Here is a 70,137-nt window from a genome sequence, read left to right as displayed (position 1 = left end):
TTATTCGATTGAGAGAGCAATTCCAGCAGGATAAAAAAATTTAGTTAAAAATGAAAAAGTTCAGAGATATGAGAGAGAGAGAGAGAGAGAACCTGGGCAACGAAATGAAATGGGTGAAAGAGAGAGACGCCATTAACAAAGCTTAGTAAGAGGTCTCCGCTTGGTTTTGCCCTTCTGGGGTTTAGGCAGGAACTTCACTGGAACCCCCGGGTTTAAGTTTAACGACAGAAACCAATTCTCTCGACTGTTGTTAGCGGGAGAGGATATTATACACTCCATTTAGTATTTATTTATTTAGCCCGCAATTTAATTTTAAAGTTTCAATTAAGCCTAAATTGAAATTTTTTAAATATTTTATTTTTATTTTATTTTTATTTAAAATTTTATTTAAAAGAGTGTATAGTTATGCTAGTAAATTTGAGAGATTTCAGTTATATTCTCTTAATTTTTATTTTAAAAAACATGTATGATTGCTGTGATTTAATATATTTATAATTTTTAAATATTAAAAGTGAATCTATATATATATATATATAAATAATTATATTTATTTTTAATTATAATTCTTAATTATCATAGTTAAATTAGTAAAACAATTTTAAAATATTAAATTAAATTGAAATTAAAAAGAAATCTAAAAGAATTCCATCTAAACAAATAATCTAAATTCACTTTTGTCCCCCTCCGTTCTTCCATCTAAAGTTTCTAAATCACAATCATGGCTTCTCTTCTGCCTAATGATATTTCTAGCTTTTCTCCCCATTTTATCACTGATTTGGTTAAATCATCCAAACGCTGTTTTTTTTCCTTTAAAACCCACCATCCCAAAGCTCCCAAACTGGTAAATCTAGTCAAAATTTAAACTGATGTCAGGTTTTGAATCCAAAACTATCGACACAAATTCATGTAATAGAGTTTGGAATTCAACTTCTAATTCTGATGATAAAATTTAGGAAATTCTTCAAAATTGGGATTAAGACAAAAATTTTGACTTTAATATGAATATTTACATCTTTTTATCCCTAAAAGCCTTTTCAAGAAAACAATTAATTTTTTCGCTTAAAGAAGAATCCCATTGAATGCTTGAGTTTAGATTAATGCTTTCTAGAAATTCTTGAAAATGTTCAAGAAATTCTTGAAAATGAAAGTGCCTAAATGGTATGATATTATGTATCCAACAATGGATTTTCAAGATATTTATTATTATTCAGCTTCTAATAAGAAATCTACTTGATGAGGTTGATCCTTAGATGAATTAGGGATTCTTTTAGAGTTTCTTTTCAATTTTAACTTAATTTAATTTTTAAACCATAATTATTTTACTAATCTAACTATAGTAATTAAGAGCTATGGTTAGGGGTGAGCATTCGGTCGGTTCGGTTCAAAATCGAACCGAACCGAATAAACTGAAAATTGAAATTTTAGTATTTATGAAAATCGAACCAAACCGATTTTGGTCAGAAATCGAATCGAACCGAACCGGTCTGATTCGGTTCGATTCGGTTCGGTTTGATCGGTTTCAATTTTTAATAATTTTTTTATTTTTACACTTTTTTTAATATTTTAAAATTTAATTAAAATATTTTAATGTTAATATGATTTAATTTCTCTATATTATTGAAAAAACATATTATTATCACTAATCGGTTCGGTTTGATTTTTTCGGTTTTTTTCTGATTAAAACCAAACCGAACCGAAATTTCTAAAATTAAAAACTGAACCGAACCGAAATGTATAAAAAACCGAATTAAAATTTTAAATCGATTCGGTTTAATTAATTTTTTCAATTTGAACCGAATACTGCGCATCCCTAGCTATGGTTAAAAAGTAATCGTAGTAGCTTATTTATATAAAGTAATCGTAGTAGCTTATTTATATAAAGAGATACACTTTTAATATTTAAAAATACCATGTAATAAGCAATATCAGTAACGACGTACTTTATAAATAGAATTTAAAATTAAGATAAAATGTTTGCAAAAGTTTCAATTTTGACTTAATTTGTCAAAATTAAAATGTTAATATTAAATCATAAAAACACGCAAATATTGAGTTTTTTAAGAATAATTAGTCTAATATGTTTTATTAAATAATTATTATTTTAAGAAGTTACTCTTCCATGCCATAAATATATGTCCATTTTTCTTTTTTGTAAACTTTTATATTATATTTTTTAATATATCTCACCTATATTATTTCATTATTAAATTATTGTTAAAATTAATAATCTATATTTTTAATGTATTAAATAAAATTATATCAATAAATAAATTAACATATTTAAAAATAGTTTATAATTAGAAATATCAAAAAACAATTTTATTTTTATGAGGCAGAATGAATAATAAGGGGATAAGAGAGGAAAAAATAGAGGGCACAAAATGAGCAGTATAGTTTAGTTTTAGCCGATAAGGAGGCTTTAGCCTCTAGGTACCTCTCCATCTCTTGTTGTATATCTATGATAGTTTTTATTTGTTTTGGAGTGTGAATTTGTTTATTTCAATTTTTTTAATTTTCATTATTTTTGGTATTCAAAATTTTAAGTTTTATTATTCAGAAAAAGTTTTCGTTAGTTGATGTTGATAATTTGGGACTGCACTATTACATTCAACAATCAATACTTCTTGAGCAATCAATACTTCTTGAAAAGCTTTATCGCGTCTCCTTCCTTGGTGGGTGTTCATCCTCTTAGAGATTTAGGCTTTTGTTTGTTGTGTTTTTAGGTTGTTTAGTTGACGGTTAAAGGTCTTTGCTTGTTTAGGTTGGCTGTGGGTGAGCTCCGTTTTGGTTTTCCTTTTTCTTTTGGATATTGGCTTGCATATTTGTGTTTTTGTGTGGGGTTTGTTTCTTCTAGCATGCATGCTTTATTTATTTGCGCCGACGTTTTTATTTTATTCTTTCTTAACTATGACTAAGGCAGAGGAAGCGATACTTCGAGATTTACATGGTGTGTTGGAGTGGATGTGGGCTTTCTGAGGGGTGATGGCTTTAATCTTTTTGCTGAGGTATTGGTCTAGGTTTTAATTATTAGAGTTGCCTCTCCTTTTGTTTCTCCTTTTGTTTCTTTTGGCCTACTTAACCTTTAGTGTCACAACCCCAATTTTTGGGTCCCTGCAGATTTGAGGGAGACTATCTTTGGAATTGCCATAATTGGGTGAGAAACGGCAAGTCCAGACCAATCAACAGCTTTGGAGGCCAATTGAATGTTGGACTTGAAAATTTTGGCCAGGGAAGCAAATTTGCCACAATTAGGGTTGGTGATGTCATTTTGGAAAAATTGGCTATTGGGTGTTGTATTAATAGGAGATAAGAGGAGCCAGTAGGCCTACGGACAAATCTGGATGCTGGGCAGATTTCATAGGTCTATGGAGGTAGGCTGGCGCATAGGCAGCATGCAGGACAAGATAGACCTATGAAGAAGGCCAAGTGACCTTTGTTTTTGCAACTGGGCTACAGGGCAAGCAGGAAGCACGTGAGCGTGCTGGGAGTGCTGGGCGTGCAAAGCTGCGAGGAGTGTGCGCGATCATAGGCCTATAGAGAAGGCCAACTGATCCTTGTTTGAGCTGGCAAGCAGGTAGGATGCGCGGACAGTGAAGAAGGTGGATGTGCTATGTGCTTAGGCCAATGAAACATAGGGTGAGGCGCGCGACTGGTGTCGGTGATGGATAGTGCCCACTGATTGGCTGGCAGGCTAGATTGGCAAGTAACTGCCACGTAGTAGCCGTACGGATTTGGTATCTGGCAGGCAGAGTTGGCCAATTTCTGGAAGTTTCCCACCAACAGGCCAAAATTCTCTCTAAAGTCGGTAGAGTTGGATTTTTCTTAGAGATTTCTGGAAGCTTTTAACGTGTGTCATTTTTATTGGTTCATCTGGAGAGACAAACGGCTGGCTGAGAATTTTTCCTAGAAAATCTATAAATTATGAAAATTGACAGCCACATCTCTTGGAGGTGGGGTTGCCTATAAATACCTCACTCTTCCACTCATTTGTAAAGAATGGCAGAGACTCCAGAACGACAGACTCCACTTCAAGAGAGAGTTGTAGCCGTGAGTCTCTCTTCCAAATTGTGTCCATGTAGCCCTTGTACAATTTCATTTTGATCCTTGTATTTTTATTTAGTGAATTACAGCTCCTCCTTTTTAACTCTTGTGCATTAAGTTCTTCCTTCCACCTTTGTGAATATTTAGCTTCCGCTGTGCCACACTCTGTTTGGTGAGTTCAACTTTTTTGTTGAGCTACTTTGGGAGGTGTAAGGCTGACTTAGTCTTGGGGGAAGGCAGAGTGTCGCACGGGTCCTTAAAGTTGGGCAATTTATCAAGCTTAGTTGCAAGGGACGTGATAGTTGGTATCAGAGCCTAACTAGAGCTAAAGGAGCAGCCTAGCTGTGCCAATGTCGTCTGTGGAGAGATGGTTCTTTAAGGCGAGGCAGCATCAAGGACAACTGTGGTAAGGGTGAGTTGGTGCAAAACCACTAAGGGGTTGAAGAGTTGGCAGATTTAGGTTGAGAAAATTGTCCAAGGTGGACATGGTAGTGGCGAAGAGCATCCTCCTATGGCATCACAACCTTCTACTAATAGGAAAGGAGGAAAAGGAAGTCCTGTGATGCTTCTCATGTTGCTAGAGAGGAGTCCCTAAGCTTGTTGATGGCAAGAGGAGTTTGAAGAGCTGGATTTGCACTTGGTGGAATTGCTTGCGGGAATGGATGAGTTCCCAGGAGGGGTGCAAGGCACTTTGAATACTGCCATTAATGAGTTGGCTAATGGCAATGAGACAACCCGCCATAGTTGGAAAAGGAGCTTCCCACGGTGAAGGAAGAAGTTTGAGCTTGCGAAAGGATCTGGACCAAGTGATGCAAGGGTGAGTGAGGACATGGATCGAGTGACCTTGTTAGAGGAGGACAAGGGGCACAAAGGGAGTAATGGACGATGCTTCAAAGATTGACCTTGCTTCCATGTTTTTGGCTAGTGTTGCCATGGTTTGGTGGAGAAGATGTGCCGATGTTGAGAAAGGACTCTGCATGATTATGATTGAGGCGACTCACTTGACTGAGAGCATCTGTGAGATGGTGAAGGAGTTTTTCAGGTAATTCTTGAAGTCCCTAGCTATTCTGGAGAAGCCTTATTTGCTTTATGGATGATTTTCAGTCTTGAGTGCGTATGGAGATTGAGAGGCGTGGAGCTGGAGATCTCGCCACTGCAACCTCTGTAGCCAACAGAGAGGCCGAAGGTCCATAAAGGCAAGGGTGACTTCATGGATGAGAAGAAGGGAAAGAGAAGGGAGATATTCCTTCCATCAAATGCTTCTTGTGTGAAGGCCCACATAAAGCAAGTGATTGCCGAAAGAGAAAAGCTCTCTGCCCTTGTGGAGGATGAAGATGTGAGTTGCATTGTTAGAGTCCAAGAGTTAGTGGATGATCTTCAAATAGTGGCCATTAAGAGGAGGAAGGTCGACCCACCAAAGGAAGCGAGGAAGGGTCAATTGAAGGTGGACTTGAAGCATCTAGGCCAATCGAGTGATGAAGGAGACTTTTTGTAAGCGGGGCAAGACTTTGGAGTTTGGCAGACAAACTGGCTAAAGTGAGTAGGTGAGACTTGTGAAGCCGGATTGGCAGGACGACCTACCAAGCTAAGTAGGACGAGTTGTGGAGCAGGCAAGAGCTGTTGGCGGAATGAGCTAATGGAGGGATAAGCTGCTGAGAGGATGAGCATTGTGATGATGCGAGACTGAAGTAAGAGCGCCTAGGAGCTTGGAGAGGCCAAGGAGTGACCAAGAGCTCGGAGGGGCCAGAGAGCGCTTAGAAGCTCGAAAGGGCTAGAGTGCCCAAGATGTTCGCAGGGCTGGTGGAGCACGATGATGAAGTGGTTAGTCCCGTGTGAGAGATGTGGTTACGCTAAGGCCTTAAAGGAGAAGGCAATGTCACTTGTGGAGGAGTAAGAAAAGGTGTGGAGTTGAGGGAAGTTGACACACCTGGCCACATCATGAAGGAGAATATGGTGGACATGCTCGAGGGACCATGGAGCCATGTGGAGGCAAGTCACTGCGCTTGTGGGAGTAGTGGGTGATGAGTGTTTTAGTGGATGAGGAGCAAGTACTGATTGTGTTTGGTGAAGGATGACCTGGAGAAATGAGTGGAATGTGGTTTGAAGCTACTGAGGTAGTAGATAGTGTCGTGGATGTGGGTTCCATTGAAGCAGCTGGAAGTCCTAGTGATGTGGTTCACCGAGTCGAGGATGGCGGAGATGACGATGCTCGAGATAGAGCAAAGGAGGGCGAAGGCACCTGGACACGAGAACAAGGAGTATGCTGCGAGGCACTATGCAGGGATGAAGGCAACAAGCTCATGTGTGGTGGACATACGAGTAGGTCCAACACGAGGTCGTGAGTAAGCAAGCATGGGACAAGGTTCTATGATGATGATAGTGTTTGTTGCTCGTGAGGTGTGCAAATAGGACGCGATGAGAGCGTCATGTGGATTGAATGGAGAAGAGTGTCACACCCTCGATTTTTGAGCCCCCACAGATCTGAAGGGAGGCCATCTTTGGAGTTGTTCTGATTGGGTGAGAAATAGAAAGTTTAGGCCAATCAATAGTTTTGGAGACTAATTGGATGCTGGACTTGGAAAATTTGGCCAGGGAAGCAAATTTATCTCAATTGAGGTTGGTGATGTCATTTTGAACAAATTGGCTACCGAGTACTGTATTGATAGGTCTACGGGGAGTTAGGAGGAGCCAGCAGGTCTACGGACAAATCTGGACGCTGGACATATTTCATAGGCCTATGGAGGCAGGCTAGCGCGCAGACAGCAGGTAGGTTGCGGTAAGCCTACGGAGAAGATCAAGTGACCATTGTTTTGCTGCTGGGCTGCAGGCCATGCAGGAGTGTCACGACTCTTCTCATGCCTCCCTAAAATCCAAAGAATTTTGTGAAGGAAGAATGGTGGGACAGCCCTATGGAGTGCCAAGGGGCGATTGGTGGCAGCAGCTGCGGGGCAGGCAGTTGGCTGGCCAATGGGCAATTGGCAGATTCGTGGTTGGCCAGCGGGCGTGGTTGGCCAGCGGGGCGTGGTTGGCCTACGGATACGGTTGGCCTACGGAGCTGGTTGGCCTACGGATACGGTTGGCCTAAGGAGCTGGTTGGCCTACGGATACGGTTGGCCTACGGAAGACTGGTTGGCCTACGGATCTGTGCCAGACGAGGGTCAATTGGCGGAACGGGCTGGAAGGCGCCCGAAGCTTCCAGAAGCAGCTGGGGCGCGCGGGAAGCTGCCAGGAGGTTCTGGTTGGCCAACGAAAATTCCAGGGGAGTCTGGTTGGCCTACGAAAATTCCAGAAGGCGCCCAGAACGGGCCAGTGGCGCCCAGAACAGGCTGGAACAGCCCAGAAGCTTCCAGAAATCTGCAGGGGCAACAGATTTCCCACCAGCAACTGGGGCCCACATATTGGTTGGTCAGCAGAATCCAGAATTCTCCCAGGGGTATAAAATTACCGTTTAGTCCCTGAAAGTTCTGGAAGGAGAATTCTGGCCACATATTTGAGAAGGCATTTTCACCACACATTGAGGAGGTGGATAGCCTATAAATAGGGGTGCTGGGGTATTTGTCCAGCAACTGAAGAAACTTAAGAAGAACTTAGAGAGTAGAAGCCTCCTACATCTAAAGAGCCTTTGGGACACCTTGTACACACTTTGTGGTGTATTTGTGAGCTTTCTTGTATACTTGCCTTGTAAATTTTCCCAAGTGTAATATAAAAGCCATTTTCCCCAATTCTCTTCCCTTCTAGCTAGTTTAGCTAGTTTAGCTTCCTTCATCCCACAAGAAGCTGGCCGAGCTCTTCACAACCCTTCAAATTACTTTCCGCTGCGTGATAGTGAGGTTAGGCTGACTTAGCTCGACGGACTGAGCTGAGTGCCGCACGGCTTAAGCGATTTTTGGGGTTGGAATCATTAAGCCCGTGACAAGTGGTATCAGAGCGTTGGTTTGCTTGATTGGAGGAAAGATGTCTGATCCAAGCGAGGTGATTGCTGGGGGAGTTGCTCCAATGGTGGAGGAGCATGCTGGCGGCAAAAGGAAAGGAAGGGGCAAATCGAGGGAGCCTACACGAGCTAGGGAGGAGCTCGGTGATTTGGAGACCCGTCTTGCGAAGGTGGAGCTAGTCTTGATCGAGGAGGAAGAGAAGTTCGAGGAGGTAGACACCCGCATCGAGGAACTTGGCAATGGGATGGAAGAGTTCCGTGAGGAGATGCAAGGTGCCCTCGACTCTGCCGTCGACAAACTAGCGAGTGAGATGGGGACACTTAGGCATGCCCATTCCGAGGAGAATGCTGCCATCAAGGAGGAGAACCATTTCCTAAGGGCGGAGATGGATAGGATGATGGGGAGGATGACTGTCGACGCGATGGGTCCAAAGTCTTCCTTGTTGAGGCGCATCAAGGAGGCAACGATGCGTGATGGGCAAGCCAAGCAACTGGTAAGGTTGGCTTGCGATGGGGTAACAAGGAAGTTCGTGGTTGATGGTGGGCTCATTAAGACGAGGCGTGGCAGCATCTTTGTGCCTAGATGGGGCAAGTTACGAGAGGAGGTCATGAGGTGGTGTCATGACTTCATGATTCGTGGCCGTCCAAGTGTGAGAAAGATGATGGCAATGCTTGGACGTGAGTTCTTTTGGCATCACATGGTGATGGATGTCAAATGGTTTGTGAAGACTTGTGTGGAGAATCATAGAGTGGATGTTGATTCTCCAAGGGAGGTAAAGTCTAAGGGACGTTCTCCATCTGCACCATGGGAGAGTAGACCATGGAGGTCGAAGGTGCGACTTCGTGGAGACGCGACGAGGGCGTCGCGGGAATAGCTGGGGGAGAATGTCACGACTCTTCTCATGCCTCCCTAAAATCCAAAGAATTTTGTGAAGGAAGAATGGTGGGACAGCCCTATGGAGTGCCAAGGGGCGATTGGTGGCAGCAGCTGCGGGGCAGGCAGTTGGCTGGCCAACGGGCAATTGGCAGATTCGTGGTTGGCCAGCGGGCGTGGTTGGCCAGCGGGGCGTGGTTGGCCTACGGATACGGTTGGCCTACGGAGCTGGTTGGCCTACGGATACGGTTGGCCTACGGAGCTGGTTGGCCTGCGGATACGGTTGGCCTACGGAAGACTGGTTGGCCTACGGATCTGTGCCAGACGAGGGTCAATTGGCGGAACGGGCTGGAAGGCGCCCGAAGCTTCCAGAAGCAGCTGGGGCGCGCGGGAAGCTGCCAGGAGGTTCTGGTTGGCCAACGAAAATTCCAGGGGAGTCTGGTTGGCCTACGAAAATTCCAGAAGGCGCCCAGAATGGGCCAGTGGCTCCCAGAACAGGCTGGAACAGCCCAAAAGCTTCCAGAAATCTGCAAGGGCAGCAGATTTCCCACCAGCAGCTGGGGCCCACATATTGGTTGGCCAGCAGAATCCAGAATTCTCCCAGGGGTGTAAAATTACCGTTTAGTCCCTGAAAGTTCTGGAAGGAGAATTCTGGCCACATATTTGAGAAGGCATTTCCACCACACATTGAGGAGGTGGATAGCCTATAAATAGGGGTGCTGGGGTATTTGTCCAGCAACTGAAGAAACTTAAGAAGAACTTAGAGAGTAGAAGCCTCCAACACCTAAAGAGCCTTTGGGACACCTTGTACACACTTTGTGGTGTATTTGTGAGCTTTCTTGTATACTTGCCTTGTAAATTTTTCCAAGTGTAATATAAAAGCCATTTTCCCCAATTCTCTTCCCTTCTAGCTAGTTTAGCTAGTTTAGCTTCCTTCATCCCACAAGAAGCTGGCCGAGCTCTTCACAACCCTTCAAATTACTTTCCGCTGCGTGATAGTGAGGTTAGGCTGACTTAGCTCGACGGACTGAGCTGAGTGCCGCACGGCTTAAGCGATTTTTGGGGTTGGAATCATTAAGCCTGTGACAAGGAGGCATGCGAGCGTGCTGGGAGTGCTGAGTGCGCAGAGCTAGGAGCGCGCGCAGTCATAAGCCTACGGAGAAAGCCAACTAATCCTCGTTTCAGCTGGCAGGCAGGCAGGACGCACGAATAGTAAAGAACACGGGGCCACTATGTGCTTGGGCCAGCGAAACACAGAGTGAGGTACGCAGCTGGTGTCAGTGATGGACGATGCGCTCTGATTGGCTGACGGGCTAGATTGGCAAGCAGTTGCCACATGGTAGGCCTACGAATTTGGCATCTAGCAGGTAGAGTTGGCCAATTTCTGGAAGCTTTCCATTGACAAGCCAGAATTCTTTCCAAAGTCGACAGAGTCGGATTTTTCTTAGAGATATTCAATAGCTTTCAATGTGAACTATTTTTATTGGTCCATCTGAAAAGGCAAATTGCTGGCTAAGAAGTTTTCTTAAAACATCCAGAAATTATGAAAATTGATAGTCGCACCCCTTGGAGGTGGGTTGCCTACTCTCTCACTCATTTGTGAAGAATGGCAGAAACTCCGGGAGAGAGTTGTAGCCGTAAGTCTCTCTCCCAAATTATATCCATGTAGCTCTTATACAATTACAGTTTGATCCTTATACTTTTATTTAGTGAATTACAGCTCTTTCTTTTTAACTCTTGTTCATTAAGTTTTTCCTTTCACCTTCGTGAATCCTCTTTTTTAACTCTTGTGCATTAAGTTCGCTCTTTTTTGGTGAGTTCAACTGTTTTATTGAGCTACTTTGGAAGGTATAAAACTGACTTAGTCTTGGAGAAAAATTAAGTGCCGCACGACTCTTTGAAATTGTACAATTTGGACAATTTATCAAGCTCACTCCCAGGACACTTTGCATGGAAAAAAAATAATAATGATAAAGTTAAAATTTTTCGAAGTAATTTTTAATTTGTAAAAGAGTTGGTTAAATAACTTTAAAATTTGTATAACTAAAATACATCAAATTTAATTTTAGATCAACTTTCAATACCTTCTGATTAATATATTCAAGTATGTAATCTTTTCAATAATAACTCCCCATCATAAAATCTCTTGTCAGCCAGTTGCTGGATGACTGATTGGCTTGACATTTTTGCATAATGTGAAAATTGTCAAATTGGACGCAAAAAGCCCCATTAGAATTTGGAAAAGGAAGATATGGAAATGATTACACCAATTGAACAGCACTTGTGAAATTGATCCACCAGATAGCATAGGAAATCTATTTAGTAAACAGCTATCAACAAAAAAGACAGACAACCAAACCAAATTCATTAGTGTTATAGTTACAGATAATTAGCAAAATTTTGCATCTGCTGAGAAAGTCAACATTTCTTTCATCATATGCTCCCTGCAGTATCTAAGAGCTTGTCTGTTGCAAAACTTCTGCTTCAGCCCTTGCCATAGGATCATCTTTGATTTCCATTTCATCTTCCTTTTCTCCTTCTCGTTCCTCTGCCATTTTCTTTCTATGCAACTCATCTGCAGCTTGCATTGCAGCTTTGTTTTCCGCCTGAATTCGATCCATTTCCTCTTGTTGTTGTTGTCGTTCAAACCATGTGTCAGCATCCGCCCAAACTGAACAATTGAAGAGCAGTGTTAATCTAGAAATCATAATTTTCATCTCTAGACTTGCAGGCTTCAGAGAAAATATTAAGATCACAATATTTCATTAAAAAGAACAACTCCCAAGTCCCCAATGACACTTAATTTGACAGGCAGCCCCACATTAGACATGTGTTCTATATCACAAAAACACAGATTTGGCATCCTCAACAATTTAGCTGCTCCGAACAGAAGTTCGTGAACATCAACCATTACTAACAAAGGCAACATGTCTGAACATGTGATGCATGAAAAGAACATCCATGAAGACAGGATGACAAAAAGAACCCTAGAACCCTTGAAGTCCGCTGCATCAAAACCTTGAAAGGTTTCTTCTGTGATTTGTATATAATTAAAAGGTCGAGGCTAAAGAAAGCAACGATCCAGTATTAACCCATTGAGACGGTATATTTTAAAAAAAAAATACTATTCAGTATTCACCCATCCCAATGCATAATCAATGGCTGGAAAGCTAGTGCTCATATGAGCAAGTGCTTTCCTTAGCCTCTCCCTAATTAAAGCGAGCTAGCATTTGATAATAGAGTAGACACATGAGAAACCAATGATCCAAATTCAAGATGACTAAATGAAACCACTTACTATCTTGAAAAGCAACATATATTGGATATATATAGTGCATAAAGATTACCGTAATTTATGTGACAGAGTGAACAAGTCCAGCAAAAATATGACACATGCAAAGAATTATAGGAAGAAATGCGTATTACTTCATATAATTATTGTACTATTAACAAATTACATTCTTAACAAGTCCCCACAACTGACATATCAAGACTTTATGTTCAACACTACAACCCTGAGAAACAAAACCCTAGTTCTTCTTCAGATAAATGATTGAAATTTCTCCATTCGTAACTCAAGAAAAGGGAACTTTTTAACAAAAACAATCAAAACTCGAATATTGTAATGACAAATGAATAATTAGCTCAGAATCAAAATTATCATCCATCCAGATAAATATATTCCCAATTTCTGCGTTGTAATGCTTCCTCTAAATATGTAAAACCTAATTTAATCAAACAATCCAAAACCATAAATCCTCAATTACCAAGGAAATCCCACAACGTAAACTAAAATTGAACTAAATTGAAAACCAAAAACATAAAACGTAAACTTTCCAAGCACACAAATTCGAAACTATGAAACCTAATTCATAGGCGAGAGAAAGAGAGGAAAAGGACGTACTAGGCTGGGCGGCCCAACCCTGTTCACCACCCTTGATGCGTTCGGGAAGGGCGTAATTAACAGTGAGGACTTTACCATAGAGCTCGGCGCCGTCCATATTATCCATGGCGGCTGAGGCGTCCTCTTTTTCGAGGAAAGTAACGAAGCCGAAGGAACGGTGCTTCTGGGTGGCTTGATCTAGAGGAGTTTTGACGTCCTTAATGTCACCGAAGGGAATAAAAGCGGCATGGAGAATGGATTCATTCACTTCCTCTGCCAATCCTCCAACGTACAGTGTGTTCTTCTGCACCGGCTGCTGCTGCTGCTGCTGCGCCGCCATTCTCCTCCGTTACGCTTCCCTTCTCCTTCTGGGCTGCTGCGGCTTGCTTTTAACTTTTTAAACGTTGTATTTCAAATATGTAACTTTTTTTTAGTAAAATATGTTAAACTTGTATATATTTGTATATTTAAATTTAGCAGATTTCATGATTTAATTTATATTAAAATAGCAGTAATTTTTAAACATGTAATAATTCAAATATAATTATTTATTAATATTTTTTAATTTAAAAAAGCAAAAATTATTTTATAATTTTATTTTTTATTTTAAAATTTATAATTTAATTTATATTAAAATATTATAAAATAATATAATTTTTAAATTAATATTTTTAATAATTTTTAAAAATTATTATTATTTATTGACAGAAAAATACTGTTAGATATTAATTTGATATAAATTAAATTATAAGTTTTAAACTGAAAAACAGATAAAATGATATTTATATTTTTCCTTTAAATTAATAGTTTAATATTTTTATTTTAGCCCTTTTATCATTTAATTTTCTATTAATGATTTAAAAATTACCAAAATAAATTATTCATATATTTTATAGTTAAGTATTTTTATAAAAGCTAAATAGGTTTATTACATTTTTTAAATTAATAACCAAAAATAGTTCATATATTTGTGATAGATTTATTAAAAATTAAATAGATTTATTAAATTAAAATACTCTAATTCCTATATTTTTTATATCTATGTCTAATAAATTTTTTATATCAATAGTATTTATCTAATAAATTTTTTATATCAATGGTATTTATCTACATATTATATAAATATAATAAATATAATAAAATAATCCATGTCTCTCTCTAATTTAAATTTCAAATTTAAATATAATTATAATAAAATTTATAATTTTAAATAATTTTATTATCTTCTAAAATTTTAAATTAAATTGTAAAATAACGAAAAATTTTAAATTTTTCATGTAAATAGCTCATATAAATAAACCATGAATTTCAATAGGTATTAATCCCAACTCCTGATATGATGTAAACAAAATCATAATGTATTTTACAATCAATTTATTTTCCAATTCTTATAAATGAGATGCAGGCCTTCTGCAAGAATCATACAGAAGAAAAAGAAAAATTACATGTAATGATAGAGCATCTATCTGCATCATTGTCTCTAGTTGTTCAAAATTGTAATAATAGTTTTCTTCTCAGCAGAGCAGATGGAAACTTCAGATTTGCTCTACTTCCTTCGCAAGTACAAGAAGCCAACTACCACAGAGATGCCAACAATGGCTACAGGAACTTCCCAATATTGCTTTGTTAAGTCCTTGAGCTTCTGATAGTAAACTTCTGGCTGTTTCTTGGAGGAAATTTCAAGTTCTGGGATAACTGGAGCAGATGTGTCAAGCTCACCTATGCAGAAGCTTTGTAATAGTTCCCTTGCACTTTCGCTGTGGCCTGCGTCTTCAAAATCATCTGCTGCATCTTTCCCTTCAATGAAAGCACCAATTAAATTAGCAGTTTACATTTTTGATATCGGTAATTTACTTATTTTCAGATAGAACTTTGTTGATGCGGTTTCATTCGTGATCGAAAAATATAGCATACCAATTGTAGCAAGGACGACATCATCTCCACCTGGGTGCTCATCCAAATATGAACTCACATCATACACCTGGAATTGACACAGAAAAAAAATGCAAATATTAGAGAAAGTGAGGGAGTTTGTATTCTGTTCATGAGTTAGAGATGCTGATAAAGCACTTCCTGGTTTGGTAATAAAGCATAATATAAGTCAGATCATCGACTTTTGATCGACAAAAGAGTTGAATTCTTATCTTACCCACAAATATAGATTCAGAATATGGAAGATCAAATCATAATGCTTATAAACATCCATTACAACTTCAAAAAAACATGCAAGGTTAACACAAAATATATGCAAGTTATGAGCATTCAAGTCATCAAACATGAAGCTGAGCAAGTTGTATGGGGAACCTAATTTAGTCAGGTGCCAAAGATTGAATAATCAAGATATGACCCAGCAGCTAGATTTTTTCTTGTTGGAACATGAGGTTCATCACTACAAGCTGAGAAAAAAAATTAAAAATGAATCTGAAGCATGAACTGGTAGCAGAGAGTAAACAGTGGTATTGTTTAACAATGAGCACATGTAATTATCTCTCAGCAGCCATTGGCCATTGCTAGTCCTTTATCACTTTTTGACAACCTTTTTTTTTTTGGTTGCAAGGGCTCTTTAGAAAAGCCCCTACAATACAAAAACTAATTGCAACCGTATTTTCAAGTGCTTTAGTTCACCGTACACACCAAGTCTGGGGTGCAATATGAAGATGCAGAAGAGATGAGAGCCGAAGTTGAGTTGTACAAAATTTCACCTGGTGATGTTGCAATAAGACCACAGGAGAATCCAAAAAACACTATTGCAAAACTAGAAGAGCAACCAGTCACACCTAAGCCCAAGAGCACACCTTTAGCTAACCATCTCAAATTGTCAAATAAGCAATCACCAAAAACAACTATGGAGCGTGATCACATGGCAAAAGTTCCTTATACTTTTGCAGTTGAGAGTTTAATGCATGCTATGGTCTGCACTAGACCTGATATACCACACACAATGGGACCTGTGAGCAGATATATGTTAGATCTAGGAAAAGAGCATTGGGAAGCCGTGAAATGGCTTTTGAGATACCTAAAAGGAACAACTAGCACGTCACTTTGTTATGAGAATGCAAAGGTAGTATTAGAGGATTTTGTTGATTCTGATCTTAGTGGAAATGTACATACAAGCAAAATCACATCCGAGCATGTCTACATTATAAATGGAACAGCAGTGAGCTGGATGTCTAAACTTTAGAAGTGTGTTTTTATGTATCTACAGAGGCTGAATATATTGCAAGTAAGGAGATAGTATAGTTGACTGATCACTTGGAAGAGTTAGGAAGATGCAGCTTGACTAGGTTCTTTAGAACCCAATGTATTACTTCATAATAAAGCTCATCTAGCGCGTAGATAGGTACCATTTCACTCGCAGTCTGTTGGAAGAATATGAGATGTGTTTGAAGAAAATTGAAAATACTAATAATCCAGCAGACATGTTGACTAAAGGTATTGATACTGGAAAGCTGGGACTGTGTAAGACCTCAGTTGGTCTTTTACAATAGTATGAAAGATGTTTGAAGTTAGGTTTTTTTTGCTGGATATATTGGCATGAAGAATGAAGATGGATGAGTTGACTGGATTAGTCTCCAAGTGGGAGAATTATTGAAATATAAAGTCTAATGATATATTATGGACTATACACCATACTCCAGTCGCGGATCCAACTCCACGTTGAGTTGGCCGGAACCCCCACCCGAAGGTGGGAGTTCGAGGACAGAGCCCTCAAGACGAATTTTTTTAGGACTATTTTGTCTTTTTTATATTTTCCCTAAACATGCAAATATGCAATATTCTCCTATCGTATTCTGTTTGAAAACTTACCAAAAAAAAAAAGAAAAGAAAACTCTAACTGCCGTGTATGTAGCAAAATTGGTGAACCACGTTAAATATGTATGTTGATTACTTTTCGTGCTTAATTTTTGAATTATGTGATTGTTCGATTCTTAACACAAACATATCTAAACTAAAGCCAACTCAGCCTGAGCACCAGGAATTTAAATCATGGTCACGGCCACGTTTGCAGGTTACAAAAACAGGCTTGTAAGAACCGTAACGTAAAAGATATCCTTAGACAAGAGTATAATTAAGATACCCAATCAAATAATAGACATTCATACATCAAATAAAGACATTCAAGCTATCATTGTTAACAACATAATAACAAAGTAGATAATATAAACAGTAAAAGATAGTTCTTCATATTCTAAATTTGACAAAAAGAACATGGCATCCAACATTCTTTAATAGATTAGGGAAAACAAGGCCACAAGAAAGATAAATAACTCAAGTTTTATTAAGATATAAATGCGTAGAAGTTATAAAGATAGTTGATGATCTTAGCTTAAGAAAAAAGAAGTGAAATATTTGTAGATAAATAGTTAACTTCTTATAGAAATTTAAGAAAAGTGAGACACAGTGGTATAAAACTTCTCAATCTCGGAAAAACAAAATGAGTTATTGTCCATATGGCTTAAAAAAAAAAGTAAACTGTTAATGACTGTTATATGAACAAATTTATCACTGCTTTTAAATAAACGGTGTAAAGGTAACCGCTTGGGGGAGGGGTCAAAACCAATAAACCTTTATTTAAAACCATGCTGAGCACTGCATTTGCAATCTGCTTAGACACAAGTGCTTTGAGAAATTGTGACATGTAGAAAGCTTTTCTAGTTTTTTTACTTAATTAATTTTTTTAAAGACATTTTCAAAAAAGAAGGTTTTAAGAAGACGCACTAAGTAAAACATGAGCAGAAAAACACATGGAATGTAGTCTTTCACCTCCTTTGTAAAATAATATGTTGTGTGTTAACACAACATAAAGTTTATTCTATGAAGTAAAAGGCAAGGATGCTGCAACTCAATTCCCACAATCAAAAGATAAGAATTTAGAATCGAAAATGATAGGCTTCATTGAAACTGTACAGGTAACACAAACATTTTTCCAAGTTCCACGTGTTCGTGTTCGAACGAAAATTGCTATGTTAAAAGAAATCAAGTAACACAACAAGACATCAACTAGAGTTTGAAAGCAAATTGAATAAACAACCTTATCACTAGTATTCTTTTTTAAACTCCAACTATAATATTTAATCACACAGAACAGCAAGATTATCAAGAGCAACAGCAAGATTATCAAGAGCAACAGCAAATCATAAGCAACAACAAGAAATATAGCAGCAACCCAGATCTGAAATAAGAATAATACGCAAAACCCACAAAAGGAAAGTTCAAAACAAGCATAAAACACCACACAAAAAATGAAGATATGACCCATAAAAACCATAAGAGAGAAAACCCAGAAACTTTTGTAAAAAGAAAACGAACATGGAATGAAAGAACGAGAGATTGGGACGGGGGTACCTTGCCATCAATAACGATCCAGCAATCCTCCTTGGTCTTATGTTGGGAGGCTTCGTGCATTGTGTAGAGCTTCGTGAGAGTAGGCATACTGTTTAACACTGGAGTCTCTTTTGTCTCTCTCAAAAACCTTTCTTTGGTCTCAAATATTTCTCTCTCGTTGAATCTTCGTTGAGTTTCAACCCTGTGTTTTCTTGTAGAAGCCTGAAGCATGAAGGTCACCCCTGCTCTCACCCGCCGCTCTATGATGGGCCGAGAGTTGTGTAGTGGTCCAATTGGACCCAGCAAGGTGAATGAGACTGCTTATGGCAAACCCATCTCCAAGCTTATGAATTTTCAAAGTTTTAGCCCATTTTTATTTTTTTTTTCTTAAGGGAATTAAATTCCATTTTATTAAATATAATTGTTTTATTTTCAAAGCTTTAGCCCATTTTAACCCATTTTGATCATTATTCCTCCACAGAATCAAATCACCCAATTTCATAAAATATAAACCCTAAGTTAAGGCTTGTTGAAGAGCTATTAGGAGGGCTGCGCACTATTCGGTTTAAGTTGAAAAAAATTGATCGAATCAAATTAATTTTAAAATTTAATTTAATTTTTTATTCAATTCGGTTCGATTCGATTTTTAATTTTAAAAATTTCGGTTATTTCAGTTCGGTTCGATTTTAATAAAAAAAAATTGAAAAAACCAAACCGAACCAATTAGTAATAATAATATGTTATTTCAATAATATAGAGAAATTAAATTATATTAAAATTAAAATATTTTAATTAAATTTTAAAATATTAAAAATAAAGTGTAAAAAATAAAAAAATATTAAAAATCAAAACTGATCAAACCGAATAAGACTGGTTCAGTTCGATTCGATTTCTAATCAAAATCGGTTCGGTTCAATTTTCATAAATACTAAAATTTCAGTTTTCGATAAAATCGAACCGACCAAATGCTCAACTCTAGCTATCATCAGAAAAAAAAAAAAAAAAAAAAAAAAAAAAAAAAAGCCAAAGAATTGCCAAGTACATGGAAGTAGGCTTTCAATGGAGGAATATAAATAATAATTTCACTAATTAGGTATTTAAAAAATCACTAAAATTAATTTCTAAATGGGAATTGTTGATGATGATAAGCAACCATTGCTTTTGCCATTTTTCAATTAATATTTTGATTGAGATTAAGTTTAAAATATATATATATAAATTACACTTAAAGAGTTTTGTAATATTTTATTTTTATTAACATTTATTTTATATTTTAGAAAATTAAAATATTAGTTTTATTATATACTCTTGTATTTGAGAAATTTATGTTTAAAAAAAGAAATGAAGATTTATGGCATATGTGCATTCAAATTGTTTAAAACTAAATATTTTAATGTAATAATTAGAAAAAAAATTATTATTTAGTTATGGTGAAATTAATTATTTAATTTGTTTATTTTAAAAATACATTAAATAGTCTACATTATTGCAATTAATTAATTAAATTTTATTTTAAAAAATAACTTGTATTTAAAAAATATTTTTTATGAAAAATATTTATTAATTAGATCACTCATTTTTCATTATTTAATTTTAATTTAAAAATAAAATTTATTAACTTTTTTATTTTATAAAAATATTTTTTATTAATTAAATTTTTTAAAAATTTAAATATTAAAATATACGAAAAATATTTTCTTATAAAATGTTTTTTATAAAATAAATGGAGTCTTAAATACTTCCTCAGGTTAAATTAAAGCCGCATTTCCATTAGTCAATTTAATTTGAGGTGAGAGATAATTTGTTGATACCAAAACTAAAGAAGATGAAATCAATAAAATTTAAGTTATAATTTTATAGCATATCTGAAAATAGGAAAAACATGCTAAATTAAAAATAATAAGTGAAAATAAATTTTACTGATTATATTATATTATTAATTTTCTTAATAATTATATTATAAAAAAAAGTGATACGTATATAATTCAATTTATTACAACTTTATTTTAATATTCAATTTATTACAACTTTATTTTAATATTTAATTTATTACGATAGTAATAATAAATGTTAGGGAGATTTACAATTTAGTCTCTAGGTATTGTCATTATTAACAAGTCAATCCCTACATTTTTAGAAACCTATTAAAATGTTTTTTTTTTCTTTTCTTTTCGTCAACAAAATAGTCTTTCTGTCCTTTTTTCCGTTAAAAATAGATAAAAGATTAGAGAGAAAAATTTTAAAATCTAATTTTACCCTCAAATAAAATCCATTATTTAGTAATTGGATATTGCTATTATTGACAAGTTAGTTCCTATATTTTCAGAAATTTATTAAATGGTCCTTATTTTTTTCATATTTATTAAAATATTTTTATCAATTCTTTTCGTCAATGAAACAGTCCCTCCTCCTCCTCCTCCTCGAAAAAGAAGAAAAAAAAAGAAGTAGAAGAAGATGATGATGATGAAGGAGAAGAAGAAAAAGAAGAAGAAGAAGGAGAAGAAGAAGATGATGATGATGAAGAAAAAGAAAAAGAAGAAGAATCTCCTCATCCTCCTCCTCCTCAAAGAAGAAGAATCAAAGAAGAAGAAGAAGAAAAAGAAGAACCAAAGAAAAAGAAGAGGAGGAGGAAGAATCAATGAAGAAGAAGAAGGAGGAGGAGGAGGAGGGGGAGGCGGAGAAAAAGAATGGGTAATTTGGTCTTTTATTATATATTTAACAGTAAAAATAGACGGAATGACTCTTTTGTTGACGGAGAAAAAAGATAAGAATGTTTTAATAAGTTTATAAAAGTGTAGGGACTGACTTGTTAATAATGGCAATATTTAGGGACTAAATTATAAATCTCCTTAAATATTATTGGTTATAGAAATTAATATTAGTGATAGTAGCATGACCATTTCCAACACTACGCTAAATTTTATTTTAGTGTTGGAGACAGCCTCCAACGCAGCACTAAAATCTAGCGGGATTTTGGTACTGTATTTGGCGTGACACTGTAGCAGCGCTATTTAATTTTTTTTATTTAATTTATAATATAGTCCAAAACTTTATAATTTTTTATAAAATTCCTTTCTTACTATTTGAATATTTAAAACTTTTCAATTAGGTCCTTATTTTTTCACTCTCGTAATTTATTATATCTTTAATTTGTTTTATATTTTTATAATTATAAAAATTTAATTTAAATTAATATATTCTCAATTATAAATAGTATTTATGATAAATTAATTTATTTATAATATATTATATAGAATAAGTGGAGTGACACATATATTATAATTGAACAATATATATTAATTGAAAATACAATCAGCAACAGCACACCAAATATTTAATATTCCTGTAGGTCGGATCCAGATCCAATAATATCATTGAGATATTGACCATATACACTAGAGATGGATGACAGTGGTGGTTATTGACGTTGAGCCCTTTTCTTTGATATTCGAATTTTTCTTGGCGAAATGTTTCACGAGCAATTGGATCGAAAATAGAATTTAAATCGAGTAGTAAAATTTTTATTTTCTTTAAATTCCTTTAAGTCCAAGGCTCTGCTTCTGATTAGCCTTCCCTTCTCTCTTTCTGTAGTTACATTCGCCAACGATTTCATAAGTTTTTCATTATCAGCATGTAAGCATTTCAGAGCAGATGAAAAAGATTCATCAAGTTTTTCTTCAATTTTGCTTTTTTGACACCAAGAGGTCGATCCGATGATTTACAATCTCCTGCAATATCCTCATTTAAATGAATTGAAAATGATGATAAATTTGAAGATGGTACTATAGGTGAGTCAGGAGTAGGATTGTCCGACTCTGAGGACACATAAGAGTAGCTTTGATTTTGAACTATTTTTTTTTAGAGCTACTATCTTTGAACTTCTCAGCATCTTTCATTATGCTCCAAACATGGTCAAATTTAAATTCCTTTTTGTATATTGGATCTTGCATAAGTAAAGTTTTCGCTTGATTGAGCTGTATAATTTGAAAAATGTTAAGAAAAATTCTAAAATTTATGTACAAAGTAATTACAAAAAAAAAACTCACCAAATCTTGCTCTGAAGCAACACTAGAATATAAGTTTTCAACTTGTCGATTTTCTTATAGCCTTCTCAATAAGATTCAATTTTCTTATAGCCTTCTCAATAACTTGCATTCGACATTGCAAAGAACGTGGGTTGCGAGACTCCCAAAATGATTAAATATTAAAGGGTATGGCTAACTTATGATAAGTTGTAGATGTTGGCATTCCAATATATATAAGTCATATGGAATCTTAAACAATAATTAAACCAACAGTATCCTGATAGATTTCATCTTAAAATCGACTGATGGATGAATTTCATTTCGATCTCCACCTTCGGATAGTATGCATCCTTATCCCCATATTTTTTTAATAAAGTCAGATGAAATCTTAAATAATAATTAAACAAATAGTATTATGATAGATTTCATCTTAAAATCGACCGTTGGATGGATTTCACCTTAATCTCCACCTTCGGATAGCATGCATTCCTATTCCCACAGTTTTCAATAAAGTTAGATAGAATCTTAAACAATAATTAAACCAATAGTATTCTGATAGATTTCATCTTAAAATCGACCGTTGGATGGATTTTATCTTAATCTCCACCTTCGGATAGCATGCATCCCTATTTCCACAGTTTTCAATAAAAGTCAGATAGAATCTTAAATAATAATTAAACCAATAGTATCCTGATAGATTTCATCTTAAAATCGACCATTGGATGGATTTCATTTCGATCTCCATCTTCGGCTAGTATGCATCCATATCCACACATTTTTCAATAAAAATAAATGGAATCTTAAACAATAATTAAACCAACAGTATCTTGATAGATTTCATCTTAAAATCGACTGTTGGATGGATTTCATTTCGATATCCACCTTCGGTTAATATGCATCCCTATCCCCATATTTTTCAATAAAGACATATGAAATTTTAAACAATAATTAAACCAACAGTATTCTAATAGATTTCATTTTAAAATCGACCATTGGATGAATTTCATTTGGATCTCCACCTTCGGATAGTATGCATTTTTATCCCCACATTTTTCAATAAAATCAAATGGAATCTTAAACAATAATTAAACTAATAGTATCCTGATAGATTTCATCTTAAAATCGACCATTGGATGGATTTCATTTCGATCTCCACGTTCGGCTATTATGCATCCCTATCCCCACATTTTTCAATAAAAATAGATGGAATCTTAAACAATAATTAAACCAACAGTATCTTGATAGATTTCATCTTAAAATTGACTGATGGATGGATTTCATTTCGATCTCCACCTTCGGCTAGTATGCATTCCTATCCCCACATTTTTTAATAAAAATAGATGGAATCTTAAATAATAATTAGACCAACAGTATCCTGATAGATTTCATCTTAAAATCGAATTTCTATCTCCACCTTCGGATAGTATGCATCCTTATCCCCATATTTTTTTAATAAAGTTATATTGAATCTTAAACAATAATTAAACCAACAGTATTCTGATAAATTTCATTTTAAAATTGACCATTGGATGGATTTCATTTGGATCTCCACCTTTGGATAGTATGCATCCCTATCCCCATATTTTTCAATAAAGTCAGATAGAATCTTAAATAATAATTAAACCAACAGTATCCTGATAGATTTCATTTTAAAATCGACCGTTGGATGGATTTCATCTCGATTTCCACCTTCGGATAGTATGCATCCCTATCCCCACATTTTCCTATTAAATAATGTATTCTTAAAAGATATAAACATAACTCACATTTTTTAGTTTCTCTTAAATTCGTTTAAAAAAAATTCTATAGATCATTATTTAAAATGGATTTCTATGTTGGAGATACATCAAATAATGATGCTGAAAATTCATCATAATCTTCTTCAGATATTGATGATTATATTTTAGATGATAATGAGTTTGCAGTGGAAGCACAAGTAGTTAATCAACAATTTCTTAGAAATAAGATGGTTTTGTAGCAAATACAAGATCAACATCGAGTTTCTAGAGGTAGTTCTGTTTCAGGTCATCTAGTAATCAATCGAGATCATAAAGCGGCTGATCGTAATTTATTTTTGAATTATTTTTCAGATAATCCACGATTCAATGATGTAATGTTTTGTCGACGATATAGAATGTCTCGAAATTTATTCATTTGTATTGTCGATGCAATAAAAGCGCATGATACGTATTTCGAACAACAAAGAGATGTAGTACGTAAAATTGGATTATCTACTCTTCAAAAAATCACAACTGTGTTTCGGATGTTAGTGTATGGTTTGCCGGCGGATGCTACAGACGAATATGTAAAAATCGGGGAGTCCATTGCAATTGAAAGTCTAAAGAGATTTTGTCGAGCTACCATTGAGGTATTTGGTGAGCAGTATCTGAGATCACCAACTGTCGAGGATATTGCAAGACTTCTTTATATTGGTGAGCAACGTGGCTTTCCTAGAATGTTAGGTAGTCTCGATTGCATGCATTGGAAATGGAAAAATTGTCCTACTGCATGGGCTGGCCAATATACAGGTCGTAGTGGATCGCCAACAATCATTTTAGAAGTTGTAGCTGATTATGACATTTGGATATGGCATGCATATTTTGGAATGCTTGGCTCCAATAACGATATTAATATTTGGAGTCATCGCATTTACTTTCCGACCTTGCTAAAAATATTGCTCCTCCCGCTCATTATGTTATTCAAAGAAAAGTATATAATACGAGTTATTATTTAGCTTATGGTATATATTCGAAATGGTCAAACTATTGTGCAAACTATTCGTAAACCACAAATAAAGAAAAAAAGGTATTTTGCAATGAAACAAGAATCATATCAAAAAGATGTTGAACATGCTTTTGGAGTGTTGCAGTTATGTTTTGCAATAGTCGCAGGGCCATCACGTTTTTTGAAAAAAGAAGTATTATTAAGTACATATATTATCATGCATAATATGATAATCAATGATGAACGTGATCTTAGTGCACCTATTGAAAACGGTAGAGAATTTTCAACTCTAACTGTTGAAATGGTTGTCGATTAAACAATCCGATTTGAATAATTTTTGGCTCGACACAAAAAAATTAAGGATAAAGATGTCCATTTTGCACTTTGTAATGCATTAATAGAACATTTGTGAGAGTAATATACGAATTCAAATGACCATCTAAATTAGAATATATTTTTTTAATTGATAATTTAATATATATGAGTCTATTTTATTTTTAATTTGCTAATTAATATTTAATTAATGTATACTTATAATTAATATTTAATTAATATATTTTTATAATTAATATTTAATTAATATATTTTTATAAGTAATATATTTTTATTTATCTATAATATAATTAAATATTTAAATATTAGATGAAAATGTAAAATATATAAATATTTAGAGTGACTATATAAAATTATATAAAATTTTTGAATGAAATGGATAAATAAAATTAAAGTAAAATAAATAATATAAATTAAGAAGATAAAAAAATGTAAATAAAATATTTTTTTATATTAAAAATTATGCACAAAATTATAGACAATATTGCGTCATTTTAATATTTTATATTAAAATAATATAAAAAATCGTGATTAGCGATGGAAATGGCTTTAGTGCAGCTAAATAACGGTGGCGTCAACGACGGCGGTGGTGAAACAACGATAATTAAATGGAAATGATAATAAAAATATAATTATTTAATTTTTATTAATTAAAATTTGAAAATTTATTTATATGGTAAGAATGTGGATTCAGTATTTCCTTTTATTTTTCATAAAAAAAATAAAAATCTTACAAAATGAGGAAAATATAAAGCACGTAATTATCATAAGTATTTATATTATAATAATAATAATGATAATGATATAATTATTTCCACATTTCTAAGTAAGGAAGGTGAGTTGCCCCATAAGCATCCTTCCTTATAAAATGTCACAATTCATAGAATTTTTATTTTTATTTTTTTTCCTCTAATGGCAGCACCATTTATAATGATAAATATATAATCAGTATATTTTATATTAATTCATTAAATATTTAAATTAAAATTTTAATTTATTAAATATCTATATTTATGAAAATTGTAATAATTAAATATAAATTAATTATATTATTAATTTATTAAAAAATTATAAATAATTTAATTTATTGCTAACTCAAAACTTTGTTGATTAAATTTTAAATTTTCATAATATAATAAAATTATATTTTATTGAATTCGACATCGATTCTGGAAATGGGTAATGTGCCCTTTATATGAGCTATAGACACTCCTCCCCTTTAGCTAGCTTTTGAGGTGAGTTAGGCTTGATCCAAATTTAATATGGTATCAGAGTCTCCCTATCCGATGTTGGGCCTCTCATAAATGTGTCACGTACTAATAAAATCTAATAAAATTCAAATTTTGGGCGTGAGGGGTGTGTTGAATCCCACCTCGGTTGTGGAAATGGGTAATGTGACTCTTATATTGAGGTATAGACACTCCTCCCCTTGAGTTAGTTTTTGGGTGAGTTAGTTTTTGGGTGAGTTAGGCTTGTCCTAAATTTAATATATTTGTTTAATATTGTTAATTTATAAAAATTTAAAATAAAATTAATAATATATATAATTAATTTATATATTTTTTAATAAATTATCAATAATATATAACTAATTTATATTTAATTATTATAATTTTTATAATTTTAAGCGTTACTAAAAGATCAGTATTAGTATATTCACTCACAACATAAGCCCTTCCCTAAATTCCTGTCTGTTCTGATGGCTCACCTAACAAACTTTGATTTACTCACAGCTTCAACTTTGTTCTGTTTCATTGCTACTGCATTTGCTTGCACCACTGGCCAATGCAAGGTCTTCACACTTGTCCTTTTAGTTCAGGAAATTTTACGAACATCTTTTCAACACTTTATTATTTGTGAATTTTCAATTTGATTCTGTTTTAGTGATTGCCATTACTGCAGCAACTCCAAGAAACTTGTTCGTCTGATGCAGATTGTGCAGCTGGGCTTACTTGCTTGTCTTGTTCTTTAGTATTTGAGGGTTCAAGATGTGTAAGATCAAACATAACAGACCAGTTCAAGCTTATGGTAATTTTATATTTCTCTGCCATTTTCATTCTCAAACAGCTCCCACCGCCACTAAAACTAGAGACTTCACAGAGACGGCTTAGTAACATTGAGCTAAATCTCTGATTGCGTCCTTCTCAATAGAACCCATGATTTTTTTTTAAGGTCTTGAATTCAAAACCATGAAAGAAAGATTGAGGGCTTAGAGTTGAGATAGTAATATTAATTTTGTGGGTTTGAAACAGAACAATTCTCTGCCTTTCAACAAATATGCATTCTTGACTACTCACAATTCATTTGCCATCGAAGGAGAGCCATCCCACACAGGAGTTCCTAGAGTGACCTTTACAAATCAAGAAGACAATGTCACACAACAGCTCAATGTAAGGCTGTAGATGGCTATCCCTTAATATCCATTATTTTACCTGTTTTAAACAAAGTTTCCTTTTTACCATTCAACAAGAAAATATTGCAGCATGGGGTTCGAGCTTTAATGCTGGACACTTATGATTTTGATGGAGATGTTTGGTTGTGCCATTCATTTGAGGGAAAATGCCATGATTTTACAGCATTTGTGAGTTATTCTAAATCTCATATATCTGCGTTATTTTCAAGTAGAAGGTGATACCTGTGATCCTGTTCATTCTATTAGTTTCCTTGCATTGTAGGAACCTGCTATAGACACTTTCAAGGAAATAGAAGCCTTCCTGTCAGGAAATCCATCAGAAATTGTAACATTGATCCTGGAAGACTACGTTTCAACACCAAATGGATTGACAAACGTTTTCAATAATTCAGGTTTGATGAAATATTGGTTTCCAGTGTCAAATATGCCTCAAAATGGAAATGACTGGCCGCTGGTGAAGGACATGGTTGACAATAACCAAAGGCTTATCGTCTTCACTTCAAAGAAGTCTAAACAAGAAACTGAAGGAATAGCTTATCAATGGAACTATATGGTTGAGAACCAATGTGAGCAACAATAAGAAATTCCTTTACTGTTTTTGGTTATTAATGTATAATTTGTGTGATATCAAATACTTTATTATTATTATTGGTTCCTTTCAGATGGGGATGATGGGCTGAGTAAGAATTGTACTAACAGAGCAGAGTCATCATCACTTAGTGACAAAACAAAATCTTTGGTGCTAGTAAATCACTTTGGATCAGTTCCAGTGAAAGAAATTGCATGCAATGAGAATTCTGCAAGCCTTATTGATACCCTTCATACATGTTATGCTGCATCTGGTAATAGATGGGCTAACTTTGTTGCTGTTGATTATTACAAGGTATAGAATATTTACAGTTATGAACTTTTCCCTTTTCTTTATTTTCCTCTGAGCCAAACAAGTTTTTTCTTTGAGATGATGAGATTGGATGTGATAATTAGTTAATGATGATGCAGAGGAGCAATGGAGGTGGAGCATTTCAAGCTGTAGACACACTGAACGGGGAGCTACTATGTGACTGCAATGATGTACATGCATGTGTGGTAAGAATATACATATGTTAATCGACCAAGATCACAAGAAACAGTAATGGATAATTCACAATTGACCTGGTTTTCTTGATTTAAACAAGAGTATGATAATTAACAATTCCTTCGCTAGAACTAAAATCATTTCTCACTTGCAGGCGGGATCATCAGCAACGTGCACTCAATGAGAAGCAAATCAAACGTGAGCTTAGACAATTAAACATCTTAGAAATTGGATCTACAGGTTGAAGTAGGCATTTACATATTCAGAAATTGAAGCCTGTTAAATGATGAAATAAGAAGTTAGTTGCAGTGAAAATCTAGTTGAAGACATTTTCCTCCATCATGCTTGGTTTATAGAAAGATTTTCATTTGGGTCTAATGATTTTAACACCCCCCTTGACCTCTTATGCCTTGTGATCCTCCCTAACGATTGATTTTAACACATTGAAAAGATTTAGATTCAGCTGCAAATTAATTGATTATGTATTTATTTTAATTCGTGACGATTTTTTGCAGCTTTCCAAATTTAATAGCGATCTTGAAAATTTAAAATTCTTAACTTTCAAAATAACCGAATCAAAATTTCATAACTTAGCTCTATTATTATTAACTAAAATTGATAGCTAAGTCAAGTAGGATGGTAGATATAGCATTATTAGTTTGGAAATATGAAGATTCTTAATAATTAATTAAGAATTGGAGGTACTTTATATTTTTTTATAAATAATTTAATATCAAAAATTTACTTATTTAATTAATATCAAATAAACTTATTAAAAGAATATTTCATTATTAGAATTTAAATTCGAAACAACCAATTAAAATACCTATCTAACAAGAGAAGTTTGGACTAATTTGTTTGATGTGCATTGAATTGCCACAACATTAAAACCATAATGGTAATGAAGTATATAGAAGTAATTAAATGATTGTGGGCAAATGCATGGGCAAGGATTCGGACATCTCACCAATCACTTCAATATTTATAAAAATTAAATCGAATTAATTTTAAATAAAATTTAAATTGAATTAAATAATTTGATTTGGTTCAATTCGATTTAATCGTTTGAAATTTTTAATAGATTTTTTCTTTTTTATATCTTATTTTTAGTATATTAAAATTTAATTAAATATTTTAATTATAGTATAATCTCTCTATATTATTAAAAATAATATATAATTATCATAATCGGTTTGATTTGGTTATTTTTTATAAAAAATAAATCAAATTGAAATATTTAAAATTAAAAATTAAATTAAATTGAAATAAATAAAAAATAATCAAAATTTTAAATTAATTAAATCAATTTTTTTTTATTTAAACCAAATCCTACCTGCCCTAAGAATTTCTCTCTTCCAACCAAACTTCATGCCATGATTTTCTCTAAACAAGCCTTCAAAATGTCGGTGGGATATCAAATTTGTAATGGATTTTTTTTTTCATTTAACCTTTTATTTTTGTTTGATTTCGCCTAATAATCTTATTTACTTTGAAATATTTGTATTAGTTTCATTAAAACTTCTTTGTTTTGATTTGATTAAATTATGGCGTCAATTAAAAAAATTATTTGGTAAAATCAATTGAAATAATCTTATATAAATTAATATGATTCAAGATCGTCTTAATTAAATATAAATTTGACTAATTTCAATTCAAATCTAATTTTAATTTCAATTAAATCTGCAATTACAGATTTAATATGATAATAAATGCATCTAAATAAATTTGAGAGATATTAGTTCTACTCCCAATTCTCAATCTTATTTCAAAAAAAAATTTCAATTAAATCCGAACCACACTCATGCCCACCCCCTACCCTATGCAATTGCATGCAATTCCTAATTTATTTTAATTCAAGCTTTTTATAAAATATTTTCTTTGGTATTTTTTTTTAAATATAGAGAGTAAATAATTGAACTTTTTTATTTGTTTTTTTTTTTTAATTTGCCTCTACAATGCCGTCTAAACTAAATATAGGGACCTAAATGATATTGTCCAACACCCATTTATTTTCATATTTACCCCTCAGAACTTCTATATATCGATTGAGGCAGCCAAAGACAAGCCACCGCTTTCCTTGCTGAATCCAACCCCTCTTCTTGGATAGATCTTGCCTCTTCAGCTCAGCCATGGCAGGATCTTCCATCAAACCCACTCCCCTTTTGAAAGATGAGCTTGATATAGTGATTCCCACTATCAGGAACCTCGATTTCTTGGAGATGTGGAGGCCATTTTTTGAGCAATATCACTTGATCATTGTGCAAGATGGTGACCCATCAAAGACAATCAAGGTTCCTGATGGTTTTGACTATGAACTTTACAATAGAAATGATATTAATAGGATTCTAGGTCCTAAAGCCTCTTGCATTTCCTTCAAGGATTCTGCTTGTCGATGCTTCGGTTACATGGTCTCAAAGAAAAAGTATATCTTCACTATTGACGATGATTGCTTTGTAAGCTCTACTTCCCTTTTAGCTTGTGATTTGTTATATTTGATGCAACATTTTAGCAGAATTTTAGTTTTTGTAGCTTTTTGCTTGTGCTTGATGTGGTTTTTGCAAGCCAGTTTCTGCTCTTGGGTGTATTGAATGATGAAGGATTTGGAATCTGATCGCCTTTTGCTTATGCCCTTTACATCATATCCATGTTTTTTTTTTTTTAATGAATGTGTAGCTTGCAATGTTAAGAAGAACAAAAAACTTTTGGATCTTCATGTTATAGGTGATGCTTGGTTTCTGTGGGCTTGATCTACTGAAGAATTATAGGTATCTTAATGGACCTGTCGGTGGTTGTAAAAGTTTCCTTGAAAAGTTTGAATCTTGACATGAAGTTTTTGTCGGTGTTCTGTTTTTCTTTTTTTCTTTACTTCGTTTGAAGTGGGTTCATTATACATTATTGTGTTGCATTTGCAGCTGCACTTGCAACTTGATGGTAGTGTTATGTTGATTGGCCTTCTATGTTGTGTTCTTCAGACAATGTCTACTGCTTCAAATTTTGTGAACCATTTGCTAATGTTAGTCTATTGTCCGAGTTCAGAAGAAACCATGTTTCAACAGCATTATACCAAGATCTTGTAATAAGGTCCTCTGCAGACAGAACTTCTAAGTTCTTATCTCCATATGGAGAACCTTGGATAGTGTCTCCTACATGGTATGGCGGAGGATCTGATACCATACCGGCATCTCAGAAAGCCAGTGCTTTTGTTTTCTGTCAGCACTTGGCTCGCTATGATGCCGACATTAGTAGTACCATTCACTACCTTTCTTATTAAAACAGCCTGCTGAATCTGGAGATAAAAATAGATTGGTGAATACTTTGATCTCCATGCTATGATTCTATGGTAGTAGTTTGTGGATATGGTTCAAAAATAAAATGTAGATGGGTCATATGGAGGCCAAGCAGTGTCATGTACGAGTGCATCTGTTGCTTTAGCTGAAAAGATTTCATACTTGGTTTGTTATGTAAACTATGTCGATATGCAGGTTGCGAAAGACCCGTCAGGCAAAGAGATCAATGCACTTGAGCAGCACATCAAAAATCTTCTGAGTCCATCCACTCCATTTTTCTTCAACACTCTTTATGATCCGTATAGAGAAGGTGCAGATTTTGTTCGTGGATATCCTTTCAGTCTCCGAGAGGGTGTGCCAACTGCCGTTTCTCATGGCCTTTGGCTTAACATTCCTGATTATGATGCTCCCACCCAGCTTGTGAAGCCTCTTGAGAGAAACACAAGGTAAATTCTCAATCTGAAAATAGTCACCAGCAAAAACTGAAATGAAACACCATATGCTAACATTGGGAGGATCACTTTCAGGTATGTTGATGCTGTGCTGACAGTACCCAAAGGAACCTTGTTCCCAATGTGTGGGATGAACTTGGCATTTAACCGTGAATTGATTGGACCTGCAATGTATTTCGGGCTGATGGGTGATGGTCAGCCAATTGGCCGCTATGACGACATGTGGGCTGGCTGGTGCATGAAGGTATATTTTCCATCCTCTCCTTTCAAATGAACTTTTGCAACATCATGTGAGATTTTTAATTCTTTTAAAATTGAAAAATTTTGAAGTTAAAAAAGAGTTGAATTCCTTCGTTCCAAATAAATAAATTGTTAGAAAAGAAATTAATTGAATTAAATTTTTGCAAAATTCTTGATTTCAAATAGAAAGCACACAACTAATTCCTTCTCTTGAAATTTGTTTCAAAACTGAAAGTAGAGTTGCATCCTAGCTCTATTTTTGAACATCTTGAGCATTTCGAGTAAACGAAGAACAACCCGCGAAAACTCATGTTTGATGAATTGATGAACTGTGTAGGTGATATGTGACCACATGGGATGGGGAGTTAAGACAGGGCTGCCATACATATGGCACAGCAAAGCAAGCAACCCATTTGTTAACCTTAAAAAGGAGTACAATGGAGTATTTTGGCAGGAAGAGATTATCCCTTTCTTCCAATCTGCTGTTCTTCCAAAGGAATGCACTAGTGTTCAGAAATGCTATGTTGAACTTTCCAAGCAAGTGAAGGAGAAGCTTGGCAAGATAGATCCTTATTTCATTAAACTGGCAGATGCCATGGTTACTTGGATTGAAGCTTGGAATGAACTTAACTCTTCTGAGGGAAAAATTGCTAAGCTACCCAATGGCGCTGCATAGTAGAAGAATTCAAGAACCAGAGATTTAGCCTTTACTTAAGTACTATATTTGTTAGTTGCCTAGCTATTATAGCTTCATTTATCATGATTATTATTGTTATTATTATTATTGAATAGTTTTTCCTCAGTTGAGTGGAGGGATGAGAGAATCTGAAGTTACTTGAGCAGAATTATTTATTGTATTTGATATTGAGTATTGATAATTAATTTTCTAAAAAAAAAAAGATAATATAAAGATGCTCATACTTTGAAACTTTATATCTTAAATATTTAAAAATTTACTAACTTTAAGACAAATAAATGATTTTTTTTTTAAATTCCTTTTTCAGTAACATTTAGAATATTATTATGTTGTTTTTGAAAAAGCAACTTTTTGGTCTTTCAACTGGATTCTCCGACGGAGGCATAATGAGATTTGAAATTGAATCAGGCGTGAGTTCATTGATGTGGTAAATGATGGAGACAAATTTGAAACTCCCGACTTTGGTGGGCCAACTTGTATATTTTGCTTGTTTTTGAGATTATCTTTTTCCCAAAATTTTGGGAAGATAAAAATTAAAAAAAAAAAATTTGAAACTTGAAATTAAGGTATTTGAAAATTCTCCCTCCACACTATATGTTAGACATTTCTCAAAAGCATAGCCCCACAGCTCCCCTTATTGGTCTGGGGTTGGGGTTGGGGTTGAGCTGGCAGTTTTTGTCAGCTACTGAGGAAACTATCTTTGTTTGAATTTCATTTTCCACCGGGAATTAAATTAGTCAAGTACAAATGACAGCTTATGTAATAGCATAGCAATCGGTCACATACTTTAATTGTGGCGTCAAAATAATCTCTTCAGCACTTTCCGGCTTAGTCCAGTAGTGCATTAAGTTAAAATTTAATTATAGTTCAATTCCGCAATCCACTGTCCCCTTACAAAATAAACAAGTAATATCCCCTCAGCACTGGTTTTTCAGATTTTAGTGGCATCAAAATAGTTTTTCCCCTCGTTACATGAAAATCCAAATAAAAGAATTTATCAGGGTTTAATTCTCAAGATAAATATTAGATCATTAAACTATGAAAACAATGAGGACTTGATTAGGGTATGTTTGACATTATTGGTTTGATTGTTCACAAAATCACAATCTAAAAAATGTTTACTAAGAATATTATACTTTAATTTCTATTTAGATTTAACATATTTTATCAGTAAAATTAAATTACAACACCATTTACAAGCCAAACTTACAAGTATATAACGGCAGAACAATGTTAACGATATTTTGCAATGAAATTGACTTCCTCATTAATCATTTTAAATGTATCCTTCTTATCATGTATTTATTTGAACTAGAAAAAGAGAGAGGGGGGGGGAGGAACTATGTTTCGTGGGTTGCGTCTGTAAAAAGAAAAGGAATATTCTTTTACATTTGTGGACAAACGCAATGGGAATGCTTGCAGGGATGTAGTTCATCACTTGAATAGTAAAAATCACCTTCTCAAGCAGGCCGTTGGCAAAAAGGTACTGAACTATCAGGGAAGAGAACAAAGGACCTTGTTTGCTTCTCTCACTGGAGACGTCGATACACCATTGCCTGACCTCTTTCATCTACTACTGCCAGGACACCCGACTCCAAGTCATCCGTAGCAATGCACGAAACACTTCCACCTGACAGCATGGGAAAATCATCTAAATAATAACACATGAAACGTAGAAACATAGCAACTAATGCATTATCTGGACACTGGTACAGGGACAGTGCTATGAGTGGAGAATCAGGACCAAGTTCTGTAGGACTTCAATCAACTGCTATCTCAATAGAGGGATTATGATCATATAGGTTTCGGTTGTAAAAATTGCCTGTAGTGAATTGAGATTATTTCACTGCCCTACACATTTTTCTAAGACAATTTCCTGCCTCTTTTCTTCAACAAAGTTTGTCAAATCAAATGCATTGCTTTAACGGATATATTGTCTAAAGGACACTAACAAAATCAGTGAAATGGAGTTCTTGATATGATCTACTTAAAGAGTGGAAGAAGTCAATCAATTGCTTTAGAGTAACTATGATCAGAAAGGAAAAGTAAATGAAGCTCTATGTCACGAATTATAGGAAAAATAAGAGAAATGTTGGTGGTAATAAATGTAATTAGTTTTGGAGGGAAATATAAGGGTAATATGGGTATAGTTTTATAAAGTAGTTAGCTGCTGTTAGTTTGTTATCCAGCTGTATTCTGTTATGTAGTAGCATATATAGTGAGTATCACACTTGTAGAGAGACATTCAGATTATTAAATACAATTCCCAATCTCTATTCCTTTCTATTTCTCTATTTCTGATCTCTCTTTTCTACTTCTTCTTTCTCCCCTCTCGAATCACTTCCCCGTACTGTTTGGCAATATGCTACAATACACTCTACTGACAAGAAGAAACTACTCTGTATGTCAAGCGGGCCTTTGAGTATATTAGTACAGTAAAATATGCAAACTTGATGGTCACAATAATAATTTTCCCTAAAGCAGATAAATAAGACATGGAATTCATTATTGCAAAATGGAATTTCTCATTCCTCATATATAATTACCTACTAAATGTGACATGTTAGAATTGCGTATAACAAAAGCCTTTGATTACTGAAACTGAAGTATACCTTTGAATTCATGCAGAGTGCCAAGTTTATTTCCCGTCAATAATTCCCACATATACACAAGTCCATCAACTGTGCCGATTATTCCATGACCAGCTGATATATTGACAGCAGCAGCCCTGCAAAGTCACTTCCAATTAAAAATTATGGCACCTTTAGTAGCTGACTCTATTGCTCAGATACATGATGCAACTTCTGTAGAGCCAACTCTACTGAATACATTTTCCAGCACAAATAGCCGTTATCATAACTGCAATCAAGTGATGCATTGTATGTTATGTTTTTTGTTTACGACTTATCAAACCATTTTCATCCAAAGCCAGAGAGGAAAACTATAGTAACATCACATTAACTATCCAAAATGCAGTTCAGATGCTTTGAAAGGAACCGAATTTCAACTTTTTTTTTCAAAAAAAGGCACCTTATATCCAATGCTTTGCCCAAGATCATTGTATTTTTCACAAGTAGAGCAAGCCTCCAGCGTCCAACCGGATTTCTCTGGCAATCATTTGATTCATAGTCATGTTGAGCATCAGATTCGTGGACAGTTGATACAAGAAACCAGATGGCAATATCTTCACCCTCTAAAGGAGGAGAAGAATGGTTCTTGCTGTGCTCTGAAAACCATATTTTTGTTGCATCCATTAGCCTATTTATGTGAACTTCAACATTAGAGCAGCTGAAACCATTGACTTCTCTTTGCCAACTAAACAAACTGATAGGACAAAATTGATAAACTGAAGTGCTTGGAGCAGAGAACCTTGAGATAAAAATACGCTTTGAGATATCCCTATAAAAAGAAATCTAGATATCAGCTACTGACAAAAGCCAATACAAACACAAAACTTATCATCCTTCAGTTATTCCTTGCAGGAGAAAGGTGCAAAACACAAGCAAAATATTTTAAATCCCTTTAAGAAAGTATTAGGTAAAGGGCATGTAAGACCCTCAAACTAAAGTTTCAAAGAACACTTAAGAGGCTGAAATTGAGGTTCCACTAATCAAAAGTACACAAACTAGAAAGACCACCACTAGACTCAGAAATATACTTTAACCATACAGCCAGTGGTGAAACCAGAAATTAGGTGAAGGGGAGGCCAAAGTTCTAGCAATTCAACTATCAGGCAAGATAAAAGGAGAAATTTCTCTAATAATTTTTTTTTTAAAGGAACATTAAAATCAGCTCATATGTTTGCAAAAGACATTTTTAACGTAGAGAAACTGCTATATTTAATTAGTAATGTGCACAAAATGAAGCATGCAAAAAATCAATTTATATGAACCCAGTGCAACTTACTGAAAGACCTCATAATTATGTATAACACTGACAAGAAATAGATCAACACATTTTAAGATTCAAAAAGTATTTTGCATTTGACAATAACAAAAGAACTCAATGCTTAGAAAGTCCTGCAATTGATGAGCCAGAGACCAACCTTTCAAAGAAATATGCATAAAATAAACTTATTCTAGATAATCCAATTAGATTAAAATGAACTTTTATGCATTAGTAAAATTAATCATGTCACATAACCCAACATCTTCATCCATTTGAGTCATCGACTTATTATATTGATCGAAAAGGATGGAAGAGGAATTAAAAACAAGTTCAATACTTCAATTTAGGATATAGAACATAATATACATTATAAACCTAGTTACAAATTATAAAAACTAATAAGGGAAATTAGCAAATGACATGTTAAGTGAAAGGATTGAGGTGAAGAGGATGGGTGGCCAAAAGGTAAATAGCAATGTAAATCTTGGGCTAGAGGAGTCATCTATATCGCCTAGAAGTAAACAAATTTACTTTTCAAGCTGCTACTGTTTTCCGTGATAGAAAAAAAGAGCAGCAGAATAATTGTAATAAGAACTTCAGTTTATCACCCTGCCAAAAGCAAATCAACTGAAAGATTCAACCACTTCTGGCATTTTTCTCCAAAAAAAGCTCTTTTGTTCTAGCTTATATTTCTCCAGTAATAAGCTAGATAAACTAGAATACAAAACTTATATATCAATCCTTCACATAATGAAAATGGAACAGTAGCAGAAGAGTTGAAGGATAGAATCTATGGGGAAGGATCATATGCAACAGATATCATCTTCTGTAAATAATATTGAACAGCACTAACTATTCTAGCAAGGGACAAAAGCCTAAAGAAATATCATAAACTATGACTGAGATATTGCAGTACACTCAGAATCATATATTAACTGTAAAGTTTTCTGCAACAGTGGCCAGGAAATAGAGTTCACTGTAGATCCATTTATTGGCAAAGTAATAACTTCCAATTGATTGAAGACATCCTTGGAGCAGCATACCATAAAGTGAATTCCCCCAAGCCATTGTGTCCAATAACAAGAGAAGCACATTTTGGAATTCTCTTCATCTCCACTATGCAAGGCGATATGCAATCATTAGATGATAAGGTGAATTCTTCTGTTGGAGCACTACAAATTGCAAAACATAAAAGAAATGAAACCGTAGTCTTCATAAGGAATAGTTAGCCACATCATAAACTAAACTTAGATGAGAAATATTGGAGCTAACAAACATGCATACATGTAACACAGTAAAATCATATAAACCTTCATGAAACACCAGCTTTCATCACTAAATAATGAGTGCATAAATATTCATGATAATATATCAGTTGTAGTTACCTTCCATAGCTAACAGAAATGACAAAATCGCATCGTTGACAAGTGTGTCTTACTCCTATAAATATATAATGACAACAAGGTAGGGAAATCTCTTTTCTCGTCTCTAACTCGCTTATTCTCTCTTATCTATTGACTTACAAGGAAGAGGCAAGTAGAGAACATCCAAACACCCACTCGACAGTCTCTCACTCTATTTCGCAAAGACTGAACTACCAGAGTGGAGAGGAAAATTAAGCAGATTTTATCCATTCATATGAAAACAATCTATCCAAAATTCTCAAAACCAGTTACCATAAAAACCACAATGACAATCATCGAAGATATCAAACATTGAAATATTTGAGTTCCTGAAAACTCACTCAAGTGTGACCCACACTGCCATATACAAAGCTTAGAATTATTAAAAAAGAAATCAAAGGTGTGTTGGAAGGGTGGCAGATACAAGCAAACATGAGTGGATGAAGTTGTTTCCAATATGAATCAGCTATATGCTAGTGCAGTAGCATAAAATAGACATAGAAACAAGCACACAAAGAGTTGGAGCTTGTTACAGAATAAATGCAAAAAGAAAAATAGCTTAAACTAAAACATTTTGGAATATACCAGTACGTCAAATTAAAGGTCATGAAATGCCTGAAAGAATTGAAGTAAAACCAGATCAAATTGTGTTGATACATTCACCTCCATCTTGAATTCATGGTCCACAGATGTAGTCTCCTACCCTCTCCAGCAGCAACTAGATGGTCAGGTTCACAGACCAATATGCATTGCAAATTGTCAGTTGCTCTCAATTTTACTACAACTGAAACATATCCAGCTTTCACTTCTACAATCTTCACTGCACTGTTCTCAAGGCAGTCTAATGTACAGGTTGAGCATGAACAATCTAATATTCCTTCTCTGGAATAATGTATGACTTGTTATTGCCTAGGAATTTTCCAATTATTTGAGAGCTGATTTTCTGTAACATTAGGACACAGAAGTTACCTACCTGCAATGGGGTGCTCTTGTGCTTCCAAGTAAAACAAGATGCTGCCCATCTGGGGTGAGTTGTAAACCAGATCTTTCAAATGCTATCTAGTAAGGAACACGAGATAAAATTTAGGCAATAAGTGGAAGCATGGAGGCAAAAGTATCAATTACATATAATAAAAGAAATTGTTTCATGGAGAAAATGTAAATATCTTACTTCTCTACCAAAGATATCGGTTGAAGATGGCCAGGTCACCGGTACATGACCAACAAAGCATGGACACCCTCTTCTTGGCTCTTCAATTGATAGCTTGTAAAGAAACAGAATTCTCCTCTTATCTCTTAGAATGCCACAAAGAGCACATATGTAAATTTCATTCCCTTTTCTGCTCAACAACATTGACAAAACAGGCATGGGATGGGAATAGGATCCCAGAAACTTAACAATGCACTCTAAATCATTGTTAACTTCCACATTCCTCTGTATCTCCAGTTCTGGATTGCCTTGAACTTCCTTGACAATGGGTGTCTTATTGTGACAGACCCCTGTTCCTTGTTTCTGGGTTCTAGTACCATTAACATCTGAAGTATTCTGAACCTCAATCAACCTCTCTTCAAATAGTTCTTGGGCCTTTTCTACATATGACAAAGGTGGAACAAAAAGATTTGATGTATCCTGGCCTTCTGAGGCACAAAGAAATGTTTGTGAGATAAGTGTTGCCTGACTGTCTAATACAGTGTTGGAAGTCAAAGTAGTTACATCTGTATGCATATCAAGAAGTTGGCCTACAACCATGGTATCAGCACCCATAAAACTTTCACGAGGTTCATCAACAGAAGAGCTCATATTGAAGGGCCCTGACTCAAGCAAAGTTCCTGTAGATTGAGGGACACAACCATCTACAAGTTTTCTGCATATTATACTTTCTGAAAGTGAAGGATTATGTTTTCTTGCTGTAAGTTCTGTATTTGGGACCTTTTTTCTGGTGTATACTTTTCTTGGGACTTGACTATTGGATAAGTTGCTGATTTCAGAATCCCCAGCCTGAACAACAGTGTCCTTCATTGACAAGTGCATAGAACACCTCAAGGCTACAGTAGCAACGCTTGCACCTACAGCTAAAAAAATTGGCTTAGCTGAAATTCTGAGTCAAAAGGATCTGAGAGAATAAATTTCTGGAATTTCAGACTGTTCACTTTTTCATATGCTAAAAGAGAAAGTTTCATACATTGCATTGATTTACAGAACTGAAATTTTAGTCAATTTTGAGAGTGATTATTGGGCTTCCCAGATATGCTGTTAAAGAAGCAAAAATAACTAAATAAACATATAGGTTAGTTCGCCTTGTTCATGGGTGAGATATAAGTTTAAGAATAACAGTTTTATTTTTGGCATATTCTCATTGCATAAATAAATACAGAATTTACCATTAAGTAGTCAATGATTTTTACCTTCATTATAATCAGACGAATTTTTTAGGACCTTCTCAGAATTGATATTGGCACTCAATGAGTTTTCATCCACATTATTGCAAAAGTCCTGGTTTACTTCACTGAGAACTTTCTTGTTGGCAGGCATGCAACCTAAAATAGACTCAGGTAAGCATACATAACCATCCTGAGGCCTTTTACTCAAGTTCACTTGCAGTTTATCATCATGTAAGACATCTCCATTCCCATTAGTCTCAGCATCGAGAAACCATGGTGATACCACATCTCCACCTACAAACAGTTCCCCACCATTCGGAAGATATGCATTTTTATTTTTATCAAGACTAGGTTGATTTGCTTCCACATTGTTGGAAGGCAATATTAGTTTATTTATTACGCATTGATCATCATCAAACTTTTGAAGAACTACAGGCTTGTTATGTTCAGAACTTTCAAATTTTGATTGATCTTCACGCGGTTTAGGTGTAGAAGACAAATTCTCTGAAGGCATAACGGTTTTCTTTTTCTTTCTTCGGGTTTTTTTTAGCAGAGGAATAGCATGTGGAAGCAGAAGTGTCATCATTGACTTGGCTATATCTTGACTGACTGAATCGAAATCACTCTTTTCAGAATTCATGTTTGCATCATAAGGGGCCATTTCTTCTTCTGAATGTGATTTGTTTACCAGTGCTTCAGAAACAATCACATCAGCTGTCATTAATTCTTCTTTGACACCACAAGTAATTTTGTCCAAGGTACTTGGAGCAGAATTTGTAGTATCATCTGGATAAAAGTAGTGTTAAGCACAGGAGGAGGTTTGATGAAATTATGTCACTGGAAGTGTAAAATGAGAATTTAAGAAATCACATATGACCACTAATACAAAAGCTGGATGGGTTAAGGAATACCTTGCACAAAATCTAACGTATCAGGAGCACAAAGATCAACATCATGGACGCTTAGCGAGTCTCCTGGACATGATGCATCTACATCTTTGAATTCAGATGATGCTGGAAAATTCAACCCTTCCACTTCAGCATTTTGCAACCTATCAAGCTGTGAGACATTAAGAATAGACCTCATAATACACCAATTGACTTTAGAAACATGACTTTGCTTACAATTGAGGAAATCAATGATTTCATTGATTAGGTAATAGGCATAAAGCTCTCACCCAAGTAGCTAAGAACCCATATATAGGAAGACAAAAAGAAATTGAGCAGAGCTCACAAAAATTCAGAATAAATATATAACAAGAACTTACAGGTCTTTCTTCTGCAAAGGAGTTCATGACTACACCAGTGGATTTATTATTTTCAGAACTAGCAAGATCTTCATGGGCCAGGAGAGCTTTCACCCTAATATGATCAGGGGCATCAACAGGCTTCAAATGCAAACAATCTTCAGCTGAGATGTGATTATTTGCTTCTCCACTTATGTATTTTGACTGCACTCCCACTGGCACTGCTCCTGGAAGTGGGCAAAACTCACACTTATCATGAAAACTAAAGCCAGAGGGAGGTGAGGAACTACTTTGTTTATGATTCCTTTCTGTTGAATTTGGTGGCTTACCATTAAAAGTTGGATCTCCGGCTCGCAGTCTTTTAGAACCATCAACATTTAATGACTTAGGATTTACAATTTCACATCTCTTATTTCTTTTCCCTTTAACCTGTGGTCTTGCCAAATGAGGTAAAATTTCAGAGCACACCAGTGCATCTTGGTATTGATTATTGTCATCCATACTAGAAGCCCCATTGCAGAAGCTAGAAGATAACAGACTATGTTCTGCTATTCCATTGACATTTGCCACCAGCTCCCGTAATAATCTCTGGACAAATGGATTTCTGAACCCAAAAAACTGCACATCTCAAACATAACAGAAGAAAACTTAATTTAGCCAATATCCTGGTCATTTTAATTAGTCTGATGGTTTTGAGAATAGACAGATGATGAAGTAGGCAGCCTGTCTGCAAACACATCTAGCAGTTAAACTAAGCACATCAGTGCTCCTACGCTTTATGTAACCCTAACCTAACCTGTGACCATGTCAAGTACAAACTGGACACTTAAATAGACGTGGTAAGATATAGAGTCCAAACATAAGGAAAAATTTCAAAAAGTCAGACATCCATGCCTGACTCTAGCATAGCCACAAAGAACCAAGAAGTTATAAGTAAATAATAACTAGTTAAACAAGCAATAGCTACGAATAGCCAAAATTTGTCATAAAAATCTTGTAGAACACCACGAGCTCCAGAAAAACCGAACACTCAAGATATCACTTAGGTGCAATCAGCTTAATAATTCAATGGAATGCCATGGTTATATGAGTTTGAGATTTGATCTTTATGGTGCTTAATACCACATTTAAATGTCACTAACTCAATTGTTTTGTATTAGGAGATCAAGGGGGACACAACATTAAAGGCTTATAGTAATGATTAGATGAATTCAAAATCCACAATGAAACAAATGGATCATAATTTTCAAAGCAGAATTCAATTCCACTGAGTGACTTTGACAGGATTAAAAATTAATCAAACTGTTGCTTTATTTTTCAGAAGTTTGATGTTTAAGAAAGAAAAGCAAGAAAATTAACATATACTACTCTCATGCATATGTAAAAATGGGATGGTTCAAAAAAGCACCAACTTTTCTGCAAAACAAAGAATTGCATCATTTGTTCATTCTTCTACTATCTGAAGTAAATTTCCAATAGTCTAGATGCATTCTTTCCCAACTGCACTCCTTATTCACGCATTAGACAAGCAACAAGATGTGAAATTCACTTTAGAAACATAAATGAAGGTCTAGTTGTATAACCAGAAGTGTTCATGGTGCATGACAATGGATTCAAAAACGCTTATAGAATAACCAAAGTCAAAATACAAGGGAAAACAGATAAAAAAAAATACACCTGAAGACTAAAGAACATCAATCTAGAACTCTTTTGTCAACCTCTAAAAGTACATGAAAGCAAAGTCTCGTGCCAGTTTTTAACAGGTACAAACATAAATATAGGGATATAAGAAGAGTACCAACACAGTCATCATTTTTTTAATAATGCAACTTGAAACTTAACTGTTTGTCAAAGGTGCTAAGCTCTACCTCTATTCCATCTATCTTGCAAGAAGATCTTTTGCCATGCCAGATCTTCATGCGCAAGAAACCTTTCTTCTGAAATTTCTCCCAGGTAATATCCGGTGTTTGACCAGAACACAAATGTCCATCAGCAGAAGTAATCTGTAAAAGAGATCACATGGTCTTTTTTCTTTGCAGAGACTAAGACAGCATTAGTGAAAAGAAACAGTGTATGGGTACAAACCACAAATAAAGGTCCTTTAGAACCTTCTTGAATTTCCATCTTATAGGTGCTTCCATTAAAAGCTCGACGAGCATGATAGCCCAGCGGATAAGGATACCGATCTTTACCCTACAAAGTTACAAGTTCAATCAACTAGATGTGGGCACGCAGCATTTGCAAAAACAAAGACCTGCAACTAAGTATTTGATTGTTGAATATTAGCTAGTCTCCTAGCATTCTTTTCCACTTTGCACCAATCTAGAGTAGGCTTCCACAAATACAAGTATCGAATAGTGACAAAATTTGCATGCCAGCCATATTAAGGTCTATCTTGTTTTTGGTCCAATTACAGTTGATGATAAAAATCGGCATGCCACCTATTAAGGTATGAATCGCCTCCTCCTCTTCCTCTTATTTGCCTGGCATGTACTGCGTCTGGCCTCATTAGTGGATTTTGCAATCTAAATTGGCCTTATCTTTCACAAATCAAAATTTGCACCATCAATTTGGCGAAATCAAATTTGTTCTCAAAAAGCAAGTCGTATCAGCAAACTCACACTTTCAGTATGCGTATCGAAATAAGCAATTTTGCTTCATTGAATTCCAATGAGAAATCTGCGTCCCCAAGCTAGGATTGATACAGTTTGAAATTGAAAATGAAGAAAGAGGAACAAATAACAAAAGGAGAAAATCCAAACAAACGCAAAACATGAATGAAAAACGAAAAGAAAAAACAAACCCTAGAAGAGCTCCAGTACTTCTTGTCCCAGGTTCCACTATATAAAGATCCAATTGAAATTATTTCAAGACCGTCTGGTTTATCATCTTCCTCTTCCTTATATTTCGCCATCGGAAGAGTATGGAGGAGAAGGAATCAAGCGCCGGATTTTGGAAGTAGCAGAAAGGACGAACGGTGATTGATCAAACTGTTCAATAGACGATGGAGAGAGAGAGCGAGCTTCAGATGGCGGGAGCTAATGCTGAATTTCATAATTTCCCTCCAGTGGATTAAATAGGTTGACTTACCATTTAGTCCTTTAGTTTTGTTTCTATTTATTAATTTGTCCCCACTTGTTGATAATTATGTTATTGGAATTATGAGATTTGTTTTCGTAAAGCAATGGAATGTTTCGCTAAATATATACTTATGCTATGTTCTATTTTAAAATTAAAATTAATATTTAAATTAAAATTAAAATTAAAATAACTTTAAAAAATAATTAAATTAAAATTATAACTTATTAAATATTTATATTTATAAAAATTATAATAATTAAATATAAATTAATTAACATTATTTTATATTTTAATTTAAATATTTAAATTTTAAAAAATTAAATTAATATTTATATTTAAATATAATTTTTATCGATTTTTAAAAAATTAATATTTAACTTACATGCATATATAATATTTTTTAAAATATAAATTAATTTTATATATAAAAATAATATTAATTTACATTTAATTAATTAATATATTTAATTTTAAAAATAATAGTAACATAACTATAAAATATGCCGTTAACACCTTAAATTGTAATTCGAATTTGTTTTGCAGCAACAATTGTGAAGATTTTACTGTAGATATATTATTTAATTTAAAACAATAATACATATAAAATAATAAAAAAACAATATATATATTATAATTTTTTAATATATATAAAATAATAAAAATAATATATTTATTATAAAATAAAATTTATTATTATTAAAAATTATGGAGTACATATTTAATAATTGAGATGTTTATTTTTAATTAAATATATTAGTTAAATAGGGTTAAATGGAAATATTAATTTCACAGGAATTAGTTGATATTTAAAAATAATAAAATATTATAAGTGATATGCTGCGTATATTCTTGCATTTTAATTTTTAAAAATATTACGTATAATCAATTCATTTAAAATTTAAATATTTAAATTAAAATATAAAATAATATAAATACTAAATTTTTAACTAATTAATTTTAAATTATATCATTGATTATTTATAAAGGGAAGTAAAAAATAATTTAATATATTGCTAATTGTATTTTTTATTTTTTGAAAGCTACTGATTGTATTAATGAGAGATATCATTGCAAACGGTGAAATGATTATGTCTAACCAAACAAAGAGAGAAAATTGATTATTATGTGCTATCAAATTAGTACTTTTAAAATTGCTAATTGATGTCAATCCTGCCACAAATTTCGGCAGAGTAGAATTGCCGGAATCACGTAGCCACAAGCTTATCAGTCTCTGATTCCGACGAACAGGTGATATGAGGAAACCACCCAAACCAAACTTGATATCTTATTTCTTCAATCTCAGGCGCAAGTCATAGAAAACCTCCACATGACTCAGTTTCCTACATAAATAGCAAAAAATAGTCAGCTTTTCGTATTGAAACTTCACAGTAAACACAGTACCATCATCTCTAACAAACTTCTTCCGCCGTTTCAAAGGTTGCTGAATGTCCAAACAAACTTTAATTCTCATAGGGCCCGGCGACATAGCTGAAGTATTTTTCATATCATACTCTTTATAGTGGCCAACAAAACCCCCGACTAATTTAGCCAACGTTTCGTTATAATAATCAAAAGGGGAGTCTTTAATCAGAACCCAAAAATCAGAATGAGTTAGAGGGATATGGAGAGGATTTTCATTACCTATCTTCTTCCAAACAAGCAGGAATCGATTGTACAATCAAGGGCCCTCATTCCCTATATTTTTAAAATCAACATTATTAAAAAACCGAAACAGATATCTTTTTGCCTCTAATTTCATAATAAATACCCCTCTAAAGGATGCCATAAATCTGTCAAACAGGTATGCATATTCTGAAAATTGATTAGATTATACGTGAAAAACATCCCCACCATACAGAAATTATAAGTGACGATCGGAATATTTCTGGAACTCGACAACAACATCTTATTCTTCATCGATAGTCAATTGACGCATATCGTCTTCCATGGGGAAGTGGAAAGAATAAATTAGGTTTAAGAAAGAGAAAAATGCGAGAATATCGAACTATAAAGGGACCACAGAGGGAAACTTGTACCAAAAGTCTTATTGCTAATTGTACTTAAATTTTTTTTAATTTAATTTTAAATATTTATAAAATAATAAAACTATACTAATTTAATTTTATCAATTTATAAAATTTAGATTATAATTAATAAAATTTAAAATATAAATAATAAAATTTAGAATATAATTGATAAGATGTATCTCTAAAATTAGTATAGGATCATAGATATATAGCATACTGAAAGAATGACCATTCTTAATACTCAATAGATTTCAAAATCAAAGGCTACTAGAAGAATCAGATGGATGCATTAAAATAGTTTTTTTTTAAATAAAGTGTAAACTTTTTTTTTTGAACAAGGAATAAAATGTAAACTTTTTTAATCTTTAATAACGATCAACTCAGAAATACAATCAGAATATAAGAAAAAGATCTCAACCAGACCCGAAATACCATGGTTAGCTCGAGCAAGCACATGAGTTACACCATTAGCAGACCTACGAACAAAATTAATAGAAATAGAAATCATTTCCGAGATAAGAGACTTACAATAAAAAACAAGACTATCAAATGATGACAAATCCTGATAATTAGGATCAGCTATAACTCGAACCAAAAGTTGAGCGTCTGACTCCACAATAACCGAGGACCAACCACCATCCTTGAGCCAGCTTAAAACTTCCCTAAAAGCCATGGCTTCAACCGTAAAAGTATCAAAATTACCAAAAATTCATTGTTGACGTGCTGCAATAAACTCACCATTCCCTCCTCTTAAGACACAACCCACTCCCATAGTCTGATGTAGGAATAATGCAGCATCAACATTTAGCTTAAAACTTCCAATAGGTGGCTTTTCCCATTGAATGCAAATTGGAACATTAACAACCAACTCCCTGCAACTTCTAGCTGCATCCCAATCTTGAAGAAGAGACTTTGCATGCCTAATCACAACATGAGGTGGACACATTTTCTGCTTCCATACTACAGCGTTTCTATTCTCCCATAAAGTCCAAACTACCATAACCACCATGTGTAAAGTAGAAACAAAAACTGAAATGCATACCCAAGTAATCCAATCACTAAACGACTGCATGTGGGAGAAGAGCCAACCATATTCAGTCATCATCCAATAATCACGGGCAAAAGGGCAAGTAACCAGAGCATTATCGTTTCACTTTGACTAGAGCAAACAGGACAAGACTCACTGACTTGGATATTCCTACAAATTAAATTAACCAAGCATGGAATAGCATTAAGGCAAGCGTGCCATACCAGGTTCAAAACCTTCGATGGAGCTCGAATATACTAGAGTTTCTTCCACATTAATCTAACCGCAACTGAGCAACTCAAATGAGTAGTCTGTGTCAAGAATCTATAAGCACTTCGAACCGAATAGAATCCACTTTTCTCAAATTTCCATACCCAATTATCTGATTGCACAGTGATACTCAAAGGGATAGACAATATATTATAAGTATCAACTTGATTAAATATAGACAGAATCAAATCCCTTTTCCAGCATCCTTGTTGAATGAGATCAGAAATAAAAAAAACACATCATAATTTGTCTGTTGAGGAGTAGAAACCTTACCATTCGAATTTAATGACACCCATGGATCCTCCCAAATCGAAATGCTTCTACCATGTCCAACTCTTTTGAGAGAACCTGACGCAATCAACTTCTTACTCTCCCACAAACTTCTCTACAAGTAGCTTGGATTACTCCCAATCTCCGAATCTAAAAAAGAGCTAAACGGAAAATACTTGGCCTTGAGAGTTCTTGCCACCAATGAATTATCTCTAATGAAATTACCCATGCATGCTCTCCTAACATAGATAAATTGAACTCATGCAATTTCTTAAATCCCAACCCACCATCAAACTTCGATTTCGCCATCCGTTTCCAGCTTACCCAATGCATACCTCGTTCGTGAGAGCTCCCTTTCTCCCACCAAAATCGAGCCATAAGTCGCTGCAATTCATAATAAATTGTTTACGGCACCAAAAATAAATATAGCATACATTGAAAGTGCCTAGAGAACAATTTTTAACATCACTTCTTTCCTCGCCCTAGATAGACATCTTCGCTTTCAAGAGTTGAGTTTCTGCCATATTCTATCCTTTATAAACTGAAACACCTCACGCTTATTAATCCCTATTCGCGTTGACAAACCCAAATATGCCCCCAAGTCTTTTTGCTCCATCAACCCCAATATAGAACATACGTCCTGTCGCACATCAAGAGGTGTATTACGTGAGAAGCACAAAGAAGACTTGGAATAATTGATTAATTATCCCGACACCTCAGCATACCCATCCGTAATCTCCTTCACCATACGTGCCTCTCTGCCACTTGCTTGCAAAGTAATTAAACTATCATCTGCAAAAAATAAAGATGAAATAATAGGAGTTCTTCTCGTAATAGACCATCCTGTAATCAAACCTTAATTTACCTTAGTTGAAATCATACGAGACAAACCTTTAGCACAAAGAATAAAAAAGTAAGGCGAGATTGGATCTCATTGCCTTAACCCTCTGGATGGAACTATAGGACCCAACAACAAACTCCCAGATAGGACCAAATATTTCACAGTAAAAATATAGTGTATAACTAGATTAATCCAGTTCTGGTTAAAACCCAAATTTTGAAGCATTGCTTAGACAAACCGCCATTCCATCCTGTCATAAGCCTTACTAATGTCCATTTTCAACGCAGCAAAATAATCCTTAGCTCTCCTTTTATTATTGAAATAATGCATCATTTCAAAGGCTATAATGTTGTTATCCTGAATACTTCTGCCGGGAATGAAAGCATTTTGTGCTGGAGAGACAATAGTATCCAGCATAACCTTCAACCTATTCGCTATCATTTTGCTCATAATCTTATAAATAACGTTACATAATACAATAGGCCTTAAGCCATTCATTACTTGAGGTGTTTGCTTCTTTGGTATGAAAACCAAAACTGTTTCATTCTAAGAGGTAGGAAAAGACTCCTCCTGCAGATATTGAATGCACACTCTAGACACTTCGGGACCCACAATCTCCCAATGACTTTGAAAAAATCCAGGATTAAAACCATCAATGCCTGGAGCTTTATCAGGTTTCATGCTAAACAATGCATCCTTCACTTCCTCCATTGAATAAGACTCCACCAGCTTATGATTCATCTCCTCCGTAACACATGCAGTAACGTGTTCAAGGATAGACTCCATATTGCCCATGCATGATGTAAAAATATCTTGAAAGTAGCCAACCATTAAATCTTCCAAGCCCAACCCTCTCAAAGACCAGACTCCCTCTGAATTCTGAAGTCTAAGCACATTATTTTTCCGCTTCCTGTCTGTAGCCATAGCATGGAAAAAACGTGTATTAGCATCCCCTTTCCGAAGCCAAAAAACTTTCGCCCTTTGTTTCCACTGAACCTCACGGTCATGTAGCAGTTGAAGAACTTTCGATATGCTTCATGAATAGCATTACGATCCCGCCCCAAACGAGAGCTATATCGTGCTTTAATTATATTCTGGCACTCTTCCAACTCCTTCCTATGAATCTCCTTCAGATCTATACCCCAGTGATACAAAGCCGGCCCATAAACCTTCAACCAATCCTCCAAATTCATTATCACCACAGAGTTCCAATTGCTTAGAACAATCTCCTTACATTGTGAAAAACGAAGCTAATAATTCTCAAACTTGAATCTCCTAGCGTGATCGCGAGTGACCATAGACCGAACCTCTAGAAAGATTGGCAAGTGATCAAAAGTAGTGATATTCAATGTATATGCTTGAGCATAAAGGAATTTATACCTCCAACCGTTAGATACCAAAACCCTATCTAATTTCTCCTCAATCCAATTATCAGAATCCTTACCATGCTCCCACGTAAAAGGATATCCTCCCATAGGAAAATCAGTCAAACATGTATCACAAACAGCCTCACGAAAACCTTCAATTAAAGCATGTGGTTGTGGCCTCCCTCCTCTTTTCTCGTGGACAACAAGTAAGTCATTAAAATCACCGAGACAAACCCAAGGTAAGGAGCTACAATCCCTTAAGTTACGAAGGAGATTCCAAATTTCATTTCGTCTCAAGTGATTAGGCTGACCATAAAAACTCGTAAGCCTCCAAGAACCAATACCATCAATAAAAACTTCAACATCAATACAATGTGAAAATAAATTCAAAACAAAAACATGAGAGACTGAGCGCCAGAGTAACACCAAGCCCCCACTATGCCCTATACAATCAACAGTTACAAAGTCATCATAACCCAAAAGAGTCTTTATTTCAAAAATTTTAGAAGACAAACAAAAAGTTTCTATTAAAAAAATAAAAGTTGATCTCCTATCTCTCACATAGAATTCCAACAACTGCAAATAGTTTTAGTGATGTTTATTTTAGCTACATTTTATGAGGATGTCAAAGAGATCTTATGTGGTGTCTTATGATGAAACAACTAACCAGTGCACTTACTAGTCAAAATTTCAAACCTTTTAGATGCTTGGATGTGCCATCATTTCCTTCACCCTTATAACTAATGCAAATTTTCCTTTCAAACAAAAATGTTTCTATCTTAGAGACTGAAGATAGCATTTAACAATAGTTTTACTGGCCCATCTGAATGAAATTTTTATATAGAACTAATTTTTTTATAGCCACTAATTACAATATTTTTTATATTGGTTCGATTAATGTTAGTGATTACTTTGTCAATTCATGCATAGTCTCACGGGCAATCATTAGATAGTTGTAATGACAAAGCATCTTTGAATTACATAATAAAATTACATAATAAAATTAAATTAAGATAATTGAATTAAAAGCATCTTTCTATTTATAAAAAGAAAAAGAAAATAGAGATAAAAAGATTTAAGAATGAAACATGAGTAAATAATTGAAAGCCAAGGAAAGAGCAGAGAGCATGAGGCTTAATGACAAAGAAAAAGTAAACGAGTATCGAGAGAGAGAGAAATAGAGATGTCTAATCAGAATTTCCAAAAAGGTTATGAAAGTGGAAGAAGATAGATCCAATGATTGTGTTCAAATCCGTTAATGAATAGAACCACAAAAGAAATCAAAAGGGTTGTCTGCAATGGAAGCTAGAAACCTAACTGGTAAAAAGAGTAGACAATGGAATCTCATGGCCTCTTCACAATGCAATAAAAAATTTCTCACCAACAAAATATATACATTGGATTAAGAAGAGACCTCAAGGGCAATAGAAACCCTAGGGAAACTAGACTTATACCAGCAAAGAAAGTTGTGGAAACCAAGTATTTCTACAGCTTTCTTTCTTTCTTTGGCAATTCAGGAATCGTCACATCAAAACCCATCCATCTATCTATCTTCTTCTTCTTTTTCTGAGAAAAAGAATTCGGCTTCATTATACACTACTGCATTTTTAAAGTTTAGACTATGGTATTTTAGCTGCAATTTTGAAATTTTGAAGTATATAAGACATATTTTTGTCGTGAGAGAACGGGAGGCGTAGCTACGAGCTACTGGCAACTAGCTAATAGTAGTGTGCATGTGTTCAACGGAGGGTGACAGTGACTTTTGCTTGAAGCTCGTGTCTCTTTCATTGTTCCTTGTTTGGCATTCGACCCACAAAAGACGGAATGCATCCACAGGTTGCCCTCTCTTCACTATCTTTTCATTCATTTACTCATCAATACTCTTGGCCCACCATCCCTTCCTTTCAACTATTTCCTGAAATTTCTGCCTAAAATTTTTCTAATAATTATTCTTCCATTGAACCAACTATAAATCCAGACATAATTTGTTTTAAAGAAATTAATCTTCGTAAAAATATGAAATTTAAAACTTTATTTTTGTATTGATGCTTGTATGCCTGAGTTGGGGCTATAAATCCAAGTGTAGACAAGAATTTTCCCTTCTGGCAAATGCTGAGAGATTTTCTTTTTGGCTGCCCACTGCTTCTCCCAGCTCCCATTCTTCAACCAGGCTGGCTTATCAGACAACACAAACCCTAACCCACCTTCATATCTCTTCTTCATCATCATCATCATCATCTTCTCTGAGAATGAACCTAGAAGAAAAGGTGACCATGGACTTGGTTCCACCATCTGAGCATCTCTGCTACGTTCGCTGTAACTTCTGCAACACTGTTCTTGCGGTAATTCTGCACATTTTATCATCTTCTCACAGTCAAAATCTTGTTTCCCATATGGAAACCAACAATTTTTTCTTTACCCAATGTCTTCTTATACATGTTTCTGTTTCATGGGTACTCGCACATATTTAGCAATTAACCCTAATCTAGAAATTGGACAGATATAGATAACATTGTTTTCTACCATAACCAGCTGCTTCAAGCTTGTGGAGGATGAATTCTAGAAATTTTTTTAACTATTTTGATTTATTTATTTTTTATTATTTTTGGAGGTTGGAATTCCATGCAAGAGATTGCTGGATACTGTGACAGTGAAATGTGGGCACTGCAGTAACCTATCATTTCTCAGCACCAGGCCTCCTCTCCAAGGCCAATGCCTTGATCACCAATTGACTCTTCAGGTATATATATCACTTATTACTTGTCTTCCTCCAAGAAGATAAATTCATAGTGGACTCGGTTTTTTATAATTATGGTTTCTAATGAAAGGCTTGCCTGTGTGTAACCAAGAAGAAACAGGGTTTCTTCAGTGATGTGAGAAAATGCCAATCTTCATCGTCATCCTCGTCTACATCAAGCGAGCCATTGTCACCAAAAGCACCCTTTGTGGTGAAACGTAACGTCTTCAAACTTCTGTTGCATACTTTAATCATAATCATTATCCTTTGCATGCCCACCAAATTATCAAATGTTTTGCAGCACCTGAGAAGAAACATCGACTTCCATCTGCTTACAATCGATTTATGAAGTAAGTGAGACAAAATTTCCTTTTTTTTGGAGCTCATTTTGATTTCATGGTTCAATTTCAAAATCTTGTTTTGTGTTAGGGAGGAGATACAGCGGATCAAAGCAGCAAATCCTGAGATACCACACAGGGAAGCATTCAGCACAGCAGCAAAAAATGTATTCATTGTTTTATTTCTTAATTAGGGTTTACTTATGTGTAAAGGGTGATCCAAGTTTCTCACACTTGTGGGCTCTGGAAACAGTTGATGCATACAGCATTATTTGCTGTGCAGAGAGACTGCTTCCATGGCTAAACCCATGATGTTTTTATATCTATATTTTCTGTGATCACTGCATTTAATCTCTGCATTTTGGTGCAGTGGGCTAGATACATTCCAAACTCAGCAGCTGGATCAGTTTCTGGGATCAGCAACAGTGTTAGTAAAAGTCCCTCCCTCCCTCCTCCCTCTCCTTATATATTGGCAAATTCCATTGCGTTTCTACGGTTACATACTTCGAGATTTCACAACACTGGACATGACTCAAACACCAATAAGCTATTTGCAATTCTTAGTGTAGATTTTATTGTATATTGCAGGATTGATGAAGAGATGAATGTGTGAGAGGCAAGGCATATGCATGCAATGGATGGAGAGATGTGGGAAGTAGAAGAGCAGTTGATAAGCATTAGCTAGACATGCATGTGTAAAATTGGCTAAATTAACTACCTTCTATGTCTCAAACTTGATTAATTTCTTAATTGTTGTGTTTGATCATGATTTGGTTTCATGCATGTATGGCAATGCGTTTCTCTTATTGAAATTTTAAGCAATGGCTAAGGATTAATTTCTTTTTGCTAATCTAATGAATATATATAAAAAAAAAAAAAATCTAAAGAGAATGATGAACTTCTATATCTCTGAAAATTAGGTTTTCTAATTTAGACCTATTGTATGTATTTTTTTTTTTTGAACTGTAAATTGAAAATTGAGTAAAATTTGAAATCTCTCAAATTTACTGTGATGTATTTATCACCATATTAGACCTGTGAGTTCACCGATGTATGTATTCTTACTCACAAATAATTTTAAAAAAATATTTTTTTTATATATAATTGAATTAAAAAAAATTCTTATAAACTTCTTATCAATTGGATTCATTAACTTCATTAGTTTTTGTTCAATTTAAAACAATTTAATCAATAAAGTTAATTTATTTGTTATTAACAAAATTATATTTATAATTATTTATTTTATATTTAAATACTTCCATATTTATAAAATATTTAGAAATTCATAATTAGAATTCTTTAAATAAAAATTAAAAATATTTAAATAGATATAACATGCTTTCTCAAATAAAAAAAAGTTAGTAAACAATATATTTTACAAATTTTATGTCATATATAGTCTTTAATTTTGTAAAAGAAATACTTTACTTATAGTAATATTAATAAATAAATAGATGATTATAAAACTTTTTTTAACATTGTGATTATTTATTTTTAAAAATACTACTAAAAATTTTCAATAAAATTATAAATTAAAATATAAAAATTATTAAATGTTTAGTAAATTTTTGTTATATTTTGACTATTTAAAAATAACTATTATAATTAATAATTAACTTATTCTAGTATTTTATACTTAAATAATATATTATGGCTATGAAAAAATTCAATAATATTATAAAATCTTTAATTATCTAAACATAAAATTAATAAAAGTTGTATTCTTCTATGTATATCGTTTTCATTCTGTGATCAATTTTACTGAAAAAAATAAAGAAATTTAACCATAACTTTAGTACTAGGAGACTAGGAGTCCAAATGAGTTAATCTTTTTTAACTCTTTAGAAAGTTCAGACTAACACATAAGGAAACAACTGTCATGGAGTCATAGTAAGCTAATTCTACTCTCAACCTACTCTAAACTCTGACTATAAAACTGGACAAAATTTGCCCTGCAAGTAATAGTGCAAAATTTACTTGACGAGTATGTGTACTTGCTATATTAATGTCACACACCATATTAACCTTCTTATAAGTAGTGATGTAAACGGACAAAATCACCGATAAAAGTTTAAAAATTCAAACTCCATTCATATTAGGTGAGAATTCGAAATTAAGAGAAATAAGATTTTACGATAATTTTTTTTTAAGTTCAATTCATGAAAGGGATCTTCTTTTCTTTTATTCTTTTTTTTGCTTATTAGTGATGTCTATTGGCGTCGAACAGACCCGTATTGGCCTCTCTACTATAGTGACATACGTCTCTGTCGAACAGACCCGTACGTACAGTAGTGTCAGTTTTTTTATCTATGTCAGACAGCCATTTAATTTCCTCCAATGCGCGTGCAAATGAGGCTGCGAAAAAGACTGGTCTGCTGCCCCTCCTCATGTCCCATCACAGAGCTGGCTTCCTTCTTACCAGTCCTGGGCTGCGCGCTGCCTGACCTGGTTAACGCCCTAGGGTCCAGTCCTGAGCTGCTAAATAGGCTTGCCTAGGTGCGTTCCAAGCTCTGGACAAGTCCCGAGACCCAACGGTTATCATTAGCAACACTTAAATTCATTCTAAACTCGATTGAAAATTAATATAAACTACTGAACCTATTTCAAATTTAATTATTATAAAAATTGATAATTTATATAAAATTTATTTTTCACTAACAATTTCCGTTTAATATTTTTAAAAACATTTAAATTTAAATTTTTAAATAAAAACATTTTTACAAGTACTCTATAAATAAAACCTGAATCCATTATAGATATTGTCATACTCGATTATAACTATACAAACTTATCATAATTCATTCCATCAGTATTCAATCGGATCGAATCACGTTGCCATTCCTATTGTGAGCTGTGCATCAACATTACTTGCATTATTGACCATTTTCTCGTTGTTTTAAGATATGATGACAACGATTGCAATGCTGAATCTTGAACAAAAAATTGGAACGTCTTGTATACAATATTTCTTTGTGATTATTGTTAAAAATGAAGGCAAGCATAGTTGTAATTCTTGTGTAAACCTTGTGCCTTAAATTACCTCATCTTCTGTCTTCTTTCAAAAAAGATAACAAAACATGATCATTGCTCAACAACAATAGCTAAATAACATGATACTACTATTTGAATCTGAAATCTACATGCTAATGCTCATGATCTCAAAAGATGGCTGATGATTTGGAGAAAATTGTAACCACCCAAAAATCATTTAACATATACGGTGCATGTGTTCTATTACACATGCTACATAGTACTCCAAGAGTAATGAGAAACCTTCTTTTTTATTTTTTTTCTAAATGAAAAACCAAAGCCAAACCTATTGAATACAAAAACTGAATTGCATCAAGCTATAATCGAATTCTGCTCAATCCTATGCAACAAATACAAATACAAATACAAATATTATAAGATTTCAAGCATAAAATTAATTACACTAACATAATTTATGCACAAGGTTTATCTTACTTTATGCCAAGTTGCAACTCTATGATATATAATAAACAGGATTCCTAAGTGGAGATTGATGGCTGAATTCTTCCCACCTTTTGAATTTGTGTTGCCTTTGACAACTCACCATCCACACAGCACTGAGAAGGAAAGACTAAGAAAACAACAAAAGAAAGGGAGGAAAAGGAGGAACTTTTGATTAGTGGGTGAAATGGCAAATCCCCTTTTGCCTCGATTGGGAAAAGAATCAAGGGCTACAGTTATAACAAAGGTTGAACAACTCTTTTCCAAACAATTCATATTCCTAGGAGCTTCACTGGGAGTCAAAATTCCTAGATTTTTGGGATAATTTATACATTATATGGCAATAAAGAACTGCATAAGAGAAGAGTCAATATGTAGCAGGACTCATATTCCATTCACCAACAAAAAGGAAGCATAATATTTAACCAATTAAAGACTCAAGATGTGAAAGTCAAGCATTAGCTCCTCTAAGTAAAGTATTGACCATGCTACAAAGAGATTTACATCAAAAGAAGTAATTAACCTTTAGTATCACATGAACTCAGCATCAAATTTTATGTTGGCCTTGTTATTTTGCCCCTTCAAAAGTTAAGGTTCTCTACAGTTTGCTGAGTCGTATAACTCACTAATTCAGGAACCAGATTGGCAAATGCAAGTATGGGCAAAATAGTATCTCTAAAGAAAGAAACAGTATGGGCAAAATAGTAATCTCTAAAGAAGAAACAGTAATGACCTTACATGAACTTAAAGAGTATATAAACTTGTGTTGATTCCTGTTATATACTTAGTGAAGAAAAGTACTAGAAATTGTGTCCAAGTTTCCATTTATCTGAAGTCTACCAGCATGTTGTGTATTGAACCAATCGAGTCAGTTAACACATTTGATGCAGCTTACCTTCAAGTGGCTCCTCTGACCCTGCAACAGCATTGAGTTTATTATTACTCAAAGAAGATTCCCATAGATCAGCAAATAGAGATTTACAAAAATGCAGCAAAGTCATAGTTATTTCCCATTTTGTATGCAGTTTATCCTGTCTATGTTACCACCAAGTGAACACCAATCATGAATAAGCATTTTGAATCCAAGGTTTTTTCAGTAATTTTTTGAAGAAAAGGATACCATATTTGGTCACTGCAGGAAAATGGACAATTTCCAGCATAAAAGAATTAGCAAGAGATTTCAGATGGTTATTACACACCTTGCTCCTTCATGCCCCATATGTGGTAAGGAAAGTGGAAAGGTCCTCAGTTTCATGCTTAACTTGAACAGAATTCCTCTGTTCCTCTACCCTGTGAAGATGTGATGACAACTGAAGCAAATCCATGGTGGATTCATTTTCAGCAGAAACACAATATTTGGCATTCAAAAGGTCGGACTCTTGAAAAAAACCATCTGGTTCAATTTGAAGGTCAGCAGCATAACCAGCACAAGAGACCATGAAGGATCCCATATGGTTAGCTTTAATGGAGTTCAATTCAGATGAATGGCCTCCGATTGGCATATTCTTCTCTGAAGATTCTGACCCGAAAGGTTTCTCAGAAATACCCACAATTTGATGTGAACGATTGGCTTGACTATTGAAGGGCGTTGTGATTATAATTCCTGCCAAATGGCCCAAGTCCTGTGATTCGGCTGACAGAAGAGAGAGAGCACGACTGGAATTATATACCCCAGCTAACTCATGAACAGTTGACGCAGTATTACAAACAGTGAATTCTTCAGTGGATGATGGAGAAATTTCAGCAGTGTTTTGGATCCGATTGGCATGGTGAGGGAGAAAAGGTTTTGAAATTGACTGCATATTTGTACCCCAAATTGATTTCTCATCCACTTTAACAGACTTGTAGCAGTTCGTCTGCTCATATCTCTCTGGATAAAGAATACCTCCAGGAAGTATGTTTGGGAAAAGAAAAGATGCTCTCTTTGGCAAGGAAGTACCCACAAATTTGTTTCCTGCCAAATTCATCACCTTAGGTAATATAGTGAAAATGTGTTCAACAATGCAAGCTGAAAGGCATGTGAATATAATGACTCATTGCTTCCAGAACAAGATCAAGCAACTCCAAACTCGCATACAAGTCCCACAAATGCATAAGCAGGCCTCTGCTAGGGGCACATGATATAATTTCAAAATCGGATAAATACCAATACCCAGAAAAACAATTCTTTTAGCCTATACAAGACTGAAGAAAGGCAATGCAGCTTCAGCCTTATACATCTCTTTCAAATTTCAAATCGTTTTGCATTAAATTTTAACTTGCCATAAAAATTTGTTAAGTCAATGCTTCAAATTTCTAGTCACTTAATTGTCAACAAGTTACTAGTTGACCAGTTGTTGAAGTTTTAACTTGTTGACCAGTTGTTGAAGTTGGATGCCGGACAGGCGACAAGAGTTTTAAGAAAGACGCAAACATATATGTCAGATTGCAGGTTCACATAATGCCAGTCACAAAAAAAATACACCAATAAAAAGAAAGGAATAATGGATAATACAAAGTATTCATCCAGGTCTATTCTTGTCACATATTGCAAGGCTGAGTTCCACTTGGGATTGTGGTTGGGAGATCAAAAAAGTACTTTTTGAAAAAGAAAAAAAACAGTGAAAAAAATGTACTTATTTTTGGAATACTTAAGTTCTTTTCCCTGAACAACTCCAAGAATGATGTCAATAGACCCTAAAAGCAATATAGACATGAGTGAGAAAGAAAAGAAGAGCTCAAAACATGTGTATAGACCAAAAGCTGTACATGAACCAGAAAATTTCTAACATTTCCATTTTTTTCATAGGAAGGAATAATTACAAGCTTGCAAGGCATTTTATTATCGACTATATTAGAAATGAAAAAGGTGTCGATCAATCTAAAATAAAAGCACTGTCAACATAAAGACAGTATTACAAAATGCAACTTAACATATTCCAATGTTAGAGATTAAAATTTATCTATAACCAGATTATAGCCTTTTAAGAAGCATAATTTAGTAAAACCTCACATGGAAAGTTGATACTATATTCCTTAAATGTATTTACAAAGGACCACTGAAAAATGTTTGTTTATCTTTTTTTAAATCCTCTCTTGTTCTTCTTTTTTCCTGGAAGCAGGAAGTTTATACCTATTCATTCAGCTGCTATGTAAAATTGAGTTACATATGCAAACAGAGTAAGAGTTCACCAGTTCATACCTTGGTATGGCAGCAGAAATTTATGGGGTCCACCAGAGAGAGGACCAAACTGAGGTTTCCTTCTGCGTTCATTGTGGCCTGCTAGGCGTTTACGACAACTTCGTTTACCATCATCGAATTCAACCAGTAAATGAAACCTGAGCAATTCAGTCACAAGAATGAACTTACTAGAAAGAACAGAAGCCTTGGAGAATAGCATGTAGATGCATGATTAATTAAGCAAAATTATTACAAAATCATTTGGACAAGGCATATACTTGACACTTTTTCCTGCCAAATTAAACCTGCCTACATCTTTGAAAATCTAAAGGTCTGTGGTTCTATGGATAAACATAAAATTCCCATCCCGCATTCATTTTCTTCCACTTTGCTTCAACAATTTTTCCCAACTAAACCAGAAAAGACCAAGCGACATGTATTCATATAGAATCTTTACAAGTTCACCAGCACCATTATAAGCATCTAAAATGCAATGCCTGGAGTATTAAGTATAGTTTTCTAAACTAAGCATTGAGATAAGTATCATGATTGACGCCAAAAAAAAAGGCCAACCTGCTACACTGCTGACAAAACCTCTGCTCAACCCCATTGACAATAACTTTAGGAGTCTTTGAGTGAATCTCACAAACTTTATGCCTCTTGTGGTAATCCTTTAAGGAGCTGAGATCCTTGTGACAACCATATACCTGGCAATAGGGAGTCTGAGAGCGCGAACTCATTGTTCGAGCTTTCTTTGCCTGAGAAGTTGGGTTTGTTGAAGATACAACCGATCTCTCTTTCAAAAACTTGCTATTCTGTGTTTCTTTGCCATCAGCTAACCTCCCTAGCTTTAAATCAATTAGTGATGAATCCTGACTATTAGATTCCAGGAGAGTAGTTGAATGCTTCGACCCAGATTCCAACAATGAATTTGAAGCAATCATATAACCAGAAGAAGCTAATTCTATTTTACTAGAGTTGATACCAGCTTCGCTACCACCAAGCATCCCCACACCTGGATTACTACCATGAAATGGCTTTCTGGGCATTTCAGAGAAACCCAAATCAACAAACTCCAAGCCCTCAACAGATTCCCCATCCCACCCTGTGAATATTTTTCTACCTCTCCCAAATGAATCGACAGAAAAATCTATTTCATCAGAGAAAAGAAGGCCTTTCCCTTCAGCAGTGTAGCGCCAAGGCTCCATCCGCAGAGAAGAACAAGAACTGAAGACAGTATGCAGAAAATGTCTAACAGAATTCACAAATAGAAAGCTTAATCAGCATTTGTAGCCAAAAGACCAATTCATTTCTAATTTTGTAAAAGTGAAAAAAGTCTCAAATGGTATATAAGATGGAATAACAGAAACAAACATGTAAGTAGTAACATCAAGAACTACAAATAACAACATGAGTTCAAACAGTTGATGGTAACCCAAAAAGATTCAGGGACAAAAATCCACCATTCTGCTTCCGGATAAACAAAATCTGAAGAGACCCCTTCAGACTCAACATCCCTTTTCAGTAAACTACAGTAATAATGAGATTGATAACAAAAAAAAATTACCACAAATAAAAATGATGATTACGAAAAAGAATAGCAAATAGAAAACACCACTTTCTTTGTTGGCCGAGAAATTTTAAGGAAGACACTAAATGTTCTTTTTTTATTTTTTTTAATATCATTGCAATAACTATGCATATCAGGGTTTTTTTTTTTTTTTTTTTTTTTTATCTCTCTGCCGTCGTATAACAATAATTGAGGAGTATAAAATATAAAACTTCGAATTTCTACCCATATCACTTTCCTCCATTTTCCTCTGCAACCAAACAGAGTAGACAACAGGGAGAAGTGTTTAAATCCAAAAGACTCCTGATAAATCTTTAATCCCACTCTAAAAAACGCCCCAGATAACCAAAGCACAAATTTGATATCCCAAAAAAACAGACTAGAAAAGACCCAAAACAGTTCCCCTCATGCCTTCTAAAACGACTATAAAAACAAAGAACCAGACACAAAAATCCCCAATTCAATGGCTCGATGTAGAAGCTAGCATGCCTGGATGCTAAGAAATTGCACGATAAAAAATGGGTTGAGGGCTCCAAGTTTGTCACAGTTAATCAGAAACCAAATACACAAACAATACAACAAAGAAGAATAAGTAAGAGGCAGAAAATGGGGGGAAAAAAAGAACTAGACAGTAGCTCTTCTAATGCTTACCAGAGAAGAAAAGAACAGGGAGAAAAATGGAGAAAGGGTAATATTTGTTCAGGTAAGTAGAGAAAAAGAGGAGGGAGAAGGAGAAGAAACAGAGAGAATGGTGAGAGTCAACATGATTTCCACTAGAGTATATGAAAATGAGATGAGTAGTCTCCCAACTCTCAAAAGCATGTCCAGGTCTTTTGTAGCTTTTGAGAGAGTCTGTGTTTCCTATTTTGTCCATTCCCTTTTCAATTTATTCCCCCATTCCCTCAAAACACAAAACCAAGTTGCCACTTCTAAATCATTAATTACCGGCTATTTTACCGTCTTTTTCTTTTTTTTTTTTTTTCTTTTTTCGCCTAGCCCTAATATTTCTTTTTATGGCTTCTAAAACCATCCCATAGCTATCTTTCTAGAGCACATCACAATATAGCATAACATTATCCCTAGAAAAAGGGTCCATACTAGTAATAAAAGAGAATCTGAATAGCGAGAATCAGCAAAAACACCATTTAACTGTAGTTGTCTACCTAAAATCAATAGAGATACGTTGCGATATAGATCAGATTATATTATTTTAAAAATACATTTATTTTTTTCCTTCAATATATGTCAAAAAGTGAGCGCTACCAAAATAAATATAAAAGGGTCATCAAAATTCACCTTGAACTTATCTCACAATGTTTTTCACCACAAGATGAAATTAAGAAAACTTACATACGTATAACCACATGGACTACTTAGCCAAACAGGTCGAGCATGTGGAGACTAGAAAAAAAAATGCTCTAGAGACTCAGGTTGTAATCCACAAATAGAATATAGAGGGTTACCTCGATGCACCAAACTAATAGAAACTAGTATAATATCATACAAAAGTCACCAGCAAAAAAATTTCAATTTTGAATAAATATTAAGAGACTAAATACTCTGCCAGATAGCTAAAGATATAGGATGAGGAAGGTTGAGATACCTATTGAGAAGATGCATTACACATAAGTAAGTTATAGCTAGAATGAACATTGTATTGACCATTATATGCAAAATGCCGGTTATAGCTAGAACGAACATTGTATTGACCATTATATACAAAATGCCGTACAAGAGAATTTAGCATACCAAGTGGAGCAATAGAATTGCCTCTGCTTGTTGAAAAGGAAATAAAGACATGACTAGGTAATGATTCCAGTTCAAAATCTGCCGCTTCAGAAATAGGAGCTGGCAAGATAATTTAAAACTTTTCAACTGTGAAACCTACGGATCTGACCAAATAGTAGTAGTTATACCATTCCAATACTCATTCAAACTCTCAATTTCAAAACATCTCGATCAGCTAAAAGATTTTGCCAAATCTGCATGTGAGATGTCTGCCAAAAGGACGATCGTAAAAAATAGATACCTCTCAAAAGTTGGCTCACAAGTTAGAGGGATTATGAAAAAGTCGCCAACACTATTTTGCAAAACAAGCAATGTCAAAATTCTCAAAATCTCAAAAACCTAAACCACCCCTATATTTAGATGGACAAGCTCGGCACCAACCGACCCAATTAATTTTCCTGAATTCCTCATCTCCAACCCATTAGAAATTTAAAAGCAAACTATTAAGTCTAGTTACAAATAAATAATATTGTAGATTGAACTAATATGACACGATAATATAGTAAAAATTTTGTAATTTTCAGTTTTTTCATTTCTAAATGATTTTATAAAATATAAAGTTGAATTTACTATTATTCCCATATTTTAAATTATCTTCATGTGGAATAAATATGTAACTGACGAATTTTTTAATGTTTTCAATATACCATTTGCTTAAATTCAAATATACTGTTAAATTATCTTCATGTGGAATAATTTATAATTTGAGATAATAAAAAAATAAACCTTTATTAAAATAAATTTTTAAATTTTAAGTATTTTCATTTTTCAGCTATTTTTCTGAATTTTAATGATGGACGCTTTCATCAGTTGATCACTATAGATATTTTCGTTTTTCAATTGCAATCATTATTAACTTTTTAACCTTATCATAATTTTTATTTTCTTAAAATAATTATTACATTTAAGAAAATATCAAATAATTCATGAAATTAAATACAAGTGATTAAATAATGTATTTTGGAAATATAGGAAGTTAATGGGTCAGTTTCCGATCATGTCATAAGAGTTGATTTTTTTTTATTAGTCGGACCTAATTAATCAGTTCAGTCTGTTTTAATTGAATTGTATCCTAACGAGTCAATTTATATAATAGATTGATAAATTTTAAATTCAACTCTTCTATTAAAATTTAACTGCAGTCTGAATGTCAAATTGAGAGAAAATTTAAAATATTTAATAGTTAAAATTAATGAAAAATTAATTAATAGATTTTTTAAAATATTAGAAATGTTTTAATATATATTTTAAAATTAAAAAATTAACTAATAATTTTTTTATATCACATAAATTAAATAGTAATTATTTCTAAAATTAATTTACATTAATAAAATCTTATAACTTTACATTCAAAAAATCTAATTATAATTCATTTTAAATAATAAAACTAATAAAAAATTATTTAAATTTAATTATTACTAAATTCTTAATTTCAAATAAATAATTAGAAATATTTAAATTTGAAACATTTCACTTGCCTGACCAGAGTAAGATTTAGGCTCTCTTCCGTATCAATTTTTAAAAATTGCTTAGTATTTTAATTTAATTAAAATGTGATTGAAGTTTTTTTGACTATGAAAAATTATTTTTTTATAATATTTAGTGAACTCAATTAAATAAATTAAAATTTTAATATTTATAAAAATTAAATTAAATTAATTTTAAATATAAAATAATTTAAGTCAAATTGATTTGATTTGATTTAATTTAATTAGTTAAAATTTTTAATCAACTTTTTATTTTTTATATTTTAATTTTAATATTTTAAAATTTAATTAAAATTGTGTTTTTTTTAAAAAAAATTTTACATTTGATTTATTGAAACTCAACCACCATTTGTAATTTTGTGAAAATAGCTATAAAAATATTTTTTAATAAAATAATTTATTTTTTATTATTTAATTTATCATATTAAAAAATTAATTAACATTAGTAAATTTATATATATATAATTTAGTGGTATTAGTAAAATTTTTAAATTTTATAACTTTTACAAAGGCTGCTTTTTTTTTCTTTTTCTTCTTTTTTTCCCAAATAAAAGGGATATGATTGGGCAAGAGGTAAAAAAAACTCCAAAATTAAGTTTAAAAAAAATTACAAGGACCTCCATCAGTTTGATAAAATTTATATAATAATTTTTTATTAAATTTTTAATAATAAATTAATTTCTCACTTATAATTTTTTAAATAAAATACTCTTTCCATTAATAAAAGATATAAATTTTTATTAATTAACCATTAAGTAAAGGTTCTATGTTTTTTAATGACTAAAATATTCTTTTAGATGGCTAATTTTTTAATTAACTAAAAAATATTGAGCACTTAAAAGGATATTAATTATTAAAAAATATAAAATTTTTAGTTAATGTTCAATTAATAATAATTTTTTTTGTTAAGAAAAATATTATTTTATTAAATAAAAATTAAATTTAAAAATTAATTTATTATTACAAATTTAATAAAAAAAACTATTTTTTAGATTTTATTAAACCTGAAGAAGTGCCATGTAAATTATATAAAAAAAAAACTCCAAAATTAAGGGACTTACGTTATGCGATGGCATTAGCTGACTCAGATTTCCTTGATGATTGGGAAATAAAGAGAATCAAAACAATGAGGTGGTTGTGACAAGACCCCCCTGTCTGCCACGTGTAAACACTGTTGGACTTACATGTTTTCTAGGGAGAACCCCAAAATCAATGCTAACTGCTGCCATCACCTTTCTTCAGACTTTTTTTTTGTTCAAATAAATTATTTTATAAAAATTCAAAGAAATTAACTGGATTAAAAAATTAATTAATTTACCTTATAATAAAAAAAATTTTAACTTTTCATAGTGTAAAGAAAATAATCAGTTAATAAATAAAATTTTAATATTTTTTTAAAATTTTTTAATTAAATTATCCGACCAAACAAGGTCTTATTTTGCCATGTCAGCTCATTCTTATCTTTATTCTCATTATTTTTCCTGGCTTTGTTCTTTCTATAGATAAACCATTCAATAGAAAAAGTTAGACATTTTTCCTTTTTCTTTAAATAAAATTAATTCTGATTAAAATTCAAATTAATATTTCTTATTGTTAAAAATTTACAGTTTAAGCTATACTGATTTTTTTTTTCAGATCTTCTTTTCTTTGTAATATTTTAGTTTTTTAAATATTTATAATAATTTAACTCTTTAAATTTATAAATAATAAAATAATTATTTTATTAATAAAATGAAAATTAATATATATCTATAGAATAGAAATTAAATAGGAGTATAATAATTATTTTATATATTACTATAATATAAAAGAAAAAGTAAATAATAATTTTGAAAGAATGTTTTTTTTTTCCTTGCAGCAGTAGTTTGCTCCTTAAGCTATTATGCGTGCAGCGTGCTGCCATCCTCTGTTTCCTCTGAGCGAAAACTCATAGAAGTGGATTTAGTTCTGTGTCACCTCTAAACGAGGGTTTTGTAGATAAATAATTTCTATTTTCAGGGAGATTTATAATTTAATATTTGAATATTATTATTATTAGTAAGTCAATTTTTATATTTTCAAAAATTTATTAAAAAGCCTTTAACTTTTCTCTCCAATGACGAAATAATTTTTTTATCATCTTTTTCGTTAAAAATAGATGAAGGATGAAAGAGAAAATTTTTAAAATCCAATTTTACCCTCAAATAAAATCTATTATTTAGTCTTTGGATATTGTTGTTATTAACAAGTCAGTCCTTATATTTTCAAAGATTTATTAAAATATTTTTATCATTTTTCATATATATTAAAACATCCTCCTCTTCCTCAAGAAGATGATAATGATGAAGGAGAATAATAAGAAAAAAAAAAAAAAAAAAAGAAGTAAGAAGAAAAAGAGGAAGAAAGAGAAGAAGATGATGAGATGAAGAAGAAAATTTTCATTCTCTTCTTCCTTGAAGAAGAAGAATAAAAAGAAATATCAAATAAGAATCACAGAAGAAGAAGCTAAAGAAGAACCAAAGAAGAAGAAGCTAAAGAAGAACCAAAGAAGAAGAGGAGGAAAAATCAATGAAGAAGAAGAGAAAGAATCAATGAAGAAAAAATAGGAGAAAAAGGAGATAATTTGGTATTTTGTTATATTTATAACGGTAGAAATAGACAGAATGATTATTTTATTGACAAAGAGAAAAAATAATGACGTTTTAATAGATTTTTGACGTTTTAATAGATTTCTGAAAATGTAAAGACTGACTTGTTAATAATAGTAATATTTGGAGACTAAATTATAAATTTTCCTTATTTTTATTAGTTCTTAGCATATCGATGCTTAGTGTAAAATTGATTTTATAGACCAATCTCATATTTTTTTTATTATTTGTTTATGTTATTTTGCATGAAGGTGAGTTCTATGGCCGAATCTAGAGCTTTCTTCATCGGCATGCACCAAAAGGGAGTTGCACTATTTCAGACGACTTTCTGCCCTTCTCACACTTTCTTTGCATATTGAGTTTTAATTCGTAACAAGTCTATTTTAGCTTAAAGAAGGATTTGCATGTGACTGATGTATTTAAGAATTTTTTGATTTTTTCTCTTGCTAAACGGTTGAACCTTGAGGTCAGACGGTGCCAACAAACTCTCTCTTTATTTCCTTCCTTAACTCAAGTGAATGTTCTCTCCCGGATTCTGCCTTAGTCTTCGTGGACTTGGATTTAGTCTTGGATTTTTTGAACTTTGTTGTTTGCTAGAGGTGAAACTTTTTTAATATTTATATCTTTTCCGGAAAAAAAAAAAAAGGGATATCAGCAAAAGAGGCACAGGAAAACTCCAAAATTAAGGGCTTTATTCAATAGCAGTAGCTGACTGAGATTTCCTTCATGATTTGGGAAATAAAGAGAACCACAACAATGAGGTGGTTGTGACAAGACCCCTGTCTGCCACGTGTACACAATGTTGAGCTTAAAGTTTACTAATGGAGAATCCCAAAATCTCAATGCTTAGTGCTAACACCATAATTTTCTTATTTGTTAAAAATTTACAGTTTAGGCCATGCTAATTTTTTTATATTCATTTATAATTTAATCTCTTGCGTATTGTCATTATTAATAAATCAACTTCTATATTTTCAAAAATTTATTAAAATAATTTTATATTTTCTCGCCGTCAATAAAATAATCATTTCATATATTTCTGTAGTTAAAAATATAGCAAAAGATCAAATTATTATCCTTTCTTTTTCTTCTCATTTTTCATCGATTTTTTCTATTTTTTTTTTATTTTTCTTTTTCTTTTTCTTTTTCTTTGATTTTTTTTTTCAATTTTTTTTTTATTTTTCTTCTTTAAAAAACAAGGAGAAGACATATTCTTTTTCTTCTTCTTTTTTTTTTTCCTTCTTTTTTTGAGGAGGAGAAAAAGAAAGGACTATTTCGTTGATCGAAAGAAATGACAATGATATTTTAATAGATATGAAAATGATAAAAATATTTTAATAGATTTTTGAAAATATAAGAATTGACTTGTTAATAATAACAATATTCAATGAGTAAATAAAGGGTTTTATTTGAGAGCAAAATTGGATTTTAAAAATTTTATCTCTCATTCTTTATTTATTTTTAACGTAAAAGAGAACAGAAAAACTATTTCGTTAACGGAGAGAAAAGATAATGATATTTTAATAGGTTTCTAAAAATATAGAAATTGACTTGTTAATAATTTTTTAATTCTCTTAAATAGTAAATTTCTCTTAAATATTTATGATTTTTTAATTCCTTAAATTCATAAATTTAATAAAATAATTATTTATTAATAAAATGAGAACTTAAAAACAAATATATGGGAAAGAAAAGCAAGAGAAAAAAATTAAGGGCAAGATGAATATGGGTAATGGGATTTGGATTGGAACTTTGAAACTACAAGGGTCAATTCATTCGCCCATTGATAAGGAAGACCAACAACTTGCACTTGCACTTGCACTTGACATTATCACCACTTCACCACCATTAATTGAT

General features: G+C 33.5%; 8 protein-coding genes and 1 pseudogene across 17 annotated transcripts in view; 4 read left to right on the top strand and 5 right to left on the bottom strand.

The window, feature by feature from the left end:
* Positions 1-253, bottom strand: part of LOC110612694 (fructokinase-like 2, chloroplastic) — a 3,543-nt gene extending 3,290 nt beyond the window's left edge. The window contains exon 1 of the mRNA XM_021753473.2: positions 93-253. Coding sequence (XP_021609165.1) covers positions 93-133 — 41 coding nt within the window. The 5' untranslated portion in view covers positions 134-253. The remainder of the gene's footprint in view (positions 1-92) is intronic.
* A 10,803-nt stretch (positions 254-11,056) lies between these two features.
* On the bottom strand, positions 11,057-13,131 carry LOC110618686 (peptidyl-prolyl cis-trans isomerase E). The gene is made up of 2 exons (XM_021761907.2): positions 12,751-13,131; positions 11,057-11,517 (listed from the first exon to the last, which is right to left on the bottom strand). The coding sequence occupies exons 1-2, from the start codon at positions 13,067-13,069 to the stop codon at positions 11,300-11,302; spliced, it is 537 nt and encodes a 178-aa protein (XP_021617599.1). The 5' UTR covers positions 13,070-13,131; the 3' UTR covers positions 11,057-11,299.
* An 889-nt stretch (positions 13,132-14,020) lies between these two features.
* Positions 14,021-18,303, bottom strand: LOC110620709 (cytochrome b5). The gene is made up of 3 exons (XM_021764531.2): positions 18,076-18,303; positions 14,644-14,710; positions 14,021-14,526 (listed from the first exon to the last, which is right to left on the bottom strand). Exons 1-3 carry the CDS (start codon positions 18,283-18,285, stop codon positions 14,276-14,278), a joined length of 528 nt encoding a protein of 175 aa, XP_021620223.1. The 5' UTR covers positions 18,286-18,303; the 3' UTR covers positions 14,021-14,275.
* LOC110626320 lies at positions 18,284-25,119 on the top strand (annotated as a pseudogene).
* Positions 25,120-25,673: 554 nt separating this feature from the next.
* On the top strand, positions 25,674-28,991 carry LOC110626214 (PI-PLC X domain-containing protein At5g67130). Its single transcript, XM_021772000.2, has 9 exons — positions 25,674-25,725; positions 26,870-26,928; positions 27,039-27,164; positions 27,389-27,526; positions 27,619-27,717; positions 27,812-28,115; positions 28,212-28,432; positions 28,549-28,635; positions 28,779-28,991. The coding sequence occupies exons 1-9, from the start codon at positions 25,674-25,676 to the stop codon at positions 28,806-28,808; spliced, it is 1,116 nt and encodes a 371-aa protein (XP_021627692.1). The 3' UTR covers positions 28,809-28,991.
* A 1,681-nt stretch (positions 28,992-30,672) lies between these two features.
* Positions 30,673-33,387, top strand: LOC110617290 (UDP-arabinopyranose mutase 3). Its single transcript, XM_021759994.2, has 4 exons — positions 30,673-31,077; positions 32,107-32,357; positions 32,439-32,607; positions 32,941-33,387. Exons 1-4 carry the CDS (start codon positions 30,754-30,756, stop codon positions 33,277-33,279), a joined length of 1,083 nt encoding a protein of 360 aa, XP_021615686.1. The 5' UTR covers positions 30,673-30,753; the 3' UTR covers positions 33,280-33,387.
* Positions 33,388-34,524: 1,137 nt separating this feature from the next.
* LOC110619155 lies at positions 34,525-45,276 on the bottom strand. 8 transcript variants are annotated; one of them, XM_021762438.2, is made up of 14 exons: positions 45,023-45,276; positions 44,305-44,412; positions 44,088-44,222; positions 42,549-42,837; positions 42,241-42,446; positions 41,885-42,032; positions 40,998-41,759; positions 39,763-40,664; positions 39,565-39,650; positions 39,255-39,473; positions 38,232-38,360; positions 36,331-36,699; positions 35,913-36,028; positions 34,525-34,930 (listed from the first exon to the last, which is right to left on the bottom strand). In XM_021762438.2, the coding sequence occupies exons 1-14, from the start codon at positions 45,131-45,133 to the stop codon at positions 34,830-34,832; spliced, it is 3,681 nt and encodes a 1,226-aa protein (XP_021618130.1). In that variant the 5' UTR covers positions 45,134-45,276; the 3' UTR covers positions 34,525-34,829. The 8 variants fall into 8 exon arrangements, 6 of the variants coding, with proteins under 6 accessions (XP_021618130.1, XP_043810135.1, XP_021618113.1 ...); XM_043954200.1 differs by adding an exon at positions 44,841-44,898 and having other exon boundaries at positions 42,241-42,837; positions 45,023-45,263; XM_021762421.2 differs by having other exon boundaries at positions 42,241-42,837.
* A 7,748-nt stretch (positions 45,277-53,024) lies between these two features.
* LOC110615690 (protein CRABS CLAW) lies at positions 53,025-55,017 on the top strand. Of its 3 annotated transcripts, none has more exons than XM_021757716.2 (7): positions 53,025-53,444; positions 53,714-53,842; positions 53,952-54,057; positions 54,141-54,189; positions 54,269-54,344; positions 54,548-54,604; positions 54,766-55,017. In XM_021757716.2, exons 1-7 carry the CDS (start codon positions 53,148-53,150, stop codon positions 54,769-54,771), a joined length of 720 nt encoding a protein of 239 aa, XP_021613408.2. In that variant the 5' UTR covers positions 53,025-53,147; the 3' UTR covers positions 54,772-55,017. The 3 variants fall into 3 exon arrangements, with proteins under 3 accessions (XP_021613408.2, XP_021613416.2, XP_043806717.1); XM_021757724.2 differs by having other exon boundaries at positions 53,033-53,444; positions 53,955-54,057; XM_043950782.1 differs by having other exon boundaries at positions 53,036-53,444; positions 53,961-54,057.
* Positions 55,018-58,147: 3,130 nt separating this feature from the next.
* LOC110630932 (squamosa promoter-binding-like protein 6) lies at positions 58,148-63,210 on the bottom strand. Its single transcript, XM_021778586.2, has 5 exons — positions 63,030-63,210; positions 61,382-62,059; positions 60,830-60,966; positions 58,848-59,602; positions 58,148-58,564 (listed from the first exon to the last, which is right to left on the bottom strand). Exons 2-4 carry the CDS (start codon positions 62,014-62,016, stop codon positions 58,857-58,859), a joined length of 1,518 nt encoding a protein of 505 aa, XP_021634278.1. The 5' UTR covers positions 62,017-62,059; positions 63,030-63,210; the 3' UTR covers positions 58,148-58,564; positions 58,848-58,856.
* Between the last annotated feature and the right edge of the window lie 6,927 nt (positions 63,211-70,137).

The sequence above is a fragment of the Manihot esculenta genome, chromosome 1 (assembly GCF_001659605.2).
Source record: "Manihot esculenta cultivar AM560-2 chromosome 1, M.esculenta_v8, whole genome shotgun sequence".
Taxonomy (NCBI): Eukaryota; Viridiplantae; Streptophyta; class Magnoliopsida; order Malpighiales; family Euphorbiaceae; genus Manihot; species Manihot esculenta.
This window is presented reverse-complemented; position numbering and strand designations above follow the sequence as displayed.

What these genes read in the sequence shown, in the direction of transcription:
- LOC110620709 (XM_021764531.2), bottom strand. Translation starts at nt 18,285, where the DNA reads ATGCTTCAGGCTTCTACAAGAAAACACAGGGTTGAAACTCAACGAAGA. An exon ending in GGATCGTTATTGATGGCAAG is followed by an intron (nt 14,711 to 18,075) that starts GTACCCCCGTCC and finishes TGTCAATTCCAG; the next exon opens with GTGTATGATGTGAGTTCATA. An exon ending in TGTCGTCCTTGCTACAATTG is followed by an intron (nt 14,527 to 14,643) that starts GTATGCTATATT and finishes CTTTCATTGAAG; the next exon opens with GGAAAGATGCAGCAGATGAT.
- LOC110630932 (XM_021778586.2), bottom strand. Translation starts at nt 62,016, where the DNA reads ATGGAGCCTTGGCGCTACACTGCTGAAGGGAAAGGCCTTCTTTTCTCT. An exon ending in TTTTGTCAGCAGTGTAGCAG is followed by an intron (nt 60,967 to 61,381) that starts GTTGGCCTTTTT and finishes TGAATTGCTCAG; the next exon opens with GTTTCATTTACTGGTTGAAT. An exon ending in ATTTCTGCTGCCATACCAAG is followed by an intron (nt 59,603 to 60,829) that starts GTATGAACTGGT and finishes TGAATTTGGCAG; the next exon opens with GAAACAAATTTGTGGGTACT.
- LOC110617290 (XM_021759994.2), top strand. Translation starts at nt 30,754, where the DNA reads ATGGCAGGATCTTCCATCAAACCCACTCCCCTTTTGAAAGATGAGCTT. An exon ending in CTATTGACGATGATTGCTTT is followed by an intron (nt 31,078 to 32,106) that starts GTAAGCTCTACT and finishes GTCGATATGCAG; the next exon opens with GTTGCGAAAGACCCGTCAGG. An exon ending in CCTCTTGAGAGAAACACAAG is followed by an intron (nt 32,358 to 32,438) that starts GTAAATTCTCAA and finishes GATCACTTTCAG; the next exon opens with GTATGTTGATGCTGTGCTGA.
- LOC110626214 (XM_021772000.2), top strand. Translation starts at nt 25,674, where the DNA reads ATGGAAATGGCTTTAGTGCAGCTAAATAACGGTGGCGTCAACGACGGC. An exon ending in ATGTCACACAACAGCTCAAT is followed by an intron (nt 27,527 to 27,618) that starts GTAAGGCTGTAG and finishes AAAATATTGCAG; the next exon opens with CATGGGGTTCGAGCTTTAAT. An exon ending in TTGCTGTTGATTATTACAAG is followed by an intron (nt 28,433 to 28,548) that starts GTATAGAATATT and finishes ATGATGATGCAG; the next exon opens with AGGAGCAATGGAGGTGGAGC.
- LOC110619155 (XM_021762421.2), bottom strand. Translation starts at nt 45,133, where the DNA reads ATGGCGAAATATAAGGAAGAGGAAGATGATAAACCAGACGGTCTTGAA. An exon ending in AGTACTGGAGCTCTTCTAGG is followed by an intron (nt 44,413 to 45,022) that starts GTTTGTTTTTTC and finishes GTAACTTTGTAG; the next exon opens with GGTAAAGATCGGTATCCTTA. An exon ending in CCGATATCTTTGGTAGAGAA is followed by an intron (nt 39,651 to 39,762) that starts GTAAGATATTTA and finishes GTTCCTTACTAG; the next exon opens with ATAGCATTTGAAAGATCTGG.
- LOC110615690 (XM_021757716.2), top strand. Translation starts at nt 53,148, where the DNA reads ATGCTTGTATGCCTGAGTTGGGGCTATAAATCCAAGTGTAGACAAGAA. An exon ending in TCTGCAACACTGTTCTTGCG is followed by an intron (nt 53,445 to 53,713) that starts GTAATTCTGCAC and finishes TTATTTTTGGAG; the next exon opens with GTTGGAATTCCATGCAAGAG. An exon ending in ATCACCAATTGACTCTTCAG is followed by an intron (nt 53,843 to 53,951) that starts GTATATATATCA and finishes TGTGTAACCAAG; the next exon opens with AAGAAACAGGGTTTCTTCAG.
- LOC110618686 (XM_021761907.2), bottom strand. Translation starts at nt 13,069, where the DNA reads ATGGCGGCGCAGCAGCAGCAGCAGCAGCCGGTGCAGAAGAACACACTG. An exon ending in GGGTTGGGCCGCCCAGCCTA is followed by an intron (nt 11,518 to 12,750) that starts GTACGTCCTTTT and finishes TCAATTGTTCAG; the next exon opens with TTTGGGCGGATGCTGACACA.